The sequence below is a fragment of the Carcharodon carcharias genome, chromosome 25, assembly GCF_017639515.1.
Source record: "Carcharodon carcharias isolate sCarCar2 chromosome 25, sCarCar2.pri, whole genome shotgun sequence".
Classification (NCBI taxonomy): Eukaryota; Metazoa; Chordata; class Chondrichthyes; order Lamniformes; family Lamnidae; genus Carcharodon; species Carcharodon carcharias.
In genome coordinates this window covers 37,327,598-37,399,686 of record NC_054491.1, presented here as the reverse complement: position 1 = coordinate 37,399,686, position 72,089 = coordinate 37,327,598, and the positions used below count along the sequence as shown (strand labels likewise).

The 72,089-nt window shown below is 43.2% G+C and overlaps 1 protein-coding gene across 1 annotated transcript; it reads left to right on the top strand.

Annotated features, from left to right (window-relative positions):
- Window positions 1–15,040: 15,040 nt before the first annotated feature.
- LOC121269590 (V-set and immunoglobulin domain-containing protein 10-like 2) lies at window positions 15,041–69,921 on the top strand. The gene is made up of 11 exons (XM_041174292.1): window positions 15,041–15,170; window positions 28,031–28,384; window positions 32,147–32,425; window positions 39,279–39,554; window positions 41,938–42,198; window positions 43,806–44,063; window positions 44,651–44,941; window positions 46,036–46,374; window positions 65,707–65,829; window positions 68,863–68,887; window positions 69,807–69,921. The coding sequence occupies exons 1-11, from the start codon at window positions 15,041–15,043 to the stop codon at window positions 69,919–69,921; spliced, it is 2,451 nt and encodes an 816-aa protein (XP_041030226.1).
- The last annotated feature ends 2,168 nt before the right edge of the window (window positions 69,922–72,089 follow it).

Genomic DNA, 72,089 nt, shown 5'->3' with positions numbered 1-72,089 from the left:
AGGGTAGAAAGCAGGACGAGCAAGTGACAGATAGCTCTAGTGGGGGTAGGGTGGGGGAAAGGGATCGAAATAGGCTAAAAGGTGGAGATAGTTAGTTAATTAGTTAGTTAGGTAGTTAGGAAGGCAAATGCAATGTTGGCATTTATTTTGAGAGGACTAGAATATAAAAGCAGGGATGTGCTGCTGAGGCTTTATAAGGCTCTGGTCGGACCACATTTAGAATATTGTGAGCAATTTTGGGCCCCGTATCTCAGGAAGGATGTGCTGACCCTGGAGAGGGTCCAGAGGAGGTTCATGAGAATGATCCCAGGAATGAAAGGCTTAACATATGAGGAATGTTTGAGGACTCTGGGTCTATACTTGATGGAGTGTAGAAGGATGAGGGGGGATCTGATTGAAACTTACAGAATACTGAAAGGCCTGAATAGAGTGGACGTGGGGAAGATGTTTCCATTAGTAGGAGAGACTAGGACCCGAGGGCACAGCCTCAGAGTAAAGGGAAGACCTTTTAGAACAGAGATGAGGAGAAACTTCTTTAGCCAGAGAGTGGTGAATCTATGGAATTCATTGCCACAGAAGGCTGTGGAGGCCAGGTCATTGAGTGTATTTAAGACCGAGATAGATGGGCTCTTGATTGGTAAGGAGATCAAAGATTACGGGGAGAAGGCGGGAGAGTGGGGTTGAGAAAATTATCAGCCATGATTGAATGGTGGAGCAGACTCCTATGTCTTATGGTCTTATAAAACAATGGATGGAAATAAATTTAAAAATAATAGAAATAGGTGGGAAAAGAAAAATATATATATTTAAAATATTATAAATTATTGGAAAAAGGGGATCGGAAAGTGGGTGGAGATGGAGGAGAGAGTTCATAATCTGAAGTTGTTGAACTCAATGTTAAGTCCAGAAAGCTGCAAAGTGCAGATTGTGGGTATCTGGGTCTCCAAGATATCCAAAATCCCTGAAGAAATTCCACTGAGCTTCACTTTATCATCTGGCTGAGTCCCTTTTCTAGAGCTAGACACAAGTACATAGAGTGTCACTGGCATGCAATGTTCACATTCAAAGTAGCAATACAGGTTAACAGAGCCATTAAAATGGAAGCAAAGTTGATTTTCACAGGGAAATAATTGAAAAGCAGGAAAATAATTTAAACATATATAGAATCTTGTTTAGATCACACTTGTAATAAAAACAGAAAATACTGGAAAACCTCAGCTGGCAGCATCTGTGGAGAGAGAAACAGAGTCTGCATTCCAAAGAAGGGTTATATTGGGCTTGAAATGTTAACTCTGTTTCTCTCTCCACAGATGCTGCCAGTCCTGCTGAAGCTTTTAGGCACATTCTGTTTTTATTTCCGATCTCCAGCATCCGCAGATTTATTGCTTATATCTTGGAGGATTGTAAACTATTCTGGTCTCATTATAAATAGGTTATAGAGGCATTGGAGGAAGTGCAAAAATGATTGGCAAGAATTATATCAGAGCTGAGAGTTGCAGCTATCGGGAAAGACTGAATAGGTTGGTGGCACTGGGCTTTCAGTAATCAGCAGCCCTGTTTTATATGATTTTCACTTTGCATTCTCATTGGAGTCAATTAAAAAGAAGTACATGTGGTTTAAAACAGGCTTTTGATTCACGCTCACTCTGGACAAATCTTTTGTTTTTTTTACTGCAACTGTTGACACTCCCTTTGCCTAGTGTTGTCAACTGCTGATTAAGTGTATTCCTGGAGGTTCCATCACATGACTTTCCCCCACACTTCAGCCATTAATCAGCTAACACATCCGTCCTTGTGATGCACTGCCTTCCTACGCCAATTGGAAAGCAAAAAGACTCATTACCCATAGTCGTTTGGTAGCACAGAACTTGAGTATTGCTGAAAAAAGAGACTTTTTTTTGGATGGGCTGAAAAGTGCCTAGTCTACCTCAGATTACCCTGGAGGGGCAGGATATCTTGAAAATTTGTGCAACAGGTGAAGCTATCTGTTTCACGCTGCTACTGTGCAGTAGCAACACAAGTGGTATTCGCCACTGTCAGGTTGCTGCCATCAGGCCAAAAAGATATTCTGCCTATCACACAAATTAGTAATTTGGCATGTAAATTTCAGAGTTAGTGAGATGCTCGGTATGTAGGCCGTACGCCCCAAAGATTGGTGGACCGTATCAAACATCATGCCCTTTACACTGTTCACAATGGGCAGGGTACAGACTGTACCCAACCAGCCTGTGCATGTACAACTCAAAATGCAGTGTCCAACATTAGATGTGATTCCATGATTGGACAATATTTGCTACATAACCCTCAATGTGCTAAGAATTACAACCAATTTGCATGTGCTAGAAGCTACATATATTAGTACACAGGGCCCTGTTCTTTGCAGACAGAAAGAACATGTACGCACATTGCACCTGTTTCAGCTAAACAAAACAAGAGACAGCCATTTTCTAGTTCATTCCCCAGGGCAATGTCTTGACCAATCAGAATCAAGCTGCCTGGTTTAAATTGTAAAACAATGCTCGGCAGTTAACTGTCAGTCACCATCAACTAGTGCATTCCCAGGCAACGCCCCTACCAATCGGAGTCCACTTGACAACCATTCAGCACTCTTCTCTCATACAGTATAAATAGGTTGTTTCTCCTGACATTGGTATTTTCTTGTGAATTGTCCTGATGAGTGCAAGACAAAAACCTTTGACAAAAAAAGTCTCCTTTTTCAGCAATACTCATTACCCAATTGGATGGTGCTTGACTGTCAGCCAAACAGCCTTTTTCTTCCCATTTTCAATATTTTTATATGTGGCAAAGAGAAATTTTCAAAGAAAATTACAAAGAAAATAATTGTTTTTCAAAGTCCAGATAGTTTTTCTCCAGGGTTGCACACAGCAGTGTCCTAGAGATTGATCTTCAATTCCTGCAGACTCCAGGCCAATTCTGGAGGGCTGGCAACCCTACCTTTGCCTCTCCAGCCCTCCAGCCTATCACAGACCTTCCCTTTTGTCCTCCCCGCTCCTCCCTTTCACTTGCTCAAAACCTATTATGTTTCTATTTTCCTTCTGATGAAATGTCCTTGACCTGAAATGTTAACTCTGGTTCTCTCTCCATTGAGGCTGCCAGATCCACTGATTATTTCCAACATTTTCTGTTTTTTTAACCACCTGATTAAATGCCTAGAAATACAGGCAACCAGTGTCGGCAACCCTGCCAAATAAAAGTGGGTAGAGTTAAGATACAGATCAGCCACGATCTAATTAAAAGTTGGATCAGGACTAAGTGGCTGAAAGGTGTCCTCCTGTTCCAACAACATCATGATGTGGTTACCTACCACTTAGCCTATCTACCTACCTACATAGATAGATCGGAGAAGCTGGGTTATTCTCCTGAGGGAAGAGAAGGTTGAGAGGAGGCTTGATTGAGGTATTAAAAGTCATGAGGTGACTGGAGAGAGTAGATAGGGAAAAGCTGTTTCCAATAGCTGAAAAGTTGAGAATCAGGGGCCACAGATTTAAGGTAAAAGAAACCAATGGCAACATGAGGAAAAACTTACTCACGCAAAGGCTGGTTAGAATCTAGAATGTGCTGGCTGAAAGTGTGGTGGAGGCAGATTCAATCATGGCTTTCAAAAGGTAATTGGTTAAATATGAAGAGAAAAACATTGCAGGCTATGGGGAAAGAGTGGGGGTGGGGACTGATTGCTCTTGTAGGGAGCTGACACAAACATGATGGACCGATTGGTCTCCTCATGTGCTCTAACCATCTTCTGATGCTTCTGAGTAGCCAGCCATGGATTAGGGATTGGATTTTTAACTCCACATGGCCGCCTGAGCTAGCCCAGTACAAAAAAACCTGCTCCTGGTTAAACTGTATCTACATAAACATCTCATGGTGTTAACTGATATTTGCAGCCTTAAGGATGGAAAATTGAAAGAGACTGAAGGTTCAACAGCCGTTCTTAATCAATGCAAATATTTCGGCATAACAGAGAATAAACTATCCAACTTAAGTTGCATAATGTATCAGCTTTGTATTTTGATCTTTGTAATTGGAGATTTTCTTTCAGTGACATTAATTGAGCTAACATTTGTCCTGGCAGAATTGAAGTGCTGGCATTGAAAGGATTTCCTCATATAAAACAACTTTACTCGTGAGCAATGGAATGTAACATTACTTAAGAATTTTGCATCTGCAAGAGAATGGTTTATAAAATACTTGGTGGCGAAATTGTTTTTCTTAGTCATTTAGAAGAACCTTGTAGAAATAATGCATACCACATTTGGGGCACTGCTGTGAGGATCAGAACTGTTTGCCAAGACCGGATGCATTGGCCACGATTACAGATGAAAGAGATGATCAATGTGCCAGCCCATCTGGTCCCATCTGGCAGCATGACATGGAATTCTGCTAGACGAAAGATTCAAAGGACTTGGGAGAGCTTTTGCCAAGACAATGAAGTCTAGAAAGACTGGTCATGTCAATCCTCAAGTCTCTTACATTGCAGTCCTGTGAAAGGCCAATGTGTTCAACGAACTTACATTTATAGCACTTTTAACATAGAAAAAGCACTTTGTACTGGGATGGTGAGAAATGGGCACTGAGACAGAGAGAGATTACAACAGGAGATCAGAGATGAGTTTTAAGGAGTGTCTTGGAGATGAAGGATTTTTGGGGCGAGAGTTCCAGAGAATGGGATTTAGGCGCGGCCATCAATGGTGGGATAAAGGGAGAGAGGGTGCTCCATAGATATCAGAGGTATGAAGAATTCAGGAGAGGTTCCCACTAATCTGAGTGGAAATTTCTTATTCCTTGTCTCGCTTGAAATTTGTCAGATATTGTACTCAAGTCCTCTTGGATCACAGTTTAACTTAACTTCCTTACTTCTGGAGAACTTGGGGAACCATTGGTCCAAAATCACTTGTTCCTCCAAAGTAATGCTACACTTATCAATTCAACTGGTTCACTACTGGAATCTCTACCTGGTCTGGCCCACATGTGACTCCAGTTGCACCCAGGCTGACTCTTAATGTCCTCAAGATTCCACCTAGGCTACACTTCAGGAGTGAAAATGTCTTCTTCACCGGGCCTGCAATCTTTCCTTTAAAACAAGTCAAACATGTGAATTATGAACTGTTCTTTTGTTTATAACTTGTAAAAGTGCACTATTCTCTCTAACCGTATTTTCCATATGTGTGTGTGGCTGAGTGAATGACATAGCATTAGATTTTCAGGGCAGATGCATGAATAAATAATCCTCTTTATTTAAACCCATGATAAGCTTGCTGCTGGTTATTCAAATACTCAGGGGTTAAGAAACACGCACCTGTCTATTTTCAAAAATACACTGATTACGGACACTAAAGGGAAGGGAACAAGAGTTTCAGTTCTCTCTCATCCTTTGCTATAAGTACACTAAGCCTTAGAGAAGGAGTATTAGGAGTCCAGAGGCTGGTAACTGCTATCCCACAACCCAGTACTGAACACCTTTTGCCTTTCGTCCCAGCGATATGGAAGAATTTACAGCATTACAAATTCAGTTGTGACCTGAAGTTTGTTACGTGATCCTGAAGCACATTTGAACCCAAGTCCTATTGTACTATTTGAAGCCCAAACAATTAACATATCTCTTTGTAATTATACTTTCTTTAGATCTGCTTTAGTGAACACTTGCAGGATGTAATTTAGCATTCTGTTCATTCTTAGAGCTTAATTATAATACCATTGGTGGAACTTGGTATTTGAAAATATGATCAAATGATAGTGCTGTGGTCGTTTGAGATACAAATGCACAATATCCTTAGGCATTAGTAACATGGAAGGTTAATACCAGCCATGATACTCGAGAATCAAGCTGAATGATTTATTATTGTTTGCTTCAGTTTTCTAATAGATCTGAGGCTTCATTGGATGTGTGCCAGCCATGTGAAACTGGAGCTCGAGTTTCTACAAAGAAAAGAGCAGTGGTACAATCATTAAGTTGTATTTTCTCACAGTATTGCCGCTTGATGTACACGAATTCAGAGTGAAGTCCAATTGAGCAAAAGGTGGTCATATAAATGGAACTTGCAATGATTCCAGTTCTTTTTGGTGATCAGCTTGTGTGGTCTATGCATTACTGTGTAAGCCTATCTGTCTCCAAGAGTCCTGTTGTCAAGGCGATCTGTGGTTGAGTAAAGCCACTGAAGAGTTTGGGTTACTTGATGATGAAGACTAGCTATTCATAGGCCTTGAGGATGTCACAGGGAATTATCATACTCATATTGTATATGTCAGTTCTGATGTCCCTGAATTCAACTCTCTGCCAACGCTGTTAATGTTTTCAGTGATAGCTCACACCTGTTGTCCTGTGATATAGACAAGTTCATTGATCAGAAGCATGGTGACTCCAGGACTTGAGCGTCTCTTGTGACGTTTGCCATTGGCAAAAACAGAACAAGTTGATCATTAGCGTTACATAGAATTTGGCCCAATGGGTGTATCCTGGACTTTAGGTGCCACACGAGTATGGTTGCCAACTGTGATTAAATGTATTCCTGGAATTTTCATGGCTATTAGTCGGCCAACCCATCCATCCTTGTGACACACTGCCTTCCTACGCCAATTGGAAAGCAAAAAGACTCATTACTCAATTGGATGATGCTTGACTTTAAGCCAAACAGCCATTTCTCTCCCATTTTCAATATTTTTATACCTGGTAAAGAGAAATATTCAGTGAAAATGATAAAAAAACAACAGTTTTTAATGCCCCGATGATTTTTCCGCAGGGTTGCACACAGCAGTGTCCTGGTGATTGATCTTCTATTCTTGGAGACTCTAGGCCAATCTGTGGGGGTTGGCAATCCAAGCCTCTTCCCGCTCTAGTTACTTCACCCCACCCAATCAGAATCTTCCTTTCTGCCTCATGCATTTATTTAGCTCCCCCTGTGTTATTTGGCTCAAATACTCGCCATGGGAATAAATTCTACATTCTCACTACTCTCTGGGTAAACATTTCTCCTGAATTCACTATTGAATTTATTAGTGACTATCTTATGTTTAGTTTTGGACTCTTCCACATCTTCTTTGTGTATACACTATCAAACACTTTGAAAATTTTAAAGATCTCTATTAGGTCAGCCATCTAAAATAAAGAAACAGCAGTTGAAAGTTGGGCAGATCTAACATTCCCTGCTTTCTGCATTCACTATACAGCTGGCTTCCTCTACCTGCCTATTTTCACAAAGTATGCAGATCAGTATTTTTATTATTTATTCTTTCATGGGATGTGGGCATCACTAGCTGAGTCAGCATTTGTTGCTCATCCCTGATAGGGTGATGGTGAGTTGCCTTCTTGATCAGACGCAGTCCCTGTGGTAATATGGAATGATCCCAGGCCATTTTTAAAGCAATACTAACATCCTCAAGCACTTCACAACCACCTCCATTATTTTAAGCATGGATATCTGGGAATGATTCCAAGACAGTGATCTGATCTTGGCTTTAGATGATGGTGATACATGGTTTCAAGCTTCAGTCTCATAGATCATGAGATCAGCTAAACCCTTTCATTAGATTCCAGCCTGTAATTTATCATCACTTATCCTTTATTTCAGATATATCCCACAGTATGGAACAGCTCTTGTCAAAGTCACAAATTACATCCTATTTGACTGTGACAAAGATAAACCATCCTTCCTTGTCCTTCTTGACTTGTCTGCAAGTTTTGATATGGCTGACCACACTATCTTTCTCCAACATCTCTCCAATGTCATCCACCTGGGTGGGATTGTTCTCATCTGGTTCTATTCTTATCTATCTAACCATAACCAGAGAATCAATTACAATGGCTTCTCTTCCTGCTCCCACACCTTTACATCTGGTGTCCCCCGATGGTTGATCCTTGGTCCCTTCCTATTTCTCATCTACATGTGGCCCCTCTGAAAGCATCACATCAGTTTTCACATGTACGCTCACAACACCCAGACCTACCTCATCACCATCCCTCTCAACCTACGCACTGTTGCTAAGTTATTGGACTGTTTATCTGACATCCAGTACTGGATGAGCAGAAGTTTCTTTCAATTAAATACTGGGGTGACTGAAGCCAGTGTTTTCAGTCCCTGCTCTACATCCTGTTCTCAAACCCTCTCCTTGGTAACAGTGTGACATTAAGTCAGTCTGTTCACAACCTTGGAGTCACATTTGACCCCGAGATGAACTTACAGCCAATTATTCTCACCATCTCTAAGAACACCTATTTCCACCTCCGTAATATTGCCCAACTTTGACCCTTCTCAACTAATCAGCTGCTGAAAACTTCATTCATATCTTTGTTATCGCCACACTTGATTATTGGAAAGCACTCCTGGCTGGCCTCCCACATTCTAAATACAAAATTCTGCTGGCCACGTTTGTGCTCGCACCAAGTTCCATTTGCCTATCATCCCTGTGCTCGCTAATCTACATTGTAACTCCCTCCTGGGTATCTGTTATTCTATAAATGAACCACTTGAATCTCTCTATTCAATTCCAGGCTGTAACTCACTCTGGGTAACCGTTATTCTACATGGAAAACACCTGAACATCTGAATTAGATTCCAGTCTGTCACACTCCTTGACGTTGAGTATATAAAAATCACCCTCCTGAATATCCAGTATTGTATATATAAATCCCTCAACCCCTGATTAGGTACCAGCCTGTATCTCATGCTCGTTTTAATATTGTAAGCTGCATGAGGCCCTCCTCCCAGTTTATACCACCATGCTTTCCCTATCAGTTATGGATTGTTTTTCAATTTTTGTGGAAGCAAGTGGCACAGGTGAGGAAGGACAGAGTTGAGGGAAAAGTGTTTCTCTGAGAGGCTAAGTGAATAGAGGCATATTAACATCTTCAGAATGGTGAAGGATGACTTCTTCTGAAACTGGCTAAATGTCCCAAGTTAGATACTGTTTTGGTTTTTGTTTGAACTGAGTGAAGTAATCAGACGAATGATTGGGACTGAGGGGAAATGTTTATCTCTGCATAACAGATAGGTCTTGCAGCACATTAGTAAACAGAAACTGGTTTATCAAAGAAGGGGTGATAAATAATTCAGAGTCAATCTGAGAACATTTCAAGCGCCTCATGTTCCTTGGGTCATGCTTGTGTGAGTCAGTCCGGGTATTTCACCATGATTACTTACACCAGACCACTGGACAAAATGCACTGAGACTGGACATGCATAGGAAGGGAGTGAGATAGGTTTCTCAGGGCTGCTAATCCTGACAGCACATTAGTCGAAGGGAGTGTTCACATCCTGTGAACTCTGCAGCAGCATGGTCCGGAAATGGGTGATGGACTGAGTTGGAATTTTCAAACCCAGTTCAAGTTTCTCTGGATCCTCGCTCCACTGGCCCTTGGTAAGGTCTGGGAGTATGCCCTGTCAGCTCCCCAAACTCGTGGGAAAGTAATTTTGAAGTTGTAGAGTTTTCGGATGAAATATAAGTTTAAGGATAATCCTTTCTAATTGGGCTGTTTCCTTTCAATACTAATAATGAAGTGTGTAAACATTCAGTAATGCTGCAGGAGAATGTTCTGAGATGTATTTGTGTTTGTGTTTGGAAAATCTTAGCAATACCATAATTGTCTTAAACTATGGGAAAGCAGTGTGGTGCATTGAGGTAAAACTTTCACTTCTGACAACTCTTACTGGGGTTGGAGTCTAGCCCAAGGTTGAGCGTCTTCTCTGTTGGCTGTAAGAATTATGGCTGGGGTTGGAGTCTAGCCCAAGTTGAGCGTCTTCTCTGTTGGCTGTAAGAATTATGTGTGATAAAGAGTTTGGGGCAACAGGCTTCAAGGGGGACTAGGCGTTAAATGAATTCACCCCCCCTCCCCCACCCCCGCATTCTGACCACCAAAATAGTTAATGGATCCCCCTCTGGATTAGCTGACTTTGCCACTTTGGGCATTGCTAAGCTTCTAAGTACATTCTCTTTATGTATTTTTATCCTATCCAATTTCTCCACTACCTCCCCCTTCCAGTGACATTGTCAGAATCCCGTTCTTTAGTGAAGACATCCAAAATTTTCACTTGGTATCTCATTAATGCCCTCTGCTCTCACAAGAAGATCTTTTTTGTCCATCACTTGGCTGTTTTAGAGTCATAGAATCATAGAGGTACACAGCACAGAAAAAGGCCCTTCGGCCCATCCAGTTTATCTTTGATTCCAATCTACCTGGGCCAGATCCCTTTTCAACTTATTGAAATTAGCCCTCCTCCCATTGAATATTAACACATTTGATCATTCTTTGTCATTTTCCACAACCATTCTAAACCTATTGATATTGTGATCACTGTTTTCCAAATACTCTCCCAATGAGGCATGATGCATTGCCTCATTTCCTTCTCTAGAACAAGATCCAGTATTGCTTCTTTTCTCACTGTGCACATAGATCAAGAAGGATTTCTTGGGCAGATATTCCAGAATTAAGGAGTTCTCCCCCTCTTTTCCCTCTACACTGTTGTTTTCCCAGTTTACATAGGAATAATTAAAGTCTCCCCATTCTCATTAACCTCTATTTTTCACATCTTTCTGGAATCTGACTGTAAACTTTCTCCTCTATATCATTCACAACATTTGGTGACCTATAATATACACTTAGCATGTGACATTGGGAGTAATCCAGGGATTACTTTCTTTGAGCTCCTGCTCCATAACTTCCTTTCTGATTTCTGAATTTCTGACTGTAGAACCACAACCCTTTCCATGCCTGTGTCATTGGAACCCAATGAACCACAACTTTTGTTGTTTCTCTCACCCCTCTAAATATTCTGCACCCTCTCAGCAATGTCCTTTATCCTGGCATCAGGGAGACAACACTTCATGCAAGAAGCATGTCAATGGTGGAGAAGTACCTGACTATTCCCTGACTATTGAATCCCCTGTGACACCTGTAGGCCTACACTTTGCTGTCACTCTCCCCATGATCCTGTTGACAGGCTGTGGACACCCCCTCTGTGGTGTTGTCCTTCTAACTCAGCACTGAAAACAGGTGTGGGGATGTCACAGTTCCGAGGGTTCCTGCACTGTCTGCCTCTTCCTACCCTGCTGAACCTTTTTATTGTTCATTCACATGGTGTGGGCTTCGCTGGCTGGGCCAGCATTTATTGTCCATCCCTAGTTGCCCTTGGGAAGGTGGTGGTGAGCTGCCTTCTTGAACCACTGAGGTCCATGTGGTGTAGGCACACCCACAGTGCTGTTAGGAAGGGAGTTCCAGGATTTTGACCCAGTGACAGTGAAGGAATGGCGATATATTTCCAAGTCAGGATGGTGAGTAACTTGGAGGGGAACTTCCAGGTTGTGACATTCCCATCTATCTGCTGCCCTTGTCCTTCTAGATGGTAGCAGTTCTGGGTTTGGAAGGTGCTTCTGAGGAGCCTTGGTGAATTCCTGTGTGCATCTTGTAGATGGTACACACTGCTGCTACTGTGTGTCCATGGTGGAGGGACCGAATGTTTGTCAATGGGGTTCCAGTCAAGCTGGCTGCTTTGTCCTGGATGGTATCAAGCTCCTTAAATGTTATGGGAGCTGCACTCATCCAGGCAAGAGGGGAATATTCCATTACACCTCTGACTTGTGCCTTGTAGATGGTGGACAGGTTTTGGGGAGTCAGGAGGTGAGTTACTCGTTGCATGATTCCTAGCCTCTGACCTGCTCTTGTAGCCACAATATTTATATGGCTAGTCCAGTTCAGTTTCTGGTGAATGGTAACCCCTAGGGTGTTGATTGTCGAGGATTCAGTGATGGTAATGCCACTGAACATCAAGGGCGATGGTTAGGTTCTCTCTTGGCTCTATCTATCTATCACTTGCTGCTTATGCTGTTTGGCATGCAAGTAGTCCTGTGTTATAGCTTCACCAGGTTGACACCTCATTTTTAGGTATGCCTGGTGCTACTCTTGGCATGTCCTCCTGCACTCTTCATTGAACCAGGGTTGATCCCCTTGCTTGGTGGTAATGGTAGAGTGGGGGATATGCCAGGCCAGATGATGTTTGTGTACAATTCTGCTGCTGCTGATGGCCCCCAGTGCCTCATGGATGCCCAGTCTTGAGTTGCTAGATCTGTTCTCAATGTATCCCATTTATCACGGTGGTAGTGCCACACAACACAACAGAGGGTATCCTCAATGTCAAGGTAGGACTTTGTCTCCACAACGACTGTGCGGTAGTCAGTCCTACCCACTACTGTCATGGACAGATGCACCTGCTCCAAGTTGGTGAGGATGAGGTCAAGTATGCTTTAATTTCAGATTTTTATTGAATTCAAATCCCACCAACTGTCGGGGCAGGATTCAAACCCAGAGCATTACCCTTGGTCTCTGGATTCCTAGTTCAGCAACAATGCCATCACGTCCCACTACTCCTTTGGGTGGCTACCTCCTTGATCCTACTCTCAGTTTCCTGTACATCCTACAGTGACTCCAGCAGCTTTTCAAGCTTAGAAACCCTGAGGTAGCGTTGGAGTGGCTGGAGACACTTCTTGCACACATGATTATCCAGGACACACAAGGCAGCCTGGGATTCCACATTGCACTGGAATTGCAGGTAACGGGTCCAGCTATCCCATTTTATGTAAAATACCTATTTAACGTTATAGCTATGTTGTTAGTTTATATGAACATACATACATACAAAATAGGAGCAGAGGTAGGCCATTCAGCCCCTTGAGGCTGCTTCAATAAGATCATGGCTGATATGTTTGTGTTTTGAGTTCCACATTCCCACTTACCCCAATAGCCTTTGATTCCCTTGCCTAACAGGAATCTATCTACCTCTGCCTTAAAAATATTCAGTGATGTTGACTCCACCACCTTCTGAGGCAGAGAGTTCCAAAGTCGCACAGATTTCTCCTTATCTCTATGCTATCAGGGTGGCTCCAATTTTAAAACAGTGCCCTCTAGTTCTGGATTCACCCACAAGAGGAAACATCCTTTTGACGTCCACTCTGTCAATGCTGTTCAGGATCTTGTACACTTCAATCAAATCACCCCTCACTCTTCTAAACTCCAGTGGAAACAAGCCCAGTCTCTCCAACCCTTCCTCATCAGACAACCCACTCATTCCAGGGTCACTTTAACTCCTTATATCAATTATTTATTAATTATTTATTGTTGCTTATTATTATTCTTTCTTTATTATTAGCATTATTATTTATTAATTTTTTAAATACATTTCAGATTCTTTTAATGTTGTTACCTGCTACTTAGTTAAATATAGTTTTATCAACTTGGATTTAATTTGATTCTTGAATTACTTATTTATATGTATATTTATTTTCAGTTCCACCTTCTACCAAACTGAATCACCTCACCCTTCTCTGCACTCTTCTTCTCCCACCTATCTGTCTACTGCACCAACTTGTCTATGTCTTTTTGAAGTTCTACACTGTCCTCCTCACAGTTTACAACGCTTCCAAGTTTTATCTGTAAACTGTGAAATTGTCCACTGGACACCAAGATCTAGATCATTAACATATATGAGGAAAAGCGAGGGTCCCAATGCTGACCCTTGGGGAACTCCACTACAACCCTACCTCCAACCTGAAAAATATCCATTCACCATTATTCGCTGTTTCCTATTACTCAGCCAGTTTCTACAGTCAATTTTATTCCATGAGCTATAATGTTTCTCACAAGTCTGTTGTGTGGCACTCTATTAAATGCCTGTTGGAAGTCCATGTACACCACATCAACAGCGTTACCCTCATCAACCATCTCTGTTACCTCTTCAAAAAACTCCAGCAAGTTCATTAAACACAATTTTCCCTTCAGAAATCCATGCTGGCTCTTCTTAATCAACCCACATTTTTCCACGTGACTATTAATTCTAGAAGCTTCCCCACTACTAAAGTTAAACTGACTGGTCTGTAATTGCTGGGCTAATCCTTCAAACCTTTTTGAGCAAGGATGTAATGTTTGCAAATCTCCAATCCTCTGGCACCTCCCCTGAGTCTAGTGAAGACTGAAAAATTATGGCCAGTACCCCTACAATTTCCACTCTCACTTCCTTCAATGTCCTCGGATGCATCTCATCCGGTCTCGGCCCTTTGTTAACTTTAAATACTGACAGTTTATCCAATATCTCCTCCTTATCAATTTTGAACCCTTCTAGTGACAGAGTTTCTTTCTCTGTCACCATGGCCTGAGTAGCATCTGCTCCCTTGGTAAAGACAGATGCAACGTATTCATTTAATACCTCAATGACACCTCGTGCCCCCTGCCTCTATATGTAAATCCCCTTTTTGGTCCCTGATTGACCTTACTCCTCCTTTTACCACCCTCTTACTATTTATGTGTCTGTAGAAGACTTTGAGATTCCCTTTCATGTTGGCTGCCAGTCTTTTCTCCTAATCCCTTTTTGCTTCTCTTATCTGCTTCTTCACCTCTCCTCTGAACTTGCTGTATTCGGCTTGGTTCTAAATTGTATTTTCTACCTGACACCTGTCCTAAGCACACTTTCTCTTCTTTGCCTCATGTGGTAACTGAGGGTATAGCCCATCCTGCTGCCTATCAGGGGTCACGTGATGTTCTAGGAAGCCCCAACCAATCAGCCCTAAGCGAGGGCAATCCGGAGGGTTGGGGCTTCCTGATGAGAGCAGTGATCGAGAGTATAGCACCTGAAAAGTTCTCTGTAATAAAGTTTAGTTGTTTGTTTTTGAAACCTGTCCACACTGTCATTTGGCAACGAGGGTAAAATAGCTCTGATGCTGCACCTCACCCTGTTGCCGTGAGTACATCAAATCTTAAAAGAAAAGACTACTCACCAGTTATGCCACTCTTCAGCAGAATCAGCCTATATGATCCAACTGTGGAAGATTGGAGCCAGTATGTAGAGCTCCTTGTTGGGCTCCTGGAACCATTGTCTCAGAGACTGGTCTATTATCTTTCCAAGTACAAGTGGAAGGTAGAATTGCCCATAAGCACATAGATCATATTCGTGCTAGAGAGACATTGCAACAACCAACTATTCCACCTGTGATTAACGTCGGACCATCAATTACTGAGGTGACTGATCCACCTAGAATAGACATGCCCGATGTCTCTACAGATTTGCCAAACCCTGAACTGCCACTTCCTGATGATGTGTCTAATGCTGCAGTCCCACACTGTGTTGATCCTGTTGAGGAACCTCAAGTGGTAGAGCTAGGCTGCTCTAGCCGTATAAAGAAAGCACCTCAGACTTGATCTTTAATCACCTGGAGCTCTATATATGTATATGTTGTTGGTTATGCAAATGCTTCCCTGTGAATAAAAATTGTAAAAAATTAAAGGGGAAGGAAATGTGGTAACTGAGGGTATAGCCCCTCCTGCTGTCTATCAGGGTCACGTGATGTTCCGGGAGCCTCCAACCAAGGAGCCCTAAGTGTGGGTAACCTGGGGGATGGGGCTTCCTGACGAGAGTCCTTAATGAGCGTTTAGCACCTGAAAAGCTCTCTGTAATAAAGTTTAATTTTTCTTGTTGAAACTTGTCTGCTCCGTCAAGTCATTATATCTTAATTTCTACCTCCTTTCTCATCCAGTGAGCTCCGGATTCATTTGCTCTACCTTTCCCTTTTGAGGGAACATACCTTGACTGTGCCTAAACCATTTCTTCTTTGAAGGTAGCCCATTGTTCAGGTACAGTTTCCCCACCAACCTTTGGTTCCAGTCTATCTAGCCCAGTTCCATTCTTGCCCCATTGAAGTCGGCTCTCCCCTAGTTAATTATTCTTATTTTGAATTGCCTATTGTCCTTTGCTGCTGCCATCCTAAACCTTATGATACAATGATCACTTTCTCCTAAATGTTCCCCCACTGATACTTGATCTACTTGACACACTTCATTTCCAAGAACCAGATCTAGCAGTGCCTTCTTCCTTGTTGGACTGGACACATACTGCTGTAGAAACTTCTCCTGAACACAATCTAGGGAACTCTTGCCCCTCTCTGCTCTCTACACCATCACTATCCCAGTCTATATTCGGGTAATTAAAGTCCCCCATTATAACTATTCTATAATGTCTGCACCTCTCTCTAATTTCCCTGCAGATTTCTCTACATCCTTCCCACTAATTGGTGTCCTATAGGCCACACCAATCATTGTAATTACACCCTTTTTGTTCCTCAGCTCTAGCCAAATTGATTCTGTCCTTGAACCCTCTGGGACACCCTCTTTCTCCAGCACTGCAATGCTCTCCTTAACCAGTACAGACACCCATTGTCCTTCCCTACCTTTCCTATCTTTCCTGAACACCTTGTAACTAGGAATATTTAACACCCAGTTCTGCCCTTCCTTGAGCCAGGTCTCTGTTATCATCACAACATCATAATTCTGCGTGGCAATCTGTAACTCACCAATCTTATTTTACTATACTCCATGCATTCACGTACATGCAGTACCAAGTTAGGCTTCATTACTTTCTCCCTTACTCCAACTCTGCCTATTAACTTATTATTCTCTAATCTAGTGCTATCTGTCTCTCCCAGTATTTAGCGCACCCTGGTATTCCTCTCCAATACTCTCTCCTGGTTCCCACACCCCTGCCGAATAAGTTTAAAGCCCCTCCAGCAGCACTAGCAAAATGCCCCACATGGAACTCAGTCCCGGCTCTGTTCAGGAGCAACCCACCCAACTTGTACAGGTGCCATCTGCCCCCGAGCCAGTCCCAGTGTCCAAGGAATCTAAAGCCCTCCCTCCTGCACCATCTTTCCAGCCACACATTCTTCTTTTTAATTCATTCACAGGATGTGGGCTTCGCTGGCTGGGCCAGCATATATTGCCCATCCCTAGTTGCCCTTGAGAAGGTGGTGGTGAGTTGCATTCTTGTACCACTGCAGCCCGTGTGGTGTAGGTACACCCACAGTGCTGTTAGGGAGGGAGTTCCAGGATTTTGACCCAGCAACAGTGAAGGAATGGCGATATATTTCCAAGTCAGGATGGTGAGTGACTTGGAGGGGAACATCCAGGTGGTGGTGTTCACATCTATCTGCTGACCTTGTCCTTCTAGATGGCAGTGGTTGTGGGGTTAGAAGATGTTGTCTAAGGAGCCTTGGTGAGTTCCTGCTGTGCATCTGTAGATGGTACACACTGCTGCTACTATGTGTTGGTGATGGAGGGAGTGAATGTTTGTTGATGTGGTGCCAATCAAGCAGGCTGCTTTGTCCTGAATGGTGTCAAGTTTCCTGAGTGTTGTGGGAGCTGCACACATCCAGGCAAGGGGGGAATATTCCATCACACTCCTGACTTGTGTCTTGTAGATGGTGGACGGTTTTTGGGGAGTCAGGAGGTGAGTTACACGTCGCAGGATTCCTAGCCTCTAACTTGCTCTTGTAGACACATTATTTATTTGGCTAGTCCAGTTCAGTTTCTGGTCAATGGTAACCCCAAGGATTTTGACAGTGGGGGATTCAGTGATGGTAAGGCCATTGAATGGCAAGGGGCAATGGTTGAATTCTCTCTTGTTGGAGGTGGCCATTGCCTGGCACTCGTGTGGCACGAATGTTACTTGCCACTTGTCAGCCCAAGCCTGGATATTGACCAGGCCTTGCTGCATTTGAATATGGACTGCTTCAGTATCTGAGGAGTCATGAATGGTGCTGAACTTTGTGCAATCATCAGCGAACATCCCCACTTCTGACCTTATGATGGAAGGAAGGTAATTGATGAAGCAACTGAAGATGGTTGGGCCGAGGACACTATCCTGAGGAACTCATGTAGCGATGTCCTGGAGCTGAGATGACTGACCTCCAACAATAGCCAACTGCCTTATACCCCTATTTCTGTACTCATTTGCATGTGGCACTGGGAGTAATCTGGAGATTACTACTTTTGAGGTCCTGCTTGCTAATTTTCTATCTAGCTCCCTAAATTATATCTGTAGGACCATATCCCCTTCCTACCTAAGTTATTAGTGCCAACATGGACCATGATCTTTGGCTGTTCATCCTCTCCCAGAAGGATGTCCTGTGGCTGCTTGGTGACATCCTTGACCCTGGCACCAGGGATGCAACTAACCATCCTGCAGTCATGCCCACAGCTGAAGAAAGGTCTATCTGCTCCCCTAACTAACGAACTCCCTATCACTATTGCTCTTTCTTTCTTTTTCCTCCCCTCCTGTACTGCCGAGCTGCTTGTGGTGCCTCAAGTCTGGTTTTGACTGAGGAACCAACTAGTATCCAAAACAGAAAAGCGATTAGCAAATGGGGCCCCAGGGGACTCTTGCATTACCTGCCAAGTTCTTTTGCACTGCCTGGCAGTCACACATTCCCCTTCTGTCTCCATGCACCTGACATGCGGTTGACCATCTCTGAATGTACTACCCAGTTTTGCGGTTGAACCACAGTGACTCCAGCCACCACTTGAACTCCAAAAATCCGAAGCTCAAGTTTCTGCAGCTGGCAGCACTTCCTGCAATGTGGTCATCTAGGTCACCAGGCGAGTCCATGACCTCCCACATATTGCAGGACATGCATTCCACATGACCAAGCAGCCCTGCCATGTCTTACCTTTACTTCCCTTACATTTACTTTACTTTGGTTTGCTTATATTACTTTACATTACTGGTCCTGACTTCTCCTTATTCCTATGTTTCTTACTCAAATCTATGTAGTCACTTCTTGAAAAAGAATATGCTTTTCTAATTTACAGCTATTTAAAGACACCCCCTAATAGCAGTTTCTTACCAGCCAATGAACTTACTGTTTTTCTGTGATGTTGCTGTTTGATTTTTTTTTCAACCTCATCTCAGAAGGCGAGGTTTACAGCCAGGTCCATTTCTACTCAGCTGCTCCTGTTCCCAAATTAGAATAATCCCTATGTATACCACACCCCCTTTCCCCATGCACTCATGCTACTCACTCAATCCCCATCTCACTCCAGTGTAGTCATCTGTGTCCTTGCTGACCTCCCCTCAAATGCAATCAAGCAATAGTCCGGAATCCTGGCCTATCCATTTTCATTGTTTAAGAAAAACTTGAACAATTGGGACTAGTATCATTGGAACAGGAGGTCCTGTGACACAATGGTAACATCCCTACCTCTGGGTCAGAAGTTCAGGGTTCAAGTCCCACTCCAGGACATGATGGCCACAGAAAGTATATTGATAACATGGTCAAACAGGTTGATTATCAGCCTGTAAATCCTTCCAATATGCCTGATGGCAGGTGGTAAGAGCAGGAGGGTTTCCTGGTCAGTACTGCAGAAGGTAATGACAAACCACTGCAGTGCTTTGCCAAGCATAATCATGGACCAGTCCATATTGCCAATACACTCTTAGGGCACGGTACCTGAAGGAGAAGAATCATTAGAACAGAGAGGATTATGGTGTGTTTTGATAGATAAGTGCAAAATTATCAAGGGACAGAAAATAAAAACAGACTCTTTTCACTACTGGAGGAGTGTAATTTTATACTTGGCCCTGGGATGTCAACGTCACTAGCAAAGCCAACACTTGTCGCCCATCCCTAATTGCCATTGAGAAGGAACATAGATATAAAATTAAATCTAAGAGATTTAGGATAGGCAATAGGATAATTTTTTTCTTACACAGAGGGCTGTGAGGCTGTGCAGCGCACTACCAGAGGTAGTGATTGAAGGAAAGACGATGGCCTGAATTTTTAGGAACACATCCCCGCCAACTCTGGCTGCCCTGAAGCCATTTTACACTCAAATGAGCATTGACTGGCATTCGGCAGGACTTCTGCCCCTCACTTAAGAAGTCCCGCCTTGGAGAGTTGCTGGCCATTCTTATTGGTCGGCAGGTCTCCAGTCCCTGCAGCACCAGCGCTGCAGTGGCCGGAAGAGGAATTGCACAAAGCTGCCTGAGACTCTGGGCAGAATTTTCCGTGCCCGCTGGTGCCGGGTGTCATGGTGGATGTGAGCAGGCAATAAGGCGGGAAAGCCAAAAATTAATTTCACGACGTCGTGAAACCAGTTTGCAATTGTCCGCTCTGCTCATCAATATCGGGCTGTGTTTCCCGCCATTGGACCTCATTGTAATACATCTGCATATCATTATAAGCCCAGCTTGCCAGGATCATCCCCCCATGTCAAATTTACTATCCACATCGGCGGGAAAACACGCCAGTGCACAACATATCTTGACAAGTGTGACGTGCAGAAGTCGGGACTTACTGTCAGGGCCTTTCTCACGTTGTGTACATCCGGGGAGCAGAAAATGATGAAGCCTGATGGCATTGGGACCCTGGAGGAGCATCTATTGCAAGCTGGGTGGATTCTGATGGACATGGCTCCACCGGGAAGCAGCACATGGAGGGTGGAAAACCAGAGTTGAGGGCCCACTTTGGGACTTCAGTGTCTTGGCCATGGCCTTCATGGATGATTGTTGAGCAGGTGGAGAGGAAGGTCCAGCTGTGAGTGAGAGAGGAAAATGTACCAGGGGTTGGGAGTGGAAGGTCTAGGATGAACTGGGAGAGGAAGGTGTGTCTGGAGTGGTGAGGTTGGGGTGGAGGTAGGGAGTATGGGGGTAGGAGGGGTTAACGGGAGACTTACGACAACTGGGAGGTAGATGTAAAGGGGGAGGAAGGTGTAAGGAAAGAGGTTTGGAGGGGGAAGGAGTTTGGAGAGAAGAAGGAGTCCAAGGAGAGGAAGGAACTCAGGGGGAGAAAGGAGTCCAGGGGGAGGAAGGAGTCCAGGGGGAGGAAGGAGTCCAGAGAGGGGGAGGAGTCTGGAGAGGGGAAGGAGTCTAGAGAGGGGAAGGAGTAAGGGTGGAGGAAGAAGTAAGGATGGAGGTAGGAACCACAAAACAGGAAAGAGTAAGGGTGGAGGAAGAAGTCAGGAAGGGGGAAGAATGAAGTGGGGGGTGTGGGGGAGTCCAGAGGAGGGTAGATGTCTGAGGTGTGGGGAGAAGGAGTTCCAATGGGGGATGGAGATACAAGGGGGGAAGCAGTCTGGAGGGGAGGATGTCCATGTGAACGTTCAAGGGAAGCGTCTGTGGAGTTGATGACTGCCTCCTGTGGAGTGAACTGAGGGAGGGTGTGGTAGGAGGGATGGTGAGAATGACCAAGGGCATAGGGTGGGAGGGTGAGGGTGTGACAATATGGTTAGAAGGGATGGGGAGGGTGGTTGGTGGTTGTTGTAAGGTGACCGAGTTGTGCTATTAATGATAGAGTTGATCTGTAGGCACCTGTTGGGTGGAAACATTAAGTTTATTTACAATATACTCAGCAGCAACTACACTTGTGCTTTCAACTCCAACTCTATCTCTACACTGACTGCTGAGGTAGCCCACACTACTCTCCTATAAGATACTGCAGATCATGTGAACTTGCCTCACAAATATTATTCTTAAAGGTACATTACACTAAATAAAACCATAATTACTACACTCCTCCCCCTTTAACTCAGCTATACATATTATATTTACAATCACATATTTCAAGACAACATAATATTTACACTGGGTAAGGAATTTACAAGTTCAATCTTTCAAGTGGTTTCCTGGTAAGTGTGAAACGTTTCAGCTCCACAACTTCAGATTCTTTGTCAGGAACCTCCTTTTCCGGAGTTGCCTGAACATCAGGTGCTTCAATGGGCACTTGCAGCTCTGTATCCTCAACTCTTACAGGAACATCAGACATGTCAGTCCTGGGTTGAGTATCCTCAACAGGAAATGCAGATCCAGTCATGTTCACGGGTGGAATCAAATCTTGGTGATTTGTCTTTCTCTTCCTTAAATGGTCCACGTGTTTCCGGATGATCTGGCCTTCCACCTCCTTGTGGAAAGATGTCACTTAAAGTGACACTTAAAGATGTCACTTAAACTTAAATAAGCGCACTTATTTCACTCGGTAATCACTTCGGTCCTTCCCCAAATTTTTCACGTATACTGGCTCTTCCACTGTAAATTTCCTCTCACGACTATGCCAGTCATGTCTGGTTTTCTGGCTTCCCTGACTCCATTCCACCTTCCCCTCTAAACTCAGCATTATGAAGTTCAATCTCCTTCTGAGACGGTGTTTCAGTAATAACTCTGCAGGTGTGACACCTGTTGTTGTGTGAGGGGTGGTCCTGTAATGAAAAAGAAAGCATGCTAGCTTGGTTGCCAAGGAATTGCCAGTTAATGTTTTCATACCTGCCTTGAATGTTTGAACCACCCTTTCATCCAGTCTATTTGAGGAAGGGTGGTACAGTGCAGCTTTCACATGAGTGATACCGTCGACGCTGATAAACCGTTGAAACTCAGCACTCATGAAAGCTGTGCGTTATCAGAAACAACTACTTCTGATAGCCCTTAAATGGCAAAACTCTGAAGTAGTTTCTCAACTGTAGCAGCCGACGTTGAATGGACATTGACAATGAGCAGGAATGTTGTTCCCAGGAAAGGTCCAACGTTGTCAATGTGTAACCGCACCCAGGGTCTATTCATGAGTAATGGAGCTGTCACTGGCAACTTTTGCAGTTGCTGACATTGCACACAGTGCTTTACTAAACTCTCTATTTCACCATCCATCCCAGGCCACCATAGATAGCTGTGTGCTATCGTCTTCATTCAGGGAATTCCTGGATGGGCACTGTGTAGTTCAATTAAAAGTGGTTCTCTTCCCTTTGGAGGAACTATCAGTCGTGCTCCCCACAAGAAGAAGTCATCCTGGTTGGTTATTTCATGTCTTCTGTTGAAGTACATTTCGTCAGATTCGGGCTCCTGTGGCCAACCATCTAGCACTTGTTCTCATACCTGAGATAGGACTGAGTCCCGACTTGTCCAGTCTCTGATCTGTCCAGCACATACTGGTGAAGAATCTAAGAAATTTAACAGTAAAACAAGTTCCTGTGGAACTGGCATGTGTTTACCATTTTTTATAAAGATAAACGACTAAGGGCATTGGCATATGTGATTTGATTGCCAGGCCTATGTATGAAAGTATATTTGTATGCTGCCAGAATTAAGGCTCTGAACAATACATTGACTCAATAAACCTCCAGAAATCTCTGAGTCAGAAAGCCATGGATTCAAGGCCCGAGCATAGGACTTGTACAGGTGGGGAGGAATTTTATCAACATGGCGTGTCGTTCCCAACAATGTAACCAGAAGCGTGCACACTTCCACTCTCTTGCTTTTTCCCATTCCCCACGGAATTACAATTAATATTTAAAGCGCTGGCTGTGTGCACAGGAGACACGCAATCACACAATGGGGTAGCTCTTCAGTGGTGAGTCCCACTGTCAGCTGACAACACTGCAGCCATGGCCGGGCTATAGAAGAGCCTCCCACAGGGAGGCCAAAACGTTCCTGCCCATCTCCTTTGCCATCATGATAAAGCTTGAGAGCGCAAATGTGGCATGTGTTTTTCAAACTTGAATTTCACTTGTAAATATTTCACTTTATTCATGTGTATATCATTGTTATTTGTTAACACCCAGAGTCGGAGAGCTAAATGTACTGGCATGTCTCATGGTTGCCGCACTGAAGGTTACAGGGGAGTTAGGGACATTTCCCTTATTGTGGAAAAAACAATGTTGTGTTTTTTGCTCACCCTTTACTGAATGTTCATGTTTGTGTCCAGTGTTGTATTCACCACCCTGTGGGTCATGGCTGAACGTGCAGGCTCAGTTGGCCCTTCCTACCATGGATTGTAAAGGACATTGTCCAAGATCACTCTCAGTGGGGCTAATTGAAATGTTGTAGGTGGACTCAAAGCCCTGTAAGGACTCTGCCAACCAACACCCTGAGATTGACCCACATTTGGACAGGACTGACAACCACTTTTAGACCCTTCATTTTCTTACCTTGACTGGCTGTTCCCACCACCAACCCCTCTCCCCACCACATCCAAGATGCCAGGCCCTTCCCACTTCCCTCCATGCCCCCAACCCAATCTTCTGCACTCCTCCACCCCTTGATACCACCTCCCCTACCACCACACACCCCCTCACCACTGACTCACTCTTGCTGGTTCTAAGCCTCCATGAAGCTGCCATTCTCCCCTCCCTTATGCTGCAGAGTTCAACAAGGGAAACCTCTGACCTCAGACACGACTGTACAAAGCCAACTGGTGCACGGCACCTTTAAACAACTGTGAATCGAGTGCCACAAACTTTACATGTGCCGCTAACTTTAGCTTGAATTCATAATTAACAAAATTTTTATGCTAATGAGTATTCATGGCATGTTAATGTATTACAAGTATGAACCCACCACAGATTGGTGTGAGGCTCAACACGCTGTAAACATGCTGCTGACTGTCTCTGCATCTTAACCTGATATCGGAAGATCAAGATTTTGCATCCCACCAAAAGAAGTCACCCACACACCATGTTTCCCACTCTTACAGGCTCCATAATGTGCGTTGGCTGTCCAGTGTTTTACCAAGGGAATGCTGCACTGTCGAGGAGTGTGCTTTGGATAAGCAATCAAATCTATTAAGTTGGAAATAAAATATTCCATGACACTGTTTGAAGAACAGCAGTGAATTCACATGACAACCCAACTAATGTCACTCTCTCAATCAAAACCACTAAAAATGGTTAAATGGTCATTTGCATTTTTACTGTTGATGGAACCTTCCTGGGTGTGAATGGCCACTGCATTCACTTATACAATAGTCTTCATTGCATTTCAAAGTGCTTCTCTATATTTGAGGTACTTTGAAATGTTTGAGAGAGATATGGAATTAAAAAGTTACTCTCAGTAATGGTGACCATTAAATTATTGGATTATTGTAAAAACCCACCTGGTTCACTAATGTCTTCCTTTAATGTTTCCCTTTGCCCTAGCCCTGAATTTGTAGTTCTAGTATCTCTAGTTTCTCTCCTTTCTCTCCTCATGCCTTCTCTGAGCTCATCTTGTCCATAAGACCCACCTCCTACTCTCTTGATCCTATTTCCATTAAGCTGCTAACCACCCAACTTCCCCTCCTGATCCCCATTTTGTCCAATATTGTTAATGGTTCTTTATTTTCAGGTGTTGTCCCTTTCTCCTTTAAATCTGTCGTCATCACCCCACCCCTCAAAAACCAACCCTTGAGCCCAATATCTTTGAAAGCTATCATTCCATCTCCAACCTCCCTTTCCTCTCCAAAGTCCTTGAATATATTGCCGACTCCCAAGTCTGTTCCCATCTTTCCTGCAACTCCATGTTTGAATCAGATTTATACCCTTGCCCAGTACCAAAGTGGCTCTTATCAAAGTCACAAATCCTGCGTGACTGTGACAAAGGTAAATGTTCTCTCCTTGTCCTCTTCGACCTGTCTGCAGCCTTTGACATGGTTGACTACATCCTCCCCCTCCAACACCTCTCCAATCTCAGCCAACTGGGTGGCACTGCTTTTACTTGCTTCCATTCTTATCTATATAATTGTAGCCAGACAATCACTTGCTCCCATATCATTCCCTCTGGTTTACCCCAATGATTGATCCTGGACCCCTTCCTATTTCTCATCTACATCTGCCCCTTGGTGACGTAATTCAAAAGCACAGTGTTAGTTTTCACATGTACACTGACAACACCCAGCTCTACCTCACCACCACCTCTCTCGAGTTCCCTACTATTGCTATATTATCAGACTGTTTATCCAACATCCAGTACTGGATGAGCAAAATTTTTTCCCCAGTTAAATATTGGGAAGACTAAAGCCATTGTTTTTGGTTCTGGTCCAAACTCTGTTCCCTAGCTACCGACTCCATCCCTCTCCCTGGCAACAGTCTGAGATGAAGCCAATCTGTTCATAACCTTGGTATCACATTTGGCCTCCAACCTCATTTCGTGCCATCACTCAGACTGTCTATATCCGCCTCAGTAACGTTGCTCAACTTCACCCTGTCTCAGCTTATCTGCTATTGGGACCCTCACCCGTGCCTTTATTACCTCTAGACTCGACTATTCCAACACACTCCTGGCTGGTCTCCCATATTCTACCCTCCATAAACCTGAGGTCATCCAAAACTCTGCTGCCCGTGTCTTAACTCACAGCAAGTCCCTTTCTCCTATCACCCCTCTGATCGCTGGCCTCCATTGGCTCCTAGTCAAGCAACACCTTCATTTTAAAATTCTTATCCTTGTTTTCAAATCCCTCCATGGCCTTGCCCCTCCCTATCTCTGAAATCTCCTCCAGCCCCACAACCCTCTAATTCTGGCCTCTTGTGCATCCCAGTTATGAAAGTCAACTTGCCTTAACGCTGAGAGTGGAGGTCGGGAACTCCCGACAGACCTCGCGCATGTGCACACCAAGATCGAGCTGCACATGTGCAGTTGTGCAAGTTTCATGTTCTTTGGGCCCTGCGCACCTGTGCAAGAAGGCGTGAAAACCCAGGTCATGTGACCGGGAGCAAAGCACCGTTGCAGACAATTGTCTCAGGCAGGGGTCAGGGAGAGGGTGCAGGGAAAAGTCCCAAAAGGAGAGGGGGCAGGGAGAGGTGCCGAAGGGAGAGGGGACTGGGAGCTGTCCCAATGAAAGGAATCCCAGGTAGGGGACAGAGACCGCTCTGGTTAGGTTAAGGAAAAATGAGGAGTAGAGGAACAGGCTTCAAACAGGAAAATGGCTGCGGGTAGCAGACTTTAAGTGAAGATGGCTCATCTGAAGCCTTGAAGATCCAAGAGGGCAGCAGAAGGTTGGTGCTGTAGGCCATTGAGGCGAAGGTACCTCTTTTGGAGCAGTAATGTTCTGATCAGTGCAGCTGAAGAACTGAAGCTGTGCTTGTGAGTTGGTGGTTGAGTGCAGGTTTGGGAATCCAGAGGAATGGAGTGTCTAGAGACGAGAATGTAACCCTATGAAGTGGGCTGTTGTTGATGCCGTCCGAGTTGGAGCAGCTTGTGGAGAGAATTCCCAGGTTAGGTCTTCAAAGATGAAGGTGGGAGTCCCTTGCGAGAGCGACAGAGTTTCACGAGCTTGGTCGACTCCGTAGTGTTTACTGACGTCTGGGTGGGTTGTTGTGAAATCCATGGACTCTATCTTGGTCGCATTGGCTATTTGGTGTGCAGTGTGGTATATTTGACCCCAGTTTGCCTGTTAATTCACATGTTCCTCATTTAAACCCTGAATGTTAGTGTATAAGTTAGATATTGTAAATTGTTCCATCTTTCTGACCTTGTATAGTAAAGTTTATTTTTGTTTGTTCAAAACCTGTGGAATCTTCTGGCTTTATTCACTGAGCAAGTGTCTTGAATCTCAAACATTATCTACTTTAAGCAAAATGTTATTGGTCCCTAAACGGATCTTACCAAATGCTTGGGGGGTGGTCTATAACATCCCCAATTTTAATTGCTCGACTATCGGTGGCTGTGCCTTCAGTGTTCTTGGTCCTGAGCTCTGGAATTGCCTCCCTACACCTGTCCTCCTCTCTATCTTGTTTTTCCTCCTTTAAGACACTTCTGAAAACCTTCACCTTTGACTGAATTTTTGGTCATCTGACCTAATGTTTCAATATGTATCTCGGTGTGACACTCAGTTTTATAACACTCCTGTGAAGCACCGTTGAAGCATTTTGTTATGTTAAATGTGTTAGAAGAATATACGTTGTTGTTGTATTGCTAGGGAAGGGAATCTGCTGTCTTTACCTCGTCCATCCCTCAAGTGACTCCGGACTGACAGCAATGTGGTCGACTCTTAGCTGCCCTCTGACATGCCCCAGCGAGTCACTTGGTTCAGGAAGGCAGCTCACCACATTCTTCCCAAGCGCAGTTAGGGATGGGCAATACATGCAGACGTAATGCGCACATCTCATGAATAAACACATTAAAAATTCCATGCTCCCCTCCCCTATAACCACTTACCTCTCCTCTTTTGTTATGATGCTTGCCCTTTTACTGCCTCTTCTGCCTTTCACCTCATTCCATTTGTTGTTTAATCTCTTCTGCCTTCCACCCTCTGACGGGCCTTCCCTTTTATCCTTTTCCTGCTCCCTTTTCCCTTGTTGCTTAAATCCTGTTACCTCTCTAACATCTTCCAGTTCTGCTGACAAGTCACAGACCTGAAATGTTAATTTTGCTTTTCTCTCTCCACTGACATTGCCTGACCTGCTGAGCATTCCCAAACATTCTCTGATTTAATCTGCAAATTTAACTTGGCCTCTTTCCCACCCCAGGGCTGGACATCCTGGATCCCGAGGAGGTCAAGTACATCGAGAGCCAGGTGAAAGGGGTTATAGGTCAATCTGTGTTACTGGAATGTGGACAGTCTGTGCCCACCATTTACATTTGGGGTTTCACCAGACCCGGCTTCAGTGACATTCGGGCAGTCATGTACAATTATGGAATGGGCCCCAAGCTGCAGAAAATGGCCTCCATATTTGGTGACGTGAAGGTCCTCTCCGACAGTGCATCCTTGGTCATAGATAACCTGCATCTCGCAGCTGAGGGAAGATTCACGTGTCAAAGTTTGTATGACACCAACGACGGGGCGAAGCTTGTCTACGTCTTCGTCGATTTACACGTCCTGGGTGAGTTTGAGATTTTAGTTCTTCAGCAGGCAGAAACAAAAACGTAGCCAGTCCTCTCCCCCACCATAGCCCCTGCTGTTCTGTGCTGTCACCAAAGGTGAACTTCACCCCTTCCCCACAATTTACTGCAGTCACCCTTAAAAGAACATTCCGGAACTGCGACAGAATGAGTCGCCTTCCTATCATTTTTTTTCGCCAAACTTTTTATGCAAACAGTGACAGACTGAAAAAGACCCACTGCTCCATCCAGCCTGTTCCCCACTCAACTGCAAAGCCTCACACATACACTATCTGCAGGTGTAAGCTGACAGATATCCCCAGCATTGCTTGTGGTAGGTCAGGAGAATATTGTTTTATCAGAACTGGTGCCTTAGAGGGTGTAATGCAGCATGCTGTTCTGTTGCTAACCCGGAGCTGCATGTAAACTGGCTTGTCATAAACAGGCACCTATTGAGGCCAACTTGCTGTTGCTGAGGGTTTTATATGTGGGAACATTAATTAAGAGCCTGCAGATATTGTAGCTCTGGCATTTTATTCTCTGGCTGGTTTTTATACATTGCAAATATCTATTATTAGTTTCTCCCTACATTTCTAAAACTATCACAGGAATTGGATTCAGTATGTGAAAGATATGAATCATGATGCACATTTTTATAAATTACTTGCCAATCAGCCACAGGGTGACCTATAGTAGGTCAGAGGATCGGTTTGACAGGGATATTATACAATATGAAACACCATGAGGCCTAATCAGCACCCAAAAACCGGGCACGACCTGTGTGGTGAACATTCAAGATGTCCCAGAACAGAGCTGCCTGATGGGTCTCATCACCCTAACTGCGGTGAGATGGCCACCAGGCAGGCTGCCCTGAAACTGCTCAGGCCCTGGCAGCTCGGATGCTGGTCAGGGCCCACAGGTGAGTCCAGGTGGTGTGGAGGGAATAAGGTTGGAAATAGGGGATTGGGAGAGAGAGGGTGGGGTGAGACAGGAGCAGCACCTACAGTTTTAATGTGAATATTAAGGAGCTTAAAAAAAATTTACCTGCAGGTCTCTTCCGTGCTCTCCAGCTGTTAGGCCTCTGCAGAGCCTGAAAGGTAGTTGAAGGTTGCATTGCCATAGACTTTGACTCTTAACTATTTGCACCAGCAGATCTGGAAAGGGCCACAGGTGCCTTAGTACATGGCAGCCACCATTGCCTCCTAAGAAGAAAGGCCCTCCTAATTTAGCATGGGCCTTCCCATTGGTAAATTTGTCATTATTGCATCTATTTTATGCCTAGAAAATGGGCACAATGATGTTGAGTTTAGGCCCTAATTTTTTATGCTGCGAAATCATAGAAGGAGGCCAGTCAGCCCCCTGTGTCCATGCTGGCTCTCTGTAAGAACAGCTGCTAGTTCCATTCCCTCACCTTTCCTCATAGCCCAGCAATTATTTTCTCTTTGGCTGCTTATTTAATTTCCTTCTGAAAGCCACAACTGAATCTGTCTCACCACACGCAGGCAGCGCATTCCAGATCCCAAATATGTACTGCATAAAAAATGTTTTTCCTTGTGTTGCAGTTGTTTCTTTCATCATTCCCCTTAAATCAGTGTCTTCTGGATTTCATCTCTTCCACCAATGGGCGCATTTCTTCTCTATCTACTCTTGTCCAGACCTCTATTTGTTTTGGACGCTTCTAGTAAATCTCCTCTCAACCTTCTCTTTTCTAAGGAGAAAAGCCCCAGTTTCCCTAATCTATCCTCGTAATTGATGAAGTCCTTCATCCCTGGAACCATTATTAAAAATCTTTCCTGTATCCTCTCTAATGCCTTCACATCCTTCCAAAAGTGTGGTGCCCAAAATCAGGCGCAATACTCCAGTTGAGGCTGAACTAGTATCTTATACTGGTTCATTGTAACTTCCATATTTTGTACTCTAACCCTGAATTTATAAAGTCCAGGGTTAGGTATGATCTTTTAATTACTTTCTCATGCCTTGCCACCTTCAATGATTTGTGCATATGTACCTCAGATCTCTCTCTCTGTTACTGTGGCCCCTTTTAGAATTGTACTTTTAGATTGCATTACCTCTCTTTGTTCTTTCTATCAAAATGTGTCACTTAACACTTCTGTACATTAATTCTAATCTGCCACTTGTCTGCCCATTCCACCAGTCCACAAAGGGGAGGAGTAACATCTTGGGGAATGTGCAAAGGGCACCCCCCTCAAATGCTGTGTCCCGCATAGCTTCCCGCCTTTACAAAAAATCTTTTAAATAACGGCTTGCCCACTCCTGCGAGTGCTACCTGAAGCAAGGTAGGCCTGCCCATGCCAACCATTTTATGATATGAGCAATATTTTACCCAGGTCAATTGACTTTTAACAAGCTCAATTGACCCATAATTATTTATTTAAAAATGGCAGGCTAGCTGCTGATTTCACACCCCCCACCCCACCCACCTACCATATTATGAGGGATAGCTCACGTCCGATGGGTATGGGGGGGGGGAGGGGGGGTGTAAAATCCAGCCTTTGAAGACTATTTCTAGCCTCCTCATAATTCACAATATTTCCAAGCAAATTTTCAAATCGTATCCTGTGCACTCAAGTCTGCGTCATTCACATTATCAAGAAAAGCAGTAGTCCTTGTACCAACCCCAGAGGAACCCCACTATATACACTTCTCCAATCTGAAAGACAATCATTCGCCATTACCACCTGCTTCCCTGACTCAACCAACTTCATATCCGTGCTGCCTCTTATTCCGTGGTCTCAACCTTGTTCACAAGCCTGTTATGTGGCACTTTATCAATGTCTTCTGGAAACCCATGTACACCACGTCAACGGCATTACCCTTAGCAACCCTCCCTGTTACCCCATCAAAAAGTTCAATCAAATTACTTAAACACAATTTGCCTTTAACAAACCTGTGCTGGCTTTCCATAATCAACCTATATTTGTGGATGAGGGTGAGTGTGCATCATTTCAAGACTCCGGAATCACTGTATAGTTAAATAAACATGGTGTGAGTTCATGCGGTAGCCCATTAAGACACTGCTGATTTCCTGACTCCTGTGTTTTATGCTCCTGAGAACATTGCTTGCTTCTACTTTCTTTCAGTCGTCTTCTGACCTTTCTGTGAGAGATTGACATTTTATTGCTGACTGAAGGAGCATAAAGGGCAGGAACAAGCCTCAAAAACTCACTGTAGTTAACAAAAGCAAACTACTGTAGATGCTGGAAATAAAAACAGGAAATGCTGGAAATACTCAGCAGGTCAGGCAGCATCTGTGGAGAGAGAAACAGAGTTAACCTTTAGGTCATTGATTTAATCAGAACTGGCAAAAGTGACAGGTTTTAAAGAAGAACTGAGAGAGGGATAGAGAGAAGGCAGGCAATGAACAAGACTGGTGTGAAGTAGGGGAGGTTAAACAGCATAAAGGATAATGGTGCAAGGCAAAAGGAAATGGTGATGGGACAGACAAATAAATAAAAGATGGGACTACAGGAGGTGTAAATTGCAACAGCAGAATCATTAATGTTGTTTTAAAACACTGGGAGCAGTGGTTGTTGAACTCAATATTGAGCCCTACAAAGTGCCTGACTGACAGATGAGGTCTTACAGTTCCTTGAACTTACATTGAACATCATTGGAACACTGCAACAGGAACAGTGTATGGTGCTTATAGTCAGGCACTGGAGAAGGTTTTTGAAATGAACTTGCAGAGGTGAAAGATATTAGTTCACTCTGTGGAAATAACCATGTTCCTTTTACTTTAACAGTTCCAATTTCCAAACCATCCATTCAGATGAGCCTCTCGGTTCCAATTGAAGGGTCCATGATTTCAATATTGTGTTCTGTGGAGAATGGAACTGGACCCCTGGAGTACATTTGGAACAGGCAGGCAACTGTGTCCAGAAGTCCCGTCAATGTCTCTGAGAGCACAGACAGCCTTCTGAATCTGACCTCAGTAAACAGAAACCACACGGGCTGGTACACCTGCACGGCCAAGAATGAGGTGAATGAAGAGACCAGTGATCGGGTTTGGCTCGATGTCATCTGTGAGTTCCATTAGCTACTCAGACTGAAGACTTTATGAAATTTACAGTGCAAAGCTCATCTGTTGAAATCTGGCTTTGTGCCCAACTAGTTACCTGGTTGCTCTCTACTCTAGAAACAGAAATAACACCTGGTCCTGGGAAAAGCCCCCTTCACTGGCATACAGTGTAATTCATTCCAATTGAGGCCCCTTGATGTCAGTATTGATCAGCTGGCTCTTGTTGGCTTGCTGCTAGTTTTTATTGCTATTGGTCAAGATGAGAGCAGGGTGAGTGTGTGGATTTTATTTAAAACAGAGAGTGGGTGAGTGTGTGGACTCCATTTAAAACAGAGAGTGGGTGAATGTGTGGATTTTATTTAAAACAGAGAGTGGGTGAGTGTGTGGACTCCATTTAAAACAGAGAGTGGGTGAATGTGTGGATTTTATTTAAAACAGAGAGTGGGTGAGCATGTGGATTTTATTTAAAATAGAGAGCGGGTGAGTGTGTGGATTTTATTTAAAACAGAGAGTGGGTGAGTGTGTGGATTTTATTTAAAACAGAGAGTGGGTGAGTGTGTGGATTTTATTTAAAATAGAGAAAGGGTGAGGGTGTGGACTACATTTAAAACAGAGAGTGGGTGAGTGTGTGGACTCCATTTTAAACAGAGAGTGGGTGAGTGTGTGGACTTTATTTAAAACAGAGAGTGGGTGAGCGTGTGGACTTTTTTTAAAACAGAGAGTGGGTGAGCGTGTGGACTCCATTTAAAACAGAGAGTGGGTGAGCGTGTGGACTTCATTTAAAACAGAGAATGGGTGAGTGTGTGGACTTTATTTAAAACAGAGAATGGGTGAGTGTGTGGACTTTATTTAAAACAGAGAGTGGGTGAGTGTGTGGACTCCATTTAAAACAGAGAGTGGGTGAGTGTGTGGACTTTATTTAAAACAGAGAGTGGGTGAGAGTGTGGACTTCATTTAAAACAGAGAGCGGGTGAGTGTGTGGACTTTATTTAAAACAGAGTGGGCGAGTGTGTGGATTTTATTTAAAACAGAGAGTGGGTGAGTGTGTGGATTTTATTTAAAACAGAGAGTGGGCGAGTGTGTAGATTTTATTTAAAACAGAGTGGGTGAGCGTGTGGACTTTCTTTAAAACAGAGAGTGGGTGAGCATGTGGACTTATTTAAAACAGAGAATGGGTGAGTGTGTGGACTTTATTTAAAACAGAGTGAGTGAGCGTGTGGACTTTATTTAAAACAGAGTGTGGGTGAGCGTGTGGACTCTATTTAAAACAGAGAGTGGGTGAGCGTGTGGACTCTATTTAAAACAGAGAGTGGGTGAGTGTGTGGATTTTATTTAAAACAGAGTGGGCGAGTGTGTAGATTTTATTTAAAACAGAGAGTGGGCTAGTGTGTGGATTTTATTTAAAACAGAGAGTGGATGAGCATGTGGACTCCATTTAAAACAGAGAATGGGTGAGTGTGTGGACTTTATTTAAAACAAAGAGCCTTAATTTAAAAAGTGTGGAGAGCAGCTGATTGGTGAGTTGGACTGGTGAGTATTTCTAGCCTTTTGATTAAAATTAAGATCCATAGTTAGTGTTTAGATCTCTATTCTTTATTTTCTCTTTAGTTAAAAACATTTTCTCTTTTGTAAAAACAATTTGTTAAGTATAAAATTGACACTGGTACAAATAATTTAGTTCAATAAAGTGTAAAGAGCAGGGATACTAGAGTAATTAATTAATACATTAAATAAAATAAGATAGTGATAGCAGGACGGGTGTTGTGTTGCTGCTGCAGCATGTGGGTACTGCTGAACACCAAGGTGATCCAGAGAAAACATATCTGTAGTGAATGTTTGCAGCTCGAGGAACTTTGGATCTGAGGTAAGTTGCTGGAGCCTGAGCTACAGACATTGCACCACATCAGGGAGGGGGGAAGTCACCTGGACACTTTGCTCCAGGAGGTGGTTAGATAATTTGAATTTGGTCTGTGATCAGGGACAGGAAGGTGTGACTGCAGGTGAGGCAGGTATGGAGACCCAGGGGGCAGCGTCCAAGAAGTCTCAGCCCCTGCAAGTGTCCAACAGTTATGAGGTTCTTGCAAGCTGTGTGGACGAGAACGGGTACTGCAGGGACAATGAGCGAACTGACTACAGCACTGTGATACAGGGAACCATTTAAGTGGAAATAGGAATGTAGTGGTGGTAGGGGACAGTATAGTTAGGAGGATAGATACTGTTCTCTGCAGACATGAGTGTGAGTCCCGAAGGCTGTGTTGCCTGCCTGTGTTGCCTGCCTGGTGCCAGGGTTAAGGAGATCTCCTCCAGGCTGGAGAGGAGCTTGGAGTGGGTGGGGAGGGATCCAGTTGTCATTGTCCACGTTGTTACCAATGATGTTGATAGGACTCGAAAAGGAGGTTCTGCTGAAAGAATTTGAACAGTTAGGAGTTAAATTAAAAAGCAGAATCTCCAAGGGAATAATCTTGGGATTACTACCTGAACGATGGGAAAACTGGCATAGGGTAAATAAAATGAAGGAGTTAAATGTGTGGCTCAAAGATTGGTGTGGAAGGAATGGGTTTCTGTTCATGGGGCACTGGTACCCAGAAGAAGGGGGCTGTTCCGGTGGCACGGGCTTCACTTGATCCATGCTGGGACTAGTGTCCTGGCAAACCAAATAGCTAGGGCTGTAGAGAGGGTTTTAAACTAAATAGAGGGGGTGGGGGAGGGGGGGTGGTTCTGGAGAGTGGATACGTAGGCTTACAAAACAAAAGCTGCAGGGCAGCTACTTAGGTAATGATACCCAGTGTGTGACAGGAAGGGACAGAGTGTACAAACGTAAAAAGAAACAGCAGCAAATAGGTTCAAAGGGGGAAAAATGGTAAAAAGGCAAAATTAATGGCTCTTATTTAAATGCACACAGTATTCAGAAAAAAGAAATGAATTAATGGCACAAATAGAGGTTATTGGGTATGATCTTATAGCCATTACGGAGACATGGTTACAAGGAGATCAAAGCTGGGAACTAAATATTCAGGGGTATTTGAAAAGACAAACAGGAAGGAAAGGGTGGTGGGGTAGCTTTGTTAGTATGAGATGGAATAAGTACTATAGCAAGGAAAGACCTTTGATCGGAAGATGTGGAATTCATATGGGTGGAGGTAAGAAACAACAAGGGGAAGAAGACACTGGTGGGAGTGGTCTATAGGCCCCCTAACAGTAGCTATGCTATAGGATAGAGAATAAATCAGGAGATAATGAGGGCATGTAAAAAAGGCACTAATCTTCACATAGATTGGGAAAATCAAATTGACAGAGGTAGCCATGAGCAATAATAGAGCGCATTTGGGACAATTTCCTAGAACAATATGTTGTGGATCCAACCAAGGATCAGGCTATTTTGGATCTGGTAATGTGTTATGAAGCAGGTTTAATAAACGATCTCTGAGTAAAAGATCCCCTAGGAAACAGTGATCATAACATGGTGGAATTTAGCATTCAGTTTGAGAGTAAGAAACTTAGTTCATAAACAACTGAGCTAAACTTAAAGAAGGGTAATTACAAAGGATTGAGCACAGAGTTGGCTGGAGTGGGCTGGGAAAGGAGTTTAGCAGAAAAGGCGGTTGATGAATAATGGCAGACATTGAAGAAAATAGTTCATGACTCACAACAAAGATATATCCCAGTGAGGAAGAAGGATTGTAGGAAAGAGCTAAACCAACCATGGTTAACCAGGATGTTAAGGATAGTATCAAAGTGAAAGACAAAACATATAATGTGGCAAAGGTTAGTGGTAATCCAGAGTATTGGAAAGTTTTAAAAACCAACAGAAGGTAATCAAAAAAATAATGAAGAAGGAGAAAATAAACTTTGAGGGTAAACTAGCAAGTAATATAAAAATGGTTAGTAAGAGCTTCTTTAAATATATAAACAGGAAGAGAGAGGCCAAATATAGGCCCCTTAGAGAATGAGGCTGGGGAAATACTAATGGGGAACCAGGAAATGGCAGAGGAGTTGAATAAACACTTTGCATCAGTCTTCATGGTAGAAGACACTAATAGCATTCCAAAAATACTAAATAATCATGGGGGAAAAAGGGAGTTGGAAATAAATACAATAACTATCACTAGAGAAAACGTACTAGGGAAACTAATGAGGCTAAAGGCTGATAAGTCCCCTGGACCTGATGGGTTGCATCCTAGGATATTAAAGGAAGTAGCTACAGAGATAATGGATGTACTGGTAACAATCTTCCAAGAATCCTTAGATTCTGGAAAAGTCCCAGGGGATTGGAAAACTGTCAATATAACACCCTTATTCAAAAAGGGAGGGAGACAAAAAACAGGTAACTATAGGCCAGTTAGCTTAAAATCTGACATTGGGCAAATGTTAGAGTCTATCATAATGTATGTAATAACAGAGCATTTAGAAATGTGTAATATAATCAAGAAGAGTCAGCTTGGCTTCATGAAGGGGAAATCATGCCTGACAAATTTGTTCCAATTCTTTGAGGAAGTAACAAGCAGGATAGGTAAAGGAGAACCAGTAGATGTAATATATTTGGATTTCCAAAAGGCATTCAATAAGGTACCACACATAAAGCTACTTAATAAGATAGGAGCCCATGGTGTTGGGAGTAGTATATTAGCATGGATAGAGGACTGACTAACTGATAGAAGAGAATTGGGATATGGGGGGCATTTTCATGGAAACCTGGAACTAGTGGAGCCCCACAGGTATCAGTGATGGGGCCACAATTATTTACAATATATAGTAATGACTTGGAAGAGGGAAATGAATGTACTATCGCCAAGTTTGCAGATGACACAAAAATAGGTGGGAAGGCAAATGGTGATGATGACACAAAGAGCCTACGGAGGGATATAGACAGGTTAAATGAATGGACAAAAATGTGGCAGATGGAATATAATGTGGGAAAATGTGAGGTTATGCACTTTGGCTGGAAGAATAGAGGAGCTGATTATTACTTAAATGGAGAAAGACTGAAGAAAGCTGCAGCATAGAGGGATTTGGAGATCCTTGTGCATGAATCCCAAAAAGCCAATATACAAGTTCAGCAGGTAATAAGAAAGGCAAATGGAATGCTGGCCTTTTGTTTAAAGGGAATGGAGTATAAAAATAGGGAAGTCTTGCTAAAACTGTACAAGGTGCTATTTATACCACACCTAGAATACTGTGAACAGTTTTGGTCCCCTTATTTAAGGAAAGATATACTGGCATTGGAGGCAGTCCAGAGAAGGTTCACTAGGTTGATCCTGGAGAATGAAAGGATTTTCTAATGAGGAGAGGTTGAGTAGGTTGGGCTTGTAGTCCTTGGAGTTTAGAAGAATGAGAGGCAACCTTATTGAAACATATAAGATTCTTAGGGGGCATGACAGGGTAGATGCTGAGAGGTTGTTTTCCCTTGTGGGTGAGTCTAGGACCAGAGGGCATAATCTCAGAGTAAGGGGTCACCCATTTAAAGCAGTGAGAGGAGGAATTTCTTCTCTCAGTGGGTAGTCAATCTGTGGAATTCTTTGCCGCAGAAAGCTGTAGAGGTTGGCTTGTTAGGTATATTGAAGACGAGATAGACAGATTTTTAATCAGTAAGGGAATCAAGGATTATGGGGAAAAGTGGGAGAGGAGAGTTGAGGATTATCAGATCAGCCACGACCTCATTGAATGGCGGAGTAGACTCGATGGGCCGAATGGCCTACTTCTGCTCCTACATCTTATGGTCTTATAGATGTCAGTTGTGATTTAATGGGTTACACTCCCACCTCTGTGTCAGAGGTGCATGGATTCAATTCCCGCTCAAGAATCTTGTACACAAAATCTAAGCTGATACCCTGGTGCAGTGCTGAAGGAGTCCAGTACTGTTGTATTTGCTGTTCTTTGGGTGAGGAGTCAAACCAAGGCCCTAGCTGCCTATTCTTAGAGGTGTATTCCATGGCATTATTTTAAGGAGAGGAGGAGTTCTCCCTGGTGTCCATGAACAGCCAACATCAATGCAAAAAGATCATTATCTCATTGGTGCTGTGGAACCTGTTTGCAAATTGGCTGGGGTATTTCCCACATTGTAACAGTGACTATAGGGCAAACAGTACCCCATTGGCTGTAAACTGCTTTGGGACACCCTGAGCCCATCCAGAGCAATATGCAAATAAAAGCGTTTTTAACACTATTGGGCCAATTCTACAACCCATGTTTCTTCTGGCAAGGATCAGTGCCAAGTGAATAATTGCCTCTTCGTTGCAGTCAGCCTTGTTATCATTAACCAATATTGATCAATGACGTTGAATCCAAAAGTACATAAGAACATAAGAAATTGGAGCAGGAATCAGCCAGACATTCGAGCCTGCTCTACCATTCAATGAGATCATGGCTGATCCAAAAACATCCATTGATGTTCTTAATATGTAGAAATCTATCAATCCTAGTCTTGAACATACTCAGCGAATGAGCCTTCACAGTCCTCTGGATAAGAGAATTCCAAAGATTCACCACCCTCTGACTGGAGAAATTCCTCCTCATTTCAGTCTTAAATGGTCTGCCCCTTAGTCTGAGACGGTTGTTCTCTGATTCTAGACCCCACCCCCCCTCAGCTAGGGGAAACATCCTTCCTGCATCTACCCTGTTGACCCCTGTAAGAACTTTGTATGTTTGAATGAGATCACCTCTCATTCTTCTAAACTCCAGAAAATTAAGGCCCGGTCCATTTAATCTTAGGACAATTCCTCCATCATAGGAATTAGTCTTGTGAACCTTCATTGCACTCCCTTTATGACAAGGATTGTACAGCTGTGTGCAAGCACAATTATGGCATTTAGCAAGATATAGTCTCTAAAGTGAAGTTGGTCTGCGCTTTATTTTTCCAGATGGTCCTGATCAGCCAGCCATCAATGTCACTCCTTACGCTCTCAACTCTGTCGGCTATTCAGCCATTGAGCAGGACACCATCTCCATGACCTGTTCAGCCTCTTCCAATCCGCCCAGCCAGTACATTTGGTTCCACAATAACTCTCAGATCTACGCTGGGCAGCAGTTTGTCATTGAGCGAATTTCCCGAAGTCAGACGGGAACCTACATGTGCCTTGCTCACAATACATTTCTCAACGCTAGGACCAAGACTGCCATCGTACTCACTGTCTACTGTGAGTAGATTTTAATCTCCAATCGTTTGGCTTCAATAAACTTTTTGTTTTTCTCAGTTGTTTTCCTGCCTTTGGCTTTTTTGCCATTAACTCCAATATTTCTTGGCAAAGTTACAGATTGTAGATGATCTTCAGAGTTTTAAAAAATCTTTAGGGTGAGGTTAATAAACATTTGTTTTTTAAGGTTCTCTCAGTGTATTGTTGTAATGTCCTATACTAATCCGTCACACAACTAGGAAACTGTAGAAACAGTTGACACAATCAGGATAATCTTCCTTGAATTCTAAGTACAATCCAGGGAAATTTCAGCTTTTGGCTGTAATTACAATTATAGCTTTTAAGTGTTTTGCAGAAAAATTGTGGTGTTTTTCATATTTTTTTCAACCAATTATCTATCAGCCAAACTCTACCTAAGATCATTCTCCAGCATGAAGTAATGCAATACTGTGCTCAAAATGTATGGGTGATAGAGCCTGAAATCAAATGCACAGGACAGGATGAATGGAAGATACCGTCTGTTGTAACCTTCTGCCAACACCTTGGCTAAGATCAGCCACAGTAGCTCACATTAGGATCTGCTGCAGAAGAGGTGTTGCCCAAGGTGTAGGATTGCTAACTGTTGTTAAATATATTCCTGAAGGTTTCATCTCATGACTTTCCCCCATATTCCAGCCATTAGTCAGCCAATACATCCATCCTTGTGACGCATTGCCTTCCTATGCCAGTCGGAAAGCTAAAAGACTCATAACTCAATTGTATGATGCTTGACTGCCAGCCAAACTTCCTTCCCCCACCATACACCCCCTCCCCTGACCTGCCCCCGCTCCCCATTTTCAATATTTTTATATTTGGTGAAGAGAAATGTTCAAAGAAAATGACAAAACAAAATAATTTTTTTTTTTATGTCCTGATGATTTTTCTCCAGGGTTGCACACAGCAGCGTCCTGGAGATTGATCTTCAATGCCTGGAGACTCTAGGTCAATCTTGGAGGGTTGGCAACCCTACCATGAAGCCTGATATAAGGTGACAAGAGGAGTCTATATACTCCTCTTAACTTTTTCCCAAAAATGTACAGACCTAGGAAAACGAGCAAGGTTTTCTGGTACTGCCAGTGATGGGCATGGTCCCCCTGCAATGATGCCCATGGTTGGCAAGGCCAGAAAATCCTGGCCAATGAGTCTGAGTCGGGTTATCATCTGTCTATCCACATCTCCAACAAGCTGAGTCTAACCACATGTAATCTTTTGAGGTATTTAAAGACTGGCTTAATACATTCAAACGAATAAAATATTTGAATCCTAAATGGCATAAAATTTGCATCATCTGGTGGTATCTAGATCACTCTCCCATGTTGCTCTTGTGGCGATAAGCTTTGCAGGCTAGCCATGTTCACCTTTGCCCCATTATTCACCTCCCTAGACCGTTTGGACAGCTGGATTCCTGGACAATGTTTTTCCCACTAAGCGCCTCAGCTTCAGATGTTGCAGGAACAGGTTATTGATCCCAATGAGGTAAAGGATGTCCCGGCAAGTTAAAGGAATTGCAGAGTATGTATCTGCATTCTTCATAATCTTGAATGTTCAGAGGATATTAGGAAGAACTATCTTACTTGAAGACTGATAAATGTTCTGAATAAGCAGCCAGGTGTGGAATTGGAGGCACAAACATGTGTCCTGCCTCTTTTACCTCCTTTTAGGAGAATACTAGGGATGAGTTTCAATGGGATTTCTTGTCCAGGGCTTTTCGTCACTATATTCTTCAAAAGCATTGCCTCTCTCCATTTTCCCAATTCATCACCTCAGAAAACCTACTTCACCACACCTTGAAATAGAAATCAACATTTTCCTTGAAAGTGATAGATTCAATTCAAAATACCAACAGCCTGACTCACTTTTAAGTGTTGAAATTTATCCTTTGGCATTGCTCATGGTAAGTCAGAAGCTCTGCAGTTTCCCAAAGGTGGAGGCATTGTAGAATGTAAGGTGCAATTAATGTTTTAAATGTTTTAACCTGCCCCTTTACACATCACTGGATCTAATTTAGCAGATGCTTGAGGCCAATTAGAGTTTAATTGCTGCGTGTAAGGAAAGTTTGCAGATTGCTGGGTGTTTGTAGATTATTGCCTCCAGGTTCACCTGCAAATTTCTCTCAACAACGGCAATTACCTCCAATTCCCACATTCCTTGCTTCCCCCTTGAACTCTTCACGTTGACCAGGTGTTGCTCCGTGATCCTCTTTGTTGGAAACAGGTTGTCCTCTGGCTAATTGTAAATGGGAAGAGGCAGCTGAAAGAGTGAAGGTAGGACCCAGGTTCAGGTTTGTTCTCCACATTACCTCATATGCTGTGTTACTGACCTTTGTAGTCCTTCATGCCATGTATAGATCTGCCTGCCGGGATGCCCATCTGCACCGTGCTATCTGTTAATGATAATCGGGATATAGCTTTGTGGTGCTCTTGGGAAGGTGGAGACCCGCCAGCGACTCTCCAGTGGGTTAATACAGCAAGAGATGGCATTGACGTCGAGAGAAAATCCAGTATTTCAGCAGTAAAGCCAGGACGGGAGACCTCAAACAACAGTACCTATTCCTGCCGAGCCTCTCACCCAGTTTTGAAGGCAGACTGGTCCTGCAGAGCCACTGCATGTGAGTATAACTAATTACTAACTGTTGGTCTGGGTCGAATATGCTCATTGCTCTTTTCTCCCAGTCCACCTCCGATTCTCTTCCCCTTCTCTGGAATGTGCTGACTATTAGCTTGTTGAAAGTGTTGCGGTTGAGTTTGATCCTGACCTCAGTCAATGTGCACTTGCCAGTCAAAATCTCTGCCTTTGGGTGAGGATTGGGAGCCCTATCTGATTTTCACTTATCCAGCACCTTGTCATTCTTAAAAGTCCATTGCCCGTTCTCAGTAATAGTGCTGAGCTTTCCAGGTCTGCACCAATATTATGAAAAATATCATTAGCCCCCAAAAGCAACCACCTGTCCCTGGTAAGCTCCAACATGCAGATGGACATATCATGAAAATGTAGGAGTAGCTCCTACTGTGCATGTAATAAAACTTTTGGATTCTTTTTTGTAACAATGAGTCAAATCCTGCTGGAGCAGTGCATCTGGCTGTGAGGGCTATTGGTTAGATTTTATCCTGCACACTTCAGTTCCATTAATTTTGTACCATAACTTACAGGAAGTGTGAGTTGGTAATGAAGTCAATGGGGCATCTGGAATTTGATTTACCTGTGGGACCAGCACTGTATCTCCTTAACAGTTACGGTTTAACCTGTGAGATTAGAGGATTGAGAAAGAAACAAGGAAAGCAGAGAAGGAAGATAAATTAGAGTTAAATCAGGGACAGAAAGAAAAGCAGTGAGATAAAAGAAAGATTGATTAAGAGGGAGAAAGAAAACAGACGCAAAGGCAAAGTTAGAAAAATGTAAAAAAGTTTTATATTAAAATTTTACCAATCTCTAACAGCAAGTGACTAATTGCATGCATGAGACTCAACAATTTAAATTGTTCTCTTCCTGGGCATGAGAGGTTGATTTACATTACATTATTACTTCAATATTACTTCAAGGTTGTTAAGTCTGAGAGCTAAATTCCCATGGTGAGTTTCTGGGCAGTCATCGAACAATCCAGCCAGCTATTAAAATAATGGGAAGGTCGAGAGGGAAATGCTGTTTGTGTGAAGGTAATGGTGGTACAGTGTAAATCAATCAGCAAGTTCTGGAGATTTGCAATTTATGATGTACCTCTTAATACCCGGATAATTCTGGATAATTTACACATTAATAACTCGCTGATATTTTTCAGGAGAATTTGGCCCAAAAATGGATTGAATGAAAACAAAAATGATAAGTTTATGCTTTCTTTCTTAGGATTTTTTTGACATTCAATTCTCAAACAACCTTTTCATCAGAAAATTCCAACTCGTAAAGGACAAAATGAGCAATGGAAATGATATATAATTGTTGTTGACATCTTTTGCTGGGGTGGGTGACAAGGCAAGATTGTCATTAGGAATTTAGAATGTGTCTTGAAACACACTTAATTTAGACATAAGCCCCTCATAAAATGGAGAAATGGTTATAAAGAAGGTCCTACTTTTGGATTCAGATGACCTCAAACTGGAAATTGGGGTTTATGTCATTTTTTGGATTCACTTCTCAATCGAGTTTACTTTCTTGCTCTCCCTTTGATCCAAATGATTTTTCTACAACTTACTTTGTTTTAAAGTTCTTTTATGTTTTCAGTGTTGCCTGAAGGGAAGCCCAAATGTTCGGCCACTGCCGTGAAAAGTTTGGAATACACCATGCTATCGTGCAGTTGGGAAGGAGGCCTACCCCAGGCTTCCCTGCAGTGGAAGAATTGGAGAGGCAATTTCCTGGGTAAAGCTGAACGGTCCATCAGCAATCAGGTGCTAAAGTCTAGTCCAACATACAGTGGCAAGGAATTTATCTGTCAAGCAACACATCCTTTGACCAGGAGCAGGGCATGCAGTATCCAACTAGGTACTGAATCTCCCAGAAGAATCTTTATTTTAAAATATTAATCCTCCGCCATCCATCCTGAACTCAACACTTCTATAATTATGTAGAAGCTTCATTATTCTTTGGTTATCATCTTGCTCTTAGAGCTTTAGTTAAAGATATTCCCTTGCAATATGTACTGAGGCAAGCAACTAACGTGGTTTTGGGTATCTAGGATCTAAATTAGGAGGAACGATTAAGGAAATTGGCACAAAAGCAAAATACTGCAGAGGTCAGAAATCTGAAATAAAAACAGAACATGCTGGAAATACTCAACAGGCAGCGACTATGGAGAGAAAGAGGTAATGTTTCAGGTCTTCAGCGATACTGAATGACTTGCTGAGTATATCCAGCATTTTCTATTTTTATTAAGGATGTTGAGCTTTTTTGCTGTTTTAAAAAAAGAGATTTTGAGGTGACCTAATTGAGGCTGTCAGTGTTGTAAAGGGATTGGCAGACTTCAAACTGTTCACTATGATGAAAGGTTTAGAAACCAGAAGTGATTAGATTCTATGAAATGATGTAAGAATGTTATGTGAAAGTTATAACCCTGTGTATTCCGGTTTCAGAGGCTCCTGATCTTCTTACCTCGAGAAATGCCTTGACAGTGTTTGAAGGGACTGATGTCCATCTGACCTGCATCCTTAAAGCTGCTTATCCTTCCTCGGAGATCGTCTGGCATAATAATAGGAATGAAAGCGTCTGGCTCATGCCCAGAAAGTACCTCCTGCACCAGGAGACTTTCTGGTCAAACCTCACCATTCGAGAAACAGATGGAGACCGTGACAATGGAACCTATTGGTGCACAGCAAGCAATGTGGTGGGGAGTTCCACCCTCAGCATCCAGCTCCACGTGAATAGTGAGGGAACCTCTAATTAGCGATTGTAATAGTGAGAGTTTGTGTTTGCATTGTGCAGCTCTTTGGCTACTCCTTTCTGTGTGTTTGTGTGTGCATGTGCATGTGTTCCAGTGTAAGTCTTTAGGTGTGCTTGTGTAAGTGTGTGTGTATAAATGTTTGTGTGCATTGTGTGTATCTGTGTATTTGTGCATGTATAACATTTACCATTATGCATACTATAACACACACCACACACACTGTGGCACATGCTACACACAGCATGACATTTACCACACATCCATCACCTGGGTTATCTGAGATTGATGCTCTTGTACTTTTTATTTCTTAACTAAGAAAGTCTTAGATCTACCTTTAAATTTGCTTACAGTAAACCTGCTCCCACCAACCATCCACCCACACCCACCCGTCTCCTCAGTGGGATTGGTTGTCTAAGGGTCAGGATGGAGATTAGTAGATTCTTGTTATGTAAATTCAATGCATTGGGATTGAGAACCTATCTCCATCATATATCCCATTCTTGGGCTGTGTCATATCCTGTTTATATCCCACGCTCTCTATTTTTTTAAAGCTCATTCATGGGATGTGGGCGTCGCTGGCTAGGCCAGCATTTATTGCCCATTCCTAATTACCCTCGAGAAGGTGATGGTGAGCCATCTTCCTGAACACAACTGAGTGGCTTACACAGGCAGTTGAATGTCAATGATATTGCTGTGGGTCTGAAGCCATATATAGGTCAGACCATTTAAAGACTGCAGATTTCCTTCCCTAAAGGGCATTATTTATGACAATCCAGCTTCAGGGTCACCATTACTGCTGTTAGCCTTTTAATTCCTTATTTTCACTTAATTAACTGAATCTAAATACCTCAGCTGTAATGGTGCAGTTTGAACTTATATTCTATGATCATTCGTCCAGCCCTCTGGATTACAAGTCCAATGCATAACCATCCTGCTACCAAATCCTATTGTATTAATGGCTCCATATGTGTTCCTTCTCTCCCAGTTTCACCTAAGTGGTTTCCAGAATGAAGCTGCTTGATGGCTCTACATTCTGTTCTCTTGCTAATAATGTGTGTTCCTCCCTATTCTTCATAGAATACCCCACGCCCCCGAATGTGACCATCAGCAAGCTCCTGTACGGCCGCCAGAGAACGGAGGTGGTCCTGGAATGGATGACTCGTGGCTCCGGTGATTTAACAGGTTTCATGATACAGAGGAGGCCTGCAAGACGATCCATTAGGATTCGTGGTAGAACCAAGCTGGAGGAGTCCATCACCAACCCATATACCCCCTGGCATATTGTCGCTAGTGCCATTGACCCTGCCATCAGAGGTCACAAGCTGGGGGGCATGGACCCCAGTGTCTTATATGCTTTCCGTATTTTGGCTGTCAATCACAAGACGAAAGGGTATCCTTCAGAAGTTAAAACTCCAGGTAGGGTATGAATTGTTTCAGAAGAATTTAAAATGATTTCCCAGGAGCTGCAGCCATCTTTTTCCCATTACTTTCTATTTGGTATTTTTTGAGATGTGGATGACACTGGTGAGGCACATTTACTGCTCAACTCTAAGCAGATGGTGGATCTCTTTTCTTTTCCCAAAAATATACTTTATTCATAAAATATATAAAAGTACATTACTGACTATTTTGACATGAACATTACAGAAAGTGAAATGAAATTCAACTTGTCTCCATTCAGCATGTTCTGCTTTGAGGTGCCTCAATACAATTATAATGCTGTTGATATTTAAGAGCATAGAAACATAGGAGTAGGCCATTCAGCCCATCGAATGCTCCGCCATTCAAACAGATCATGGCTGAACACCTGCCTCTACTTCATTTTTCTCCACTGTCCCCATACCCCTTGATGTCATTAGGTATCCAGAAATCTATCGATTTCTGTCTTGACCATGATCAATGATTGAGCTTCCACAGCCCTCTGGGATAGAGAAGTCCAAAGATTCGTCACTCTGAGTCAAGAAATTCCTCCTCATCTCAGTGTTAAATGGCTTACGCCTTATTCTGAGATTGAGTCCCCGGATTCTAGACTCACCAGCCCAGGGAAACATCCTATCCACATCCACCCTGTCACGCTCTGTAAGAATTTTGTAAGTTTCAATGAGATCACCTCTAATTCTTTGAAACTCTAGAGAATACAGGCCCAGTTTCCTCAATCTCTCTTCATAAGACAATTCAGATTGAAGATTACAGAACGTGCAATAGAATTCAACTTTCCACCATGGGGCATGCTCCACTCTGAGGTGCCTTAATACAATTTCAGTACCCTATATTCGATTGAATATCTTCAATATTCAACATTGTCAGGCAGACAGCTGAAGGGCTCCACGCAGTTTCTAGCCCCTCAAGTGCACTTTGGCTGAAAGGCCTTAGATGGTGACCTTTCCCCATTGTGTCTCTGTGGTGAATGCCCTAAGTTTTAGTCTGCCCCTCGGCACGTAGTCCTGGACCTTAGAATGTGCCAGTCTGCCACTCTCGGTCGAGGACAACTCTTTGCACTGGAAGACTAACAAGTTTTGGGTAAAATAGATTGCCTTTCACTGAGTTGATGGTCCTCCAGCCACAGTTGATGTTTACCTCGGTTTCCCTGGGAACAGTCCATAGAGCACAGAATCCTACACCACAGAGTTGCTCAGGATGAACCTCAACAGAAACCAGACCTTCTTTGCAAAGACACATTCCAGAAGAAGATGGACAACTGTCTCTTCCCCACCCTAGCACCTCGAGGGTAACGTGCCGAGGGGCTGAGACTCTGGTGTGTAGGAAGGATCTAATGGGGAGGGCCTTTCTCATCATCAGCCAAGGTACTGGGTGCTTGTTTGAAAGTTCTGATGATGAGCTATTCTGCCAAATGACTTTGACAGTCTGCTCAGGGTACGATCTGATAGGATTTATCACCTCCTTTTCCTGCAGGCCCTTGAAGGCATTATGTGTGGACTTTGAATCTTCTCTAGTGATTGCTTCTACAATGGTTTGGTGGGCATTGAAGAGGAAATTAATAGCCAACATATAGGTCAAACCAGGCAGAGGGTTGGGAGTCTCCCTTCCCTGAAGGACATTAGGTTTTCGACAATCTGGCGGCCTTTTCTGGTCTTTTCACATGTTACAAATTACCGGATGATTTTAATTCAACTCACAATGAATGTATATACGCACATATGAATTAGGAGCAAGAGTAGGCCACTTGGCCCCTCAAACCTGCTCCGCCATTCAATTAGCTCACGGCTGATCTGATTTTAACCTCATATTCCCACCTACTTCCGCTGACCTTTCACCCCCTTGCTTATCAAGACTCTATCTACCTCCGCCTTAAAGATATTCAAGGACTCTGCCTCAACCACCTTTTGAGGAAGAGAGTTCCAAAGCCTCTCAACCCTCTGAGAGAAATGTTTTTTCCTCATCTCTGTCCTAAATGGGCGGCCTCATATTTTTAAACAGTGATCCCGAGTTCTAGATTCTCCCACTAGGCGAAATATCCTTTCCACATTCACCTGGTCAAGTCCCCTCAGGATCTTATATGTTTCAATCAAATCTCCCCTTACTCCTCTAAACTCCAGCGGATACAAGCCCAGCCTGTCCAACCTGTCCTCACAAGACAACCCGCCCATTCCAGCTATTAATCTAGTAAACCTTCTCTGAACTTCTTGTAATGCATATATATCTTTTCTTAAATAATGAGACTAGTACGGTACACTTATCATTGAAGCACCTGGGTTCCTCGTCCAGAGCTGTAACTACTGTAACAATCATTAAAAAAAGCCTAATAAGTTCACTTCAAGATGATCCAAGGTAACTCAGATAGGAATGATGTTGTGGTGGGTGTGGGTAGGGGAATGGATATTTTCTAATCTAAACCCCACAGGTCCAAACACAGAAGAGGAAAGCCCAGACTCTGGGTCTGGAGGCAGCTTCTCAGCTGTTCTATTGAGGGAGTTGTGCGGCTGTGGAGCGTAGAATCTTGGCTTTGAGAGTATTCGTGCAGGGAAGCAGACAGATAAATGCTGGGAGTGGGTAGCAGAGCTCATATATCTTCACCATTGATATTCTTCTCCTTTTAAATCATATTTAAAAGCACAAACTAAAATCTCCTCAAAACCCTCACAGTCGCTTACTGGGTAAAGGGAGCATCTTACTGTGGGATTGAACACTCCAACAAGTAGGCCACAGGGCCAACCCCCAGTCTCTGTAGGGTTAGCCTATCTCAGTCATAGCGAATGGGAGCAGAGTGACTATTGGTTTCAGCATCCTGTGGTTAGATAATGAGAAAAATGAGCCAAGGTTCCTGTGCCTGGCCACATTCCGGTAATCCCTGTGGGGTGTGTGGATATTGTGTAGATAGTACTGAGCTTTCCAGTGACACATCCCATCGTGAAATAGCTTGGTGACAATAAACATCAATTGTCAGCCGAGAGAAAGGTCACATTGGCAAAGTACTGGGGCGTGCCCAATATCCATGGAGGAGCCACATCCCAGGAAATGGAGGAAAGGGGAAACAGCCAAAGAACTCCTCAATATATGCTTCATCCAGCAAGTGCCCGATCAATCAGATCACTTAGCAGGGCCAGCACACCCAGTGTATGCAACACCCACTCAGCCATCTCAGGGATGGTATAAAATGGGACACATAAGAAAATAAAAGTATAAGAAATAGGAACAGGAGTAGGACATTTGGCCCTTCAAACCAGCCCCCCTATTCAGCTTGATCATGGCTGATCTGATTGTGGCCTTAACTTCACTTTCCTGCCGGCCTCCCAAAACCCTTGACCCCTTGTAAAAATTCTGTCTAACTCAGCCTTGAACATATTCAAGGGCCCAACCTCCACTGCTCTCTGGGGAAGAGAATTTCAAAGATTACCCACCCTCTGGGAGAAGAAATTCCTCCTCATCTCCAACTTACAAAATAAGAAAACTAGGCAGTGTGTAATGGATGGGTGTATAATGGACAGGGTGTTTAACAGGAAGGTGTAAAACAGGTGGGTGTGTAATGAGTGGGTATATGACAAGCTAGGTGTGTAATGGCGAGTGGTAATGGGGGGGTCTATAATAGGCGGGGTGTGTTACAGATAGGGTATGTAATGGAAGAGTGTGTAATGGGCGGTAGTATAAGGGGAGAGCTTATAATAATGTGATGTTGTGTCGGTATAGAGGGTGTGTAATAGATGTGGTGTATAATGTGCTGATGTGTAATGGTGGGTGTAATACTGGCAGGTATATAATGATAGAGTGTACAACAGAAGACTGTGGTAATGGCTGCAGTGTATAATGGGTGGGTATATATCGCAAGGGTTTATAAAGGTTGAGATGTGTAATAGGTGTGGTTTGTAATGGGCAGGGTGTGTAATGGGCAGGTATATAATGTGTGGGTGTGTAACAGGAATGTGTGTAATTGGCTGGGTGTGTAATGGGCGAGGTGTGTAACAGGCAGTTATGTAATGGGCAGGCATGTAACAGGTGGGTGTATAACCAGCAGGGTGTATAACAGGTGATTATGGAATGGCTGGATATATAAAGGGTGGCTGTATTTAATGGGTAGGCTATATATCGGGTGAGGTGTGTATTGTAGATGTATAATAGGTGAATGTATAACAGGTGGGATGTGTGATGGTACAGGTGTAGACTATTTATCTCCTTGTACCTGTTGCACCATTCAATAAGTAGATCATGGCTGATCTACAGCTCAACCCCATATACCCAGCATTGCCCCATATCCCTTAGAAGTTTGTTAATCAAATATATTATCAGTCTCAGAGGTAAAATTAATAATTGATCCAGCATCATTTAATGTTTGCAGAAAAAGGTTCCAAACTCCTACCATCCTTTGTTCATTTAAGAGAAAGTAGGGTAAGTACATGAGGGAGAAAGGACTAAAGGGATATGATGATAGAGTTGATAGGTTGAGATAAAGTAGGGTGGGAGGAGGCTCACGCAAAGCATAATTATTAGCATAGAGCAGCTGGGCTGAATGGCCTGTTCCTGTGCTGTCACTATGGGTAGTACTGAGGGCAGATGGAGCATACTGGTGAGAGTCACTCCCTTTAGAAGAAGAGAGTAGGATAGGAAAACATTGGCAGAAAAACTTCAAAGGGTTTACATAAGGGTAAAGAGAAATTGTTTCCAGTGGCTGAAAGGAACAGATTTAAAGTGATTGGCTAAAGGACCAGAGGTGACATGAGGAAAAACTATTTTAGGCAAGTTTAGGATTTAGAATGTGCTGTCTGATAGAGCAGTAGAAACAGATTCAATGGTAACTTTCAAAACAAAATTGGATAAATACTTGAAGGAGAAATAATTGCAAGGATATGGTGAACAAATGGCAGAGTGGGACTGACTAGGTTGCTCTTAGAGAGAGCTGGTGCAAACCCAAATGGGCTGAAAGGCCTCCTTCTGGGCTGTTCTATGGTTCTATCCAATCCAGCATCTTCCCACAGAGGCTGCATTGGATAGTGAGGCAGTTTATTGGATCGATCCAAAGCAACAGAGAATTTCTGAGGGGAACCCAGAAGTTGTTGCAAATTCTGGGTCTGCAAAGCAATGAATCCCAAAGGAACTGTTGTCATTCTTAACTGATCCATTTGGTACCTAGTTGGAGGCCTCTTCATTCTCCAAAACGCTAAACATTCTATTTGTTTATTTTGCTTTGTGTGATAGAGTTTGCTGTGCTCACTTAAATTTTTTTAAGAAAGGGCCCACTTGTTACACTTAGGCCCGCGGATAAAGGACAATTGCATTTGGTGGATCTGTCACTGTACTGTATGTGATCTGGCACTCTGATCTAACCCCTTTTCATTCCAGTTTACAGCTGACCATTGGACTGCCTGTTCCCAGCGGAAGGGATGGATTCCAGTGTCGTGCCTCTTCCCATTTACAGTTGGTTTCCTAAATTATAACTGCTGTAGCCCATTTGATAACCTGTTTCCTGCAACCAGCATGTTAAAAAACTCATTGCAGAGGAGAGTTCATGGACTAAACAGGAAAAGGAGGATTATAAAGCGGATGTAGGCAAAGGGTGGACCATTAAGTAGGCATTTGCTGTTGAAGAGCTAATGATTTCCAATGGCTCAATGGGCTGAATGGCCTCTTTCTGTGCTGCAATTTATTTGATTCAAGAATCAGAAAATTATTTTTTAATGAGCTATAATTTTCATGTTGGTTCTACTGAATTTTGATTGTCTCCCATTGAAATCTCATCGTTATAAACTGTCTCAGTGCAAACCTCCTCAAAAGACTAACATGGTCTCTGGACTGGATAAAAACCCCAAATCGTTTGGAGAGAAGACACACAACTGTATTAAGATGGACTCTTGATAGACTCAGTTTACTTCATGTACCTTGGAATTTATAGTAATGAGCACTGACTCCACAAAAATGATGACTTAAATCTTACTTTGTATGTTTTCTAAGAATAGTGCTGTTTGAAGGCTGGTTTTAAATAGAATAGGCTAGGAATGAGAGATTCAGGTCTATAGCTTGCTGAGAATTGTATTTTTCTTCAAATGTTGCTGTTGTTAAGCCGCTGGAGTCTGTGTGAAATGCAAGGCTGAGATTTAACAACCAAATGAGTGTCGGGTTGAGTTTGGGAAAGACGATTAAAAATCTGAAACCTGATCCCTCTCCTCCTCCGACACCCGTGTTCCCATGTTTAGTGGAGGTGGATCAAGAGGCCGGCAGCAAACCTTCTCCCAGGAGGCTGGTTGGGAATTTAAATATTTTAAAAGGGTGGCAGTCTTTGATTTAACTGGATTTTAAAATGTGAAACTGGGCTGGAGGAAAGCCAACAGCTGAAGGGAGGTGAGGACAGCTTTGAGGAGAAGGGCCTTTACAGCACTTCTTATGGTCCAGGAGAAGCAAGGAGAACTTCTCCTGGCCATCCAAGCTCTCACACATTAGAAACCACACCCCCCCCACCTCGTACCCCAGAGTTAGGGAACTGCCCTGCCCAGGTCATGGATTGGATCCCTTGGGATCAGGACCCCTGCTGGTGTCAGAACCAAATCCCTTTCTGGGATTGAATTCTATCCCCACCACACCCGGGGGTTAGGGATTGAGCCTCACTTCCCTGTTCTCCTGCCCTCCCCCTGCCCTCCCTCCACCCCCCACCCCCTACCCCCTACCCCGCCCTCCACCCCCCAACCCCTACCCCCTACCCCGCCCAAACCTAGGGCTGTGAAGGAGACCTATCTACTCCTGCAGCCTGCTGCAGAGTCCTCCTTGCCTGACTGGAAGCCAAGTCTGTGAATCGGGCTGGTTTCCAGGAGGTGATCTGTCAATGAGAAGAGCTACAGGCTACAGAATTCCCATCTGAAATTCTGCCCCCTGTCTACGTAATCCACCCCTGTTAATATGTAGGCCGCTGTGTGTGAAATATCACTCTGATGAATTAGTAATGAGTTCTTAGAAAAAAGAGGACGACACTGTGCTATCCATCAGGGGTCACATCAAAGGCTTCTGGGACCAGACTTTTCACCTGAGACTGATTCAATCTATTTCAGAGGGCGAAGATGGGAACTCTCTCTCTCTGATGCAAGATCAAGTGCTCAATGTTTAATATATGAATATAAGGTGATAAGATGATGGGTTCAAACCTAGTCCAGCTCAAGCTGATGAGAATCTTTTTGTTAACAAAGAAAAGTCTAGGATAGAATGAGTTATGTGGCTCACGGAAACTTGCCTTTCAAGTATCCCAATCCTCTGGTATCCAAACTGGCTAATATATTAACTGGCTAATACCTTAACTGGCTAGCACACTAACCCTTGGCTGATATCCAATATGCCAACTAGCTAATACATATATCAGGTACCCTAATCATACAGCACCCTAACTGGCTAGTATTCTAACACTCTCTTACCCTAACTACCTGGTATCTTTAACCCTCAGATACCCTAACCATTAGGTATCCTAACCAGTTAATAACCTGACATTCAGGTACCCTAATTGGACGATACCCTAACTCACTTGCAACCTTACCTTCATTCTCTGACACTACTTTCCTATCATAATAGTCATCTGCATTTTTAACAGTCCAATGTTGTATCCCATTTCCTCACTCGGCAGATAATTCCAAATATTTATCCCCAGGTAAGGAAATTTTCCTGATAATTCTTTGAAATGAACTTTGAATCAGATTTTTCATTCTGATGATTAACAGTTCAGCTATTAGCCACAGGCCTGTCTCTTACAACTGATTTTATTTATATAATTGATGCTGACTTGGTCATTAAGTAAACTGGTTGGAGAAGTTACTAAGCATAACAATGGAAAGGGTTAAACTATCATTTGCAAAGATACTGTCATTAACTGGGCTGGGCTTCAATGCATTACTTGAGCCAAGAACTTATCTCTTTTTTTGGTTATCTCTTTGCACTGCTGGGGTCAACTCCCCTGTGTTGGACTCAGATTCTCACTGTCAAGTTGATCTCCTTCTTGTTGGGTTCATTTGTCACTAATTACCTTAATTTTGTGCCTTCTACCTATTGTCCCTTCTGCCACTGGGAACAGTTTCTCCTTATTAAAATGCTTCATAGTTTTGAACACCTCTATTAAATCTCCCCTTAACCTTCATACCTCTAAAGAGAGCAGTCCCAGCTTTTTCAGTCCCTCCATAAATATTATACCCTCAACCTTCATCTTATTCTAGTAAATTTCTTCTGCACCCTCTCATCCTTCCTAAACCTAAAATTTTGAAATTTTACTCTGTATTCCAATATCCAAGTCATTTATTTGGCAATAAAAGCAGTGGTCCTAGCACCGACCCTTGGGGAACATTACTGTTTACCACCCTCTAGTCTGAAAAATAACCATTTGTCATGACTCACGGTTTGTTGCCCCAAGCCAATTTTTTATCCGATTTGTTGCTGACACCCCTAACCCATGAACCTCAATTTTGTTAACCAGCCTTTTATGTGGTATTTTGCCAAATGCTTCCTCAAAATCCATACAGACAACATCCACCACATTCCCTTCGTCAACATTCTCTGTTACTTCATCAAAACATTCAATTAGATTAGTCAAGCATATTTTGCGTTTACAAATCTGTGTTGGCTCTCCTTAATTAACTCCAACCTTCCCAAGGGCCTGACTATTTCCCCTGACTATTGTTTCTAAAACCTTACACACCACTGATGTTAAATTAACTGGCCTGTAGTTGCTAGGACTGCCCTTGTATTCTTTCTTGAATACAGGTGTCACATTTGCCACTCCTCGGCATCTCCCCTGTATCTAGGGAAGATTGAAATATTATGATAAGCCCTTCCACTGTCTCCATCCCCATTCCCTTTATCAATCTGGGATGAAAGCCATCTGGATCAGCTGACTTATCTACTCTAAATATATCCAGACTTTCCAGTACTTCCTCCCTCTCAATTTTCACCCCATCCATTACCTCTACTATCTTCACTTCTACTGATATTTTATCAGATTCCTATTTCTTAGTAAACATTGATACAAAGAATTTCCTAAGTACTAAACTTGCCCTAAGCATATATCACCCTCTTTGTCCTCAACAGGATCACTCTACCTCTTACTATCTGCTTACTATTTAAATGCTGGTAGAAGAGTTTTGGGTTGCTTTTTTTGCTGACTGCCATGTTATCTCATAGTTACTCCTTGACAATCTTATTTTCTGCTTTGCTTCCCCTCTCAATCTATTGTATTTGACCTGGTTGGGTCTTGCTTGAAGATTTCATCTGACGCGCATTGTACACCCTCTTTTTTTTGCTTCAACATAACCTCTATCTTCTTCATCATCAAAGGAGCCCTGGATTCGGTTCTCTTACCTTTCATCCTTACTGGAATATACCTGGCCTCTACCTGAAGCATCTCTTCCTTAATGATCACCCATTGTTCCGTTAGAGGTTTTCCTGTCAGCATTTATTCCATTTTACCCTAAATAGGTCCCTTCTCATCCCATTAAAATTCACCCCCTTCCAATTTAGATGTTCTACTTTATATTGTTTCTTGTTCTTCTCCATTTCTAATCTAAGCCTTATGATGCAATGATCACTCTTACCTAAATGCTTCCCACAGACACTTGGCCCACCTCATTTCCCAGCACCAGACCCAGCAATCCATCCTTTCTAGTTGGTTCAAGAACATACTGATCAAGGGAGTTCTCCTAAACATAGTTCAGAAATTCCTCCACCTCCTTACCCTTTTCTTTAACATAATCATAATTGATAGTTGGGTAAAGTCTCCCAATATCACCACTCTATAGTTTGTGCACATCTCTGTGATTCCCCTGCAGATTCAGCCCTCTATCTTGCTCTCTTACTATTTGGAGGCTTACAAACTACCTCCACTAGCATGATCATATCCTTTTGCTTCTCAACCTTAATTGGATGGATTCTGCCCTTGGTCACTCAAGGCAAACCTCTCTTTCCAACAATACGATATCTTATCTAATCAGCACTGCCACCATCCCTCTTTTCCCTTCCCTATCTTTCCTGAAAACTTTATCTCCTTGTATATTAAGTGCCCACTTGTCACCATTTTTAAGCCACATTTCCATTATTTACACTACCTCATCTCTGTGATTTGGCTATTTGTACTTGTAGCTCATAAATTTTATTCACCACATTTTGTGCGTTTACATACATGCATTATAATCCTGCCTTTGTATTCCTTGTAATCCTTTGTAGTTGCTTCTATCTAATATGGAACTGCTCCCTTTTCTACTACTGCCCAATACTCTCACTTTCTGCCCCTTATTTCTCTTTTCTACTATCTACTGGTGCCCATTCCCCCACCAATTTAGTTTAAACTTTCCCCGACCACACTAGTGAACTTCCCCACTGGGACATTGTTCCCAGTCCTATTGAAGTGCATCCCATTCTTTTTGAATAGGTGTCTTCTGCCCCAGACTAGTCCCAATGCCCCAAGAACCTGAATCCCTTCCTCCTGCATCGTGCCTCAAGCCATATATTGATCCATCTTATCTTCCTATTTCTACTCTCGCTAGCACATGGCACTGGGATTAATCCAGGGATTACTACCTTTGAGGCCCTTTTTTTAAATTTCCTCCCTAGGTCTTGAAAATCTGACTATATGACTTCAATATCTGCTTTCTTTATGTTGTTGATACCAATGAATATTCTGCACCCTCTGTGTGATCTCCTTTACCCTGGCACCAGGGAGGCAACACACCATGCAGGACTCATGAAGACAGTTACAGAAATGCCTAACTGTCCCTCTGATTATGGAATCACCTGGAACAACTGTTTTTCTACTCATTGCTGTTCCCTCCTTTACAGTCCCTTGCCCATTGGTGCCATGGTCTAGACTTCAATCCTTCAGGGTACTGTCACTCCCAGCACCCTCCAATTCTGAGTACTGGGCACACCCTGAGGACCTCTGTACTTCCTGCCTTCTTCCTAATGGCAACATACTATCCTGAACACTTACTGCCTGTGGAATGGCCATCTCCTGGAATATACAGTCCAGGAAACACTCATCATTCTTGATGTTCCGCAGTGACTCCAGCTGCGTCTCAAGCTCAGAAATCCTTCCTACACATGTGGCCCCCTCCCCAAGACAAGTGAAGTGTTTCGAAGCTCAATATGATGCTGGAATTGCAAGCAATAAGTCTGAGATGCCCATCCATAATCTAAAAAAAATCCCTCTATTCCCTTTTTAACAATCTAGCTAGTACCTGTTTAAACAATTAATTTTGATTAAAGCCTCTATGCTTATACTCTTATTAATTTACTAACAGTTATACAGACGCCAATTGAAAATTTTAAATTCCCCAGCTCCTAATTTGAATGAATGCTGTCATTCTGCTTTGGAGAGAAAAAGAGAATAACTCTCACCAACCAACCACTTACCTGTTTCCCTGGGACAGTTCACTTTGATTTTCTCTAGAACATAGTTGGTCGGCTCTGATCACTGCTACAACATGCACCACTTGCCCCATTTCATTCCCTAGAACTAGATCCTGGACTGCTCTTTTCCTCATTGGGCTAAAAACACACTGATGAAGAAAGTTCTCTTGTATACATTTCAGGAATTCCTCCCCACCTTTGCCTCTTACCCTATTACTATCCGAGCCTATAATAGGATAATTGAGATCCCTCATTATCAATCCTCTATATCTCTTACATCTTTCTGTAATCTGCCTGTAAATTTGCTCCACTATCTCCTCCCCACTATTAATAACCTATAGTATACGCTCAACATCATTCCTACTGGCTGTCTATTGTCCATTGCCTTAAAGCAGGGCTGATTTTAACCCTGTGTGCCCAATGAGGATGGGATAAGTGGAGGGAGAGATTTAAATTGCTGCAATGTCTTGCGCTCTGACTTGATGCCTCATACATTCCTGGAGGTTTTTCAACATGCAAGTTTCAGGAAGTTTATGAAGTCCAAAACCACTGGCTGGTGAGGCTCTCACTAAAATGCAGATGTCAGGGTCTGATAGCAGAATTCAGACCCCCAATGCCATTTTAACCCACACTGCTGACCTTGCCATAAACACCAGGCAACAAGTAGCAGTGCGTTCGGAAAAGGGCTGAGACAGTTAGTCAAAGTTATTTTATAAAGATTTTCTTGTGGACCAGGGACAGCAGGAGTAATAATTTTCAAAAGAGAATTAGATATACACTTGGTAAGGAAAAATATGTAGGGCTTTGGGACTAGAGCAGAGGAATGGGATTAAATGGATAGTTTTTTTAAATTTTTCATGAGATGTGGGTGTCGCTGGAAAGGCCAGCATTTGTTGCCCAACCCTAATTGCCCTTGAACTGAGCAGCTTGCTAGGCCATTTCAAAGGACCGTTAAGAGTCAACCACATTGCTGTGGATCTGGAGTCACAAGTAGGCCAGACCAGGTATGAATGGTAGATTTCCTTTCCTAAAGGGCATTAGTGAATTAATGCTTTTACAATAATCGATGATAGTTTTATGGTCACTATGAACATTTGTTATTGACTGAAGTAAAATTCCACCAGCTGCCGTGGTAGAATTTGAACCCATGTCTTCAGAGCATTAGGCCTGGGTCACTAATCCAGTAATGTCACCACTGCATCACCATTTCCTCTTTCGAAGCACCAGACAAATCATGATGATCGCCTGTTGTGATTACTGATTTATAATTTGGGGGATGGTGGAGACATCAGTGTAATTTCTGATACATGGGCATCATTATTTAGATGGACTTGAACTGTTTCAAACTACATACCTTCTAATGGAGTAATGAGGAGATGGTGCTCAGGCTCTGTATCATCACAATGGGACTGATGGCTTGAAAGCCAGTGAAATCCAACACTTGGTACCATATCGATCTGAATAATCAGAAAGCCTATCATTAATCAGAACGGGTGAGAGATCTCATCCATGTCCAACCTTCTGTTAACATGAACTAAGACCCTCACTGGTTTAAACCAACCCTGCCCTCAAAACTGCTTGAAGAGGTGACCTCATTAAAATTTTTGTGACACTATTTTGATGTTGCCGTATCCATAAGTCACTGTAGATTTCACGGCAGACACTATGTAGAATATCAGTGTAGTCTCTAATTTAGCTAATGGTACTGTTAAGAAACCCAGGTAAAGGATTAAAACCAATTGTGTGTGTAGCAGGGAAGAGGAGATAATTCAAGAAATAATGGTCAGCTTTGGTTTTAAAAGCCCATAGGTTTCTGGAGGAACAGTAAAGTGGGAGTGAGGTTCTACGAAAGAATGAGTTAGAGCATGAGATGGTTATGTGAGTCTTGATTGCAAAATGTTGAATAAATGCTGGCCTAGCCAACCAAGCCCACATCCCTTGAATAATAAAAACATTGGTGATAAGGGAGAAGGAAGAATGTGTGGATGAGGTGGGTTTTTTTTAGAGCATAAGCCAATAAGAGAAGTTGAGAGGAGCAATAGCTATAGTAGAACTGATAAAGTAAAGATAGGGATTAGGAGATTGAGGCTGTAAGTAAAAAGACAAACCAATTTTTTCTAATATGTTCTGTAATAGTGTGAGAGATGTAGAAGAACCTCCTCAGATGTCGGAACAAGATTCTGGTCTTGCATGGACTTGAATTTATAGAAGCAGGAATTGTTGAAGAGGGAGAGTGTTAATTTGCATAAGCACCAATATTGTACATTTGAAAGAATCTTAGCATTTTCCACCACAAGACTCACTCCACATTCCCACCGAGACCTCCAAATTTGTCAGCCCTTATAGTTGTGTAATTCCTCTGGTTTGGCAGTTGAAATGTTATCTTCTCTACTGTTGTCCTCTTTACGTTGAATTTTTCCGCATCTCATTCTGGTAGCATTTTCTTTGTTTTTGTGATTAAACCCCGACACTTGGATGCAGTCCTGATGATTATTCCAGGATTATGCCCCCATGGAGATCTCTTACTGAAGTTTGTAGAGTCAGGGGAACAAGCTCCAGGAGTGAGCTGTCCTTCACTTGAAGACAGTGATTAGTCTCCCTGCTGTAGGCTCTGGATGTAAGATGTCCAGCCCAGCGAGGTGATGCCCCCAATGCCCCCCAGAAAAGCATCATTGATATCAGAGGAACACTTATAACATTTCATTAAATCATAGGGCTGAGAGCTTAGTGGATAGCACCTTTCTGGAGGTGGTCACACTGCAGATTTTAAATGTACAGACAGAGTGGGGATTGGTGGCCACCAAAAGGACAAGGAGGAGGGCCAGGCAGGTAGGCAGGGCAGGGATCCCATGGTGCATCCCACTGTCCAACTGGTGTTCAGTTCTGAATACTGTTGAGAGTGACAGTCCCTCTGAGGAGTGCAGGCAAAGCCAAGTCTATGGGTGGCTCATCTGCACAGGAGGAGAGGAAGAAGTGTGGATGAGTAATAGTGCTTGGGAATTCAGTCGTCAGGGAAACAGACAGGTGCTTCTGGGGCTTCCAACGGGACTCCAGGATGGTTTGTTGCCTCCCTTGTGTCAGGGTCAAGGGATGTCACTGAATGGTTACAGGACATTCTGACGAGGGGGGTGGGGAAGGATGAACAGTCAGAGGTTATGGTTCACGTTGGTACCAATGACATCAGCAGAAAGAAAGCAGAGTTTAGACAGCTAGGAGAGAGATTAAAAAGCGGGACCTCAAAAGCGCTAATTCCTGGATTACTCCTGGTGCCATGTGCCAGTGAGTACAGAAGTAGGAAGATAGAGTTGCTGAGTACAGGCCAGATAGGTGGTACAGGAGAGAAGGTTTTAGATTCCAGAGGCATTTGCACTGCTTTTTGGGGAACTGGAACCTATACAAGTTAGATAGGTTACACCACATGGACCACAGCAGTTCAAGAAGGCGGTTCAGCACCACGCCCATCTCACAGACAATTAGAAATGGGCAATAAATGCTGGCCTAGCCAGTGATTCTTATATCTCGTGAAAGAATACAAAAAAACCTCAGTAGGGCCAGGGTCAAAATCCTTGCAGGGTATTTTCCTTGTGTGGCTGGGGAAGAGTGTAAACTAGCTTGCCAAGAGGATAAGAAAGTGTGAGGAGATTCAGAAAGGAGAGAAGAAAAGTTGGAAATGAAAGGCAGATAATTAATAAAAGTGTTTGGAAAGCAGAGCAAGCATATGCTAGAAAATAGATAACAAAATTTGGCAGTACTAAGAGGTAAAAACTTCAATGTGAGAATAGGGACAAAGGCAGATGAACTGAGAACGCAGATTCACATATGGGAGTACAATATGAGGGGAGACTTGATCAAGGTGTACAAAATCATGATGGTTTGGACAGAACAGATAAGGAGATACTATTCCCATTGGTGGTAGGATCAAGAACCAGGGGACATTGATTTAAGGTGATTGGCAAAAGAAGCAATGGTGACATAAGGAAAAATATTTTTATGCACTGAATGGTCGGGATCTGGAATGCATTGGCTGAAAGTGTGCTGAAGGCTTGTTCAGTTGTGACTTTCAAAAAAGAATTGAACCATTATCCAAAGAGGAAAAAATGCAAGGGCTACACGGAAAGGCAGGGGAGCAGCACTAGGTAAATTGCTCTTGCAGAGAGCTAGCCCAGACAAGATGGGCCGAATGGTCTCCTTCTGTGCTGTAACCATCCTACGATTATACCTTTGGAGGCAGGGGGATCCACTTGCTTCTTGTTATGACCCAGCAGTTTGGTAAAGATCAATTATTTAAAAATCCCAGAGGGAAACTTTAAACAACTGTCATAACCAATATTTTTAAATGGTATGTTTGAGATGCAACTCGAAATTCAGGAATCAGACCATCAGTTCTTGAGAGGTTTTATATTAAACTAAATGAAACATTTTATTAATTCACACAAGCTAAATATATACACATGGCTACAAATTTCTACTATCATAATTTTTAACAAATTCCTAAGCTAATCTCCATTAAGGCGACAGCAACCCATAGACTTAACTAAACACCAGGCAAAGCATTTTCACCTTCGGAAGATGAGGTGCTGTTCCTCCAGTTTGTGTTGAGCTTCACTGGAACAATGCAACAGGCCAAGGATGGACATGTGGGCATGAGAGCAGGGTGGAGTATTGAAATGGCAAGCGACAGGGAGGCCTGGGTCATGCTTGCGGACAGACCGAAGGTGTTTTGCAAAATGAGACAAAAGCAAAAAACTCCGGATGCTGGAAATCCAAAACAAAATCAAAAATACCTGGAAAAACTCAGCAGATCTGACAGCATCTGTGGAGAGGAACACAGTTAACATTTCAAGTCCGTATGACTCTTCAACAGAACTAAGGTAAAATAGAAAAGAGGTGAAATATAAGCTGCTTTAAGGGGGGGTGGGTAAGACAGGTAGAGCTGGATAGAGGGCCAGTGATAGGTGGAGATAACCAAAAGATGTCATAGACAAAAGGACAAAGGTGTTGAAGGTGGTGATATTATCTAAGGAATGTGCTAATAGGTGACATTAAGGGTAGAAAGCAGGACAAGCAACGTACAGATAGCCCTAGTGGGTTTGGGGTCGGGGGAAGGGATCAAAATAGGCTAAAAGGTAGAGATAAAACAATGGATGGAAATACATTTAAAAATAATGGAAATAGGTGAGAAAAGAAAAATCTATATAAATTATTGGAAAAAAGGGGGATCGGAAAGGGGGTGGGGATGGAGAAGAGAGTTCATGATCTAAAATTGTTGAACTCAATATTCAGTCCGGAAGGCTGTAAATTGCCTAGTCGGAAGATGAGGTGCTGTTCCTCCAGTTTGTGTTGAGCTTCACTGGAACAATGCAATAGGCCAAGGATGGACATGTGGGCATGAGAGCAGGGTGGAGTATTGAAATGGCAAGCGACAGGGAGGCCTGGGTCATGCTTGCGGACAGACCGAAGGTGTTTTGCAAAGCAGTCACCCAGTCTGCATTTGGTCTCTCCAATGTAGAGGAAACCGCATTGGGAGCAGCGTATGCAATAGACTAAATTGAGGGAAGTGCAAGTGAAATGCTGCTTCACTTGAAAGGAGTGTTTGGGCCCTTGGACAGTGAGGAGGGCTGAAGTAAAGGGGCAGGTGTTGCACCTTCTGCGGTTGCACGGAAAGGTGCCGTAGGAGGGGTTTGAGGTGTAGGGGGTGATGGAGGAGTGGACCAGGTGTCCCAGAGGGAACGATCAATTCAAAATGAGGTTCCTCTCACTTTGGTTCCTGTGGAGACAGTTGTAGGCTTACAGCTACTTTGATCTTACATTACCTCTGTCCCCCACACACAAAACTGCTATCCTTATACCTAGCGCAGCTCATTGAATTTAAATTCTCATTGTATCACCAGCCTCTTCTCACAATAAAACCCCTTTCTTAGTACCAACTTTATTAGCAATATAAACATATTGCTTGGTCTGTGCGAGCTAGGTGTCAGATTTCACGCGCTTTCTTGAATGCTCTATTCAACAAAATGCAAATGCACTCTACCTCTCTTACATCTCAAAACTAGCACATTTCAAAGCACCCAGACTAGCTAGCTTTAATCCAATTAAGACACACCCACAGACTAAACCTCTATTTTAAAAGAAAAATATTTTCCAATAATATTATATACATTAATATCTTCATGACATTTCTTCAGGAAGGTAGTATGACTTATTTCACTTTATGTGCTGCCCAACCATGCCCTACAGCCATTAAAACCATGGAATAGTTCCAAGAGAGAAGGAGGCCATTTGATCCATCATGTCTATGCAAGCTCTCTACAAGAGCAACTCACCTAGTCCACCTTTCTTTGTAGCCCTGCAATATTTTTCTCCTCAGAATTATTCAATTTTTTTGAAAACCATAATTGAATCTACCTTCACCACCCTCTTAGGCAGTGCATTCCAGATCCAAACCGCTCACTAAATAAAAACCTTTTCCTCATTTTATCATTGCTTCTTTTGCCAAGCACCTTAAAATGGTGTCCTTCGATTCTTGACCTTTCCTCATGATTTTGATCTATCAGATCTTCTCTCAACTCTCCCTTCTCTAAAAAAACAACCCCAGCATCTCCAATCTATCCATGTAACTCAAGTGCTTCATCTACGGAACTACTCTTGTAAATATTTTCTGCATCGTCTCTAAAGCCTTTATGACTTTCCTAAAGTGTGGTGTCCAGAACTGGACAATGCTCCAGTTGGGGCTGAACCAGTGTTTTATAAAGATTCACTGTAGCTTCCTTGCTTTTGTACTCTACGCCTCTATTTATAAAGCCCAGGATCCTGCGTGCCTTTTTAACCACTTTCTCAGCCTTTTAATAATTTGTGCCTAAATATTCCAGTGCAGATTGAAGAAGTTGAAACTCACAGCACAGGGTGTCCTCACTTTTGGCCTTGTCCTGTCTGTCACATCATTTGCTTTATTTGGAGCAAGTGGAGGACATTGGAAGTGTAAGACCAGTATTCAGTGCATCTGGATCTTGACAGAGCTTCTGGCGAACACCCTATCTGGCAAAGACAGAATCTCCCTCAGATGCAGATTTGAGGCCATTGTGTACAAACACTGAGCAATGTCTCTCAGGCCTTCTTTTTGGTCCTTGGTTTGGAAGAGGTTGAATTCACTACCAAACCTTTTGGTCTCTTAAGCATGACCTCCTCCATCCAAATCTGTCTCTTGGTCAGCACACCGAACTTCCCACAGGCATGTTGAAGGCTCTACTCAGGGAATCAAAGCCAGTCTAGGAGATTACATGTACCAACTGTCACTTGTCAATCCATTTACCTACTATATGATGGGATCTTTGCCCCAATCACGAACCAGTTTAACTCTCTCCTGAAGGTATAAGGGAGTCAGCGCCCATTGTAAAATCAACCCACCAAAAGTCCAGCTCACTCCATGTAAATTCCTTCTCACTAATCATTCTTGCTGACCCCTACTGAGCTCCCTGTCTCCCAGGAATGTCTACTTCCAAATCCTCATCCTTGTTTTCAAATTCCTTCATGACCTCACTTCCCCACCTCCTGACTTTTACAGAGCCCCAATCTCCTTGTCAACTCTTCACCGTTTTAACTCTTGGCTACTCTGCACTCTTGATCTCTTCACTGTGCCATCAGTAATAGAGCTTTGAACCTTCTTGGATGACATGCTCTATAATTCTCTCTCTCCTGTCCTCACTCCCATGCTACTACTTCTCTCCTCTCCTTCGTTAAGGTCCACATTAAGACCAATGTATCCATGTTTCTTTTATTGGGAGATTTCTTGTCAAAATTTCACTTGGTGTAATTTCACATGAATGTGTTAACTGTTTCTGTATGGCAGACTTATTTATGCCCTTTTTAATTCCTGCGGCTGAATAAAACTGCTTTAAAAGGCTGGTACTGAGTTGTCACCCATGTATTTTTCAGCTGACCCTCCTTTTAGTGCCTTGCCAGCAGTGATTGGTGCTGCCGTGGTCGGAATGCTGGTTGCCGTAGTAGGAACCGTATTGGTGTTTCTCTACGTTATGAGGAACCGTGAAAACATTCCATGTAAGTAATTCCCAGCCAGTCCAGATCAACATGGCATCAAGTGTCAGCTCCTACTGTCTTTTAAGTCATCAATCTCACTGCGAAGATTTCCAGGAGAAATGGATCTGATTCTGGAGGATTCTCAAAAATCTTCATTCCTCGGATATGAAATAGATGGGCAGGTAAAGGCTGGTTGGTCCATTGAGTTCTCCTCACCCTCATGTTGGCTGGAGGATCATGACTATACCTCTCCCCACCATCATCCCACCTCCATCCTGCACCCACACCCCCAGTCTCGCAGTCATCCAGGGAGATGCACGAGAACAAGAGAAAAGATCCAGGGTGAATAGGAGAGAAATACTTTGGAAAATCTCATTGATCGAGTATTATTCACAAAGGCACCTACCTCCTATATAATGCAATCTCTGCTGCAGTTAGGAAATGGTTCAGCTCCCCTTTGAAGACAGAGAGACAGCACTTGAAACACATAATGCTCGCCAGCAATGCATTCTACAGCTCAATGCTCCCTGGGTAGTTTCAGAGACACACAGAGCTGCGTTGGTGTGCTGTGCTCCCAGCTTTGAATCTCGAGTTGCATTTTTGATGAATTTCCTCAGTACTCCACTAGTTTACCCGGCCTTAATCTTCCTCTTCTGAAAGCAGTGACACATCCAGCGTCTACATTCTTCTAATTCCTCATCCAGGAATTTGGGTCCGGGCTGTTCTACTTCTCATCCATGTTGGCATTTTTTTTTGCATGAGCATGGATAGTGAACGTCAATAAAAAATGTTCTTGCATCTATATAGTGCATTTCATGACCTCAGGATGTCCCAAAGTGCTTTACAGCCAATTAAATATTCCTGAAGTGCAGTCAATTTTGTAATGCATGAAATGCAGCAGCCAATTTTTTGCCTAGTAAGACCCCACAAGTAGATTTCTATTCATTTGTAATCAATGGATGGGAAACCTAGCCATGAGTCATAATAAAACACTCCTGGGCAGGTACAGCACGTGTTAGATACAGAGTTAAGCTCCCTCTATGCTGTTCCCATGAAATACTTCCAGGGATACAGGTACAGGTACAGAGGCAAGCCTTCCTTACCCTGAAAAAAGAGCAGTATTTATATAGTACCTTAACATGCCTCTGAGAAACATCTGAAATCATCTCACATGCAATAACTTTCTTTGAAATGCAATCACTGTTATCATGTAGGCAAACATGAAAATTCACTATACAAACAACAATGAGATGAACAGTAATTTCTGATTTTGTTTGAGGGACGAATGTGTGTCAGAACACTGGGGAACTCCCTGCACTTCAAACAGTAGCATGGATCTTTAACACTCATCTGAACTGGCAAAGTTTTCCTAAGGACAGCTCCTCGGACTGTGTGCAGCACTCAGTGCTGCCCTGGAGTGTCAGACCCAATTAGAAATGCAAATCCTGGCTTGATCCCACAACTTTCAACTGAGCCAAGCTGACATTGCTCCACCATTCAGTTCCCAGGGCAGTCACAACATGGAGTAGATGCAGAATAAAGCTCCCTCTATACTGACTCAGCAATAGGTTTTGAATCTAATCTCAGAAGATGTGAAATGATCCAGGGCAGCCAATTAGTGGTTCACCCCACAGTGCAATTTGTATATGGTAAGATGCTGAGAAATGTAATTTATGTAGTGACCTCAGGATGATAAATAAATTCAGATAAATGTTCTGGACAATTATAGCTCTTTGATGTTTACAATCTAATTCCCGTTAAACTTTTCAGAATGGTTAGCATGAGTGATAAACCTCAAAATTCGGTTGTGCCCATTTTTTGGGCTTCTTGAGATATATAATGTGTGGCCCTTGTGTGAATGGTGAGGCCTGAGCTTCCCCCAGCCCAATCAGAAGGCCAACAGCTCAGCAGCCTCAGAAACACTACCAATAGGCATTCACCTGGATGATGAGAACACATCAGTGGCTGGGTGCCCTCAAAGTGAGTTCAGGTTGGCTGGGGGCAGCCAAGGCTCAGTGATTTTTGGGGGTGGAGAGAGGTTGTTGAGCACGGGTGGCACTGTTGCCGCTTAGAGGCTTCCAGGTTTCGTTAGATGGTCTCTTCATGCGGTGGCTGGTCCTTCTGATGTGGGAAAATTGCTCACGGGGGCAGGAAATGTCTCTTAATTGGCCATTTAAGTGGTTCAATTAGCCCCCTGGCAGGCAGCTGATGGTAATATCTCATGGTGGTGGGAAGATGTCAGGCTTTCTACCTCCCAGCCCGTTGTCAAAGGACCCAGAAATTCCCAGCCGATGAAAGGTGTTATATGTCAAAATCGGGATGGTGGGTGACTTGGAGGGAAAATCGGAAGTGATGGTATTCCCAGGCACTTTGCAGCTTGTGATACTCAGGCCAGGTCAATTAGTTTACAATCGCAACTGGCAGCCATTGCACCCCACAAAGCCCAATATACATGCGGTTATGAATCAAAGTGTCGAGTTGAGGAGTTCAGATTGCATGAAAAGTATCTGCTACTAGACCTGAGAGGGTCTCTGTTATAGGGTTGCCAACTATGATTAAATGTATTCCTGGAGGTTTCATCACATGACTTGCCCCCACACCCCAGCCAATGGTTGGCCAACATTCATGCTTGTGACACGCTGCCTTCCTATGCCAATTGGAAAGCAAAAAGACCAAATACCCAATTGGATTATGCTTGACTATCAGCCAAACAGCCCTTTCTCCCCCCTGCCATTTTCAATATTTTTATATCTGGCAGGTAGCAGTGTCCTGATCTATAATCCTTGGAGACTCCAGGGCAATCCTGGAGGGTTGGCAACCCTGTTCTGTTACCCTGAGCACAGAGGGAGGATTAATCGAAGAGGAAAACATCATATTTGCCGTCATGAATTCCTGAATAAAGGAGGAATGATAACTTGAAACGTAATGACATAAATCATCTGAGTTTCAGAGGAAATACGTTTGCCGTGTAACTGTAGTTTCCCCCTTAACCAGTTTATGGGTAACGTTGAGATATGGATTTATTATAATGACCGCCTGTCCCTCTTTTTTTAGGGCTACACGACCTCCTGTTTCAGCGGTAAGTACTGCACAATCCCTAAAATGAGCACTTACAGCTTCCCAAGGTTTTGCTGAGCAAAATGTTCAGCACTTTCAGTTGCCCCTAACTGTCCCATCCCTGATGCTGCTCAAAGTTTAGATTTGTCTTTGAAAATGTTAATTGTTCTCCCAGCATCCAGATCCTTTTGGAGAGCGCGTTCCAGATTTCCCCCAACGTTTGTGTGAAAAGATGCCTCCAAAATCTCAAATATTAAGATGGTACCTCCTTGTTCTGGACTGCCTCAGCAGACAAAATAGGTTCTCATTACCTACCCTATAGAATCCCAACATCATTGTAAATATCTCAACCCTTCTGAACTCAAGGGAGTACAAACCAAATTTACACAAGCTGTAAACCTAATTTAACCCTTTTAAGGTGTGGCAATATTCTGGTGAAACTCAGGTTTTCAAGGCAGTTTGTGTGTTTGAAATTGGTGCTTATTGCCAACAGATGGTTCTAACCAATAAAACAGTGACACAGTTTATATTAATACAATGCTATGATTCCAGATGATGTTACTACTGGACAAGCCAAATCCCAGGGTGGAACCTGGCTTGATAGACCCTAACTTTTATGTTTTGTTTAAATACGTGGAGAGCGGCTACTGAACAGAGTCATGGGAGTCAGCTAATGGACTTTTAACAAAAGAATAAAACATTTATTAAACAAGAAAAGATGAACGATATTACAATGCTCTTTCACCTGCAGCCAAAACTTTAGAGATATGCACAGATTCGCTGTTTCAAAAACTATCTTATCTTATACTCTAATGTTTACAGCTGGGCTGAATGACCTTTATCGTTCCATGGCTGTTTATCGGTTTGCCACTGAGGTGAGAAATGGTAACAATGAACTGAGATGGTCTTAATCCTCAAACATGTCACCTTCCTTTCCATAGACCACCTAGTGAATCGCGGGAGCAGATTAATTATCCGGAAGATGCTGATGTTACTTCCCCCACTGAGGGAGAAGACATCCAGGATGGCAGGGAACAGGCAGAAGGTACCCAATAGATTTTCTATCACCTACTTTGTTTTCTCCAGGCCTCACTGGGTTGCAGCCCCAGAGCTGGGCCAGCAGCACCCAGAGTTGTCCTTGAGCTGATCGCAAAGCCTGCAGGAAAGTAGCCTTGGATGTTCAGTTGCTATCTCTGTGGGGAAAGGTTTTCCACTCTCACAACCACCACAGCCAACACCCCCCCCGACCCCCAACCCCACCACACCCCAACCTGAACCCTGGTAGTACCTGCTGAGGTCAGACGCCCATCAAAGAAGGTAATAGTGTCTGGCTGGTTGAAGTTGGAATATTGGTAAAACTTTTTGGTCTTTGTTTAGTCTGAGGCTATGGTTGCCAACTGTGATTAAATGTATTCCTGGAGGTATCAACACATGACTTGCCTCCGTGCTGCAGCCATTCATCGTCCAACACATCCACCCTTGTGACGTACTGCCTTCCTACGCCAATTGGAAAGCAAGCAGACTCATTACTCAATTTCATGATGCTTGACTGTCAGCCAAATAGACTGTTTTCCCATTTTCAATATTTTTATATCTGGTAAAGAAAAATGTTCCAATGATTTTTCTCCTGGATTGCACGCAGCAGTGTCCTGGAGATTGATCTTCAATTTTTGGAGGCTGCAGGCCAATCTTGGAGGATTGGCACATTGGTCATAATAGGGCAGGACTATAGTTCTTAGCAAGCTCAATTTTTGAAAATTTTTCAGCCAGCTGTGTTATTTCCCCGTTATCATTTTCAATCTTCTATCATATGATGGTCCAGCAGCCTGTTGAAGGCCTGGGGCCTGGTTGAAGTCTCTCCATTGGTAAGTTGCCCATAGTCAAGTAGAGATTTCTGATCATCTTGGTTAGGGTTCTCATTATGCTTTTTCCTCAGAAGCAACTTTGATAAATTCCTGTTTGGGTAGAAATTCCCTGTAACTCCCAAGATCCTCCAAAGTTAATGTCAGGGTGAAGATCAGCGGAGTAGCAGAAATGGCCAGTTACAATGTTTCTCCTCGTATTTCTTCTCATCTTCCACTGAAGCTTCAGCAGGAGTAACATTACATTCCTAAGTTACACCCACCCATGAGCGGATGTTGGCAAGTCTGAACTGATTCCGGAGTATAAAGAGTGTCAGACTTACACCAGCTGATACCAAGAGCTCAAGAAAGTATCCCCAGCAAACCCTAAACTTGAAATAGCTTTCCTGAAAGATGGATAGCAGAAATGCCTGTTCAGACTAAAAACACAAACTTTTTTTTCATTTGCAAATATGGATCAATAAAATGGTCAATGTCCTGTGGTACCCTCCAGTCATCGAATGGAGGTCTTGTGCCATTGTCCTCTGGTAGCTTGAATTACACTTGGCCGAGGAAGTCAACTGGTGCCTCATGTGTTGGGGAGGAGGGGGGAAGCTCAGTATTACTTTCTCTAAGAATGCGGGACATGTTCTCATTGGCTGCTTTCGATCTTGCAGAGACGGGTCCAGGCGCTCCTGCCGAGGAGGCTTTCACCACGACAGCCACCATTGAATCGCCGTCTGCTGGTGTTGACCAAGGTGATGGTGCAGCCAGCGAGTTAGCCAGCACCTGAGAACGGGGGAATGGGGCCTGAGAAACCGGCAGACTACTCCCGGCACAATACACTGAAAGTTTGATAAAGTCATAATGATGATTAGCATTCCCCTAGTTTGTTTGAAAACATTAAAATAACACCTATCGCCCTCGACCGACATCAGAAAATCACCGTATTAATCTGCACTTCAGTCGATTGGACTATGAAAGACGTATGAATTTTCAGTGTGTGTAATTTTGTTGCCAGCAGTGCATGGCCATCTGTGTCATCTTCTCTCTCTCTTTCCCGCCAGCCTTGCTCCTATCACCATTTCACTGTTTTCTTCTGTGAGTTTTCTAGCAGGCTGCTCAGCTGCTGACTCCATCTCTGCTGAAATTAAGGCCATCATGAGCCTTTGTGTTAATTGTTGTCATTTCTTTCTGGCCTCTGTACCATTACTGGCAGCATTGGCACTTGGCAGGGAACTTAGGGTTGTTTTTGTTGGGGGAATCTAGAACTGGGAGGAGCACAATTTTGAAATAAGGGGTCTCCCACTTGAGATGGAAATGAGGAGATATTTCTTGTCAGAGGGTTGTTAACATTTTGAATTCTCTACCCCAAAGAGGAGT

What these genes read in the sequence shown, in the direction of transcription:
- LOC121269590 (XM_041174292.1), top strand. Translation starts at nt 15,041, where the DNA reads ATGCCCGATGTCTCTACAGATTTGCCAAACCCTGAACTGCCACTTCCT. An exon ending in CATCGTACTCACTGTCTACT is followed by an intron (nt 39,555 to 41,937) that starts GTGAGTAGATTT and finishes TGCCATGTATAG; the next exon opens with ATCTGCCTGCCGGGATGCCC. An exon ending in TTCAGAAGTTAAAACTCCAG is followed by an intron (nt 46,375 to 65,706) that starts GTAGGGTATGAA and finishes TGTATTTTTCAG; the next exon opens with CTGACCCTCCTTTTAGTGCC.